This window comes from Chaetodon auriga, chromosome 22 (genome assembly GCF_051107435.1).
Source record: "Chaetodon auriga isolate fChaAug3 chromosome 22, fChaAug3.hap1, whole genome shotgun sequence".
NCBI lineage: Eukaryota > Metazoa > Chordata > Actinopteri > Chaetodontiformes > Chaetodontidae > Chaetodon > Chaetodon auriga.
The window spans coordinates 19274546-19343932 of record NC_135095.1 but is presented as its reverse complement, the minus strand read 5'-3'; the positions used below and the strand labels follow the sequence as shown (position 1 = coordinate 19343932).

The window sequence follows — 69387 nt, the reverse complement described above, 5'->3', positions numbered from 1 at the left end:
AGGTGTGTCTCTCTCAGGTGTTTCATCGCCGTCCTGTCGGTCTCTTTGCTCACAGAGTCGTTTCCTCTTCAGGGAAATGCTACAGAGTTCCTGAAGGTCTGGACGAAGGTGGAAAGAGGAAGAGGAAACGTCCCGCTTCGCTTCAGGACTTCAGGAGCTGGTTCAGAGGAACCTGTAAGAACCTCCGTGTGTTCTGTCTGTTTGATGTGATGAAGATTTTGTTGTGAATTAATCAGTTAAATTTGTTTGTTGCAGTTGATCCTCCGGAGCACAAGTTAAAAAATGGACCGTCGTTCACAGGTAACATCGACGGCATCAACCCGCCTGACGTTAACATGACGTGAAATCTGAACCAAACCTCATTAACAAAACTGGTGTTTTTAAAAGCAGCGTCATTAAATTAAAGCTGATTTTTCAGTGTAACCTGTCCTGAACTGAAGTCATTTATTTGATCAACTTCTGTTCCAGACCTGAACTACATTTACGTGAGCACGATGAAGGACAGACTGAAGGCCAGGAAGAGGATCAACAGGAAGGCGGTATGATGGCCTGTGTGTTCCTGATGATGGTGATGACTATGTCGCTCAGGGCGTGGTCAGTGATGCGTTGTGTGATGTCACTCAGGGGGTGGTGGTCTCTGACGAGGAACTGAGGCGGACCTTCCTGCAACCGGAGGAGGCGGGGCCTCAGCAGCAGGGGGAGGAGCCTGTGGACGGATTCAGACACCCCGAGCTGCTGGGTAAAACGGCTTCAGGCGCCATTCTAACGTCTGTCATTAAGCACTCTGTCAACCTCACTGCAGCTCCTTTCACTGTGAACACCTCAACTAATATGTCTCATGACTTCAGCTGACACTACCGAGACTTCAGGGTCCTCATATTTCAACTGACAGGAACAGGAAGTGTACCTGAGCTCAGTCCTTCTGGCTGGTTTTTATCTAAATTTATCAGCAGCTGCTCAGTTTGTTCGTTCTGGTGATTAAAGTTTAAAATGTCTTTAAAAGGCGGAGATGACGACAATTCAGACAACGAACACGAAGCGTTTCCGGACGACGTTCCAGCCGAGTTTATTGGAGGACCAGACTTCATATCACCAGGTAGAAAACACACCTGCAGGTCAGGGTTTACACTTCACCGCGACACATCAGGAGGACTTTAAGGATGTTTTCACGCTGAGACGTCTGTACTTTTACTTCAGTAACATTTTCAGTCAGATCAAAGTCAGATGATCAGAAACCAGGTGGAGCTCAGGTGGAGCTGTCGACGTCTCCACTGCTGTCAGGTTTGACAGACTTCTTTTGTCTGCAGAGACTCAGAGGGACGAGCTGTGTTATGAAGATCTGGTGAAGCTCTGCGTGGTAAGTGATCAATAATCAATAATCATTCGCTCTTAAAAACATGGCCGCCAGGTGACCGTGTGAATACCTGCAGCCTGACAGACGAGGTCATCGTCCATCAGTGTGTCACTTTGTCACTGCTGTACTTCCTCGTTATGAGACAGTTTTCATGTTGGAACAGGGACAGACTGGTTGTGATTAACGACCTGAAGTCATTGATCTGACGGTGTGATTGATCGGTCAGGTGTGAACTGTGCGGTCTTCCTGTCATGTGACTCGTTCAGGAGCAGATGGTGATGAGCAGTCGAGGCTACACTCAGGAAACGGCTCTGTCCCGCCGAGTCAAAGAGTGGGAGGACAAGATCCGACCTGAGCTGGTCCTGCAGGTACGGCAGTGGCGTCCTGCGCTCCGGCTGTGAGCGCGGCGGCGGCAGCAGGTGATCAGTGCTTCACGCTGTCAGGTAACAGCTGAAAACACGGTGTCTGTTGTTGTGATGTGTTCAGGAGGAGCGTCCGGCCTTCGACATCCACGACTACGGCGACAGGATAACGGCGGCGCTGGGCGGCGTCGGCCAGCGCAGGTCGTTCTCCTCCATCGTCGCTGGTTTGGACAACTTTGAAGCCTGCAAGTACCTGCTGGCCTCTCTGCAGCTGGTAATGACTCACCTGTGAAGGACTCACCTGGAGCTCAGCTGCTCGTAGAGTTTTATCTGAGCCGTGTGTCTCTGTACGTCCGTCTTCAGGCCAACGACTACACGGTGGAGGTGGACAGCGCCGAGGGTCTGGAGGACAGCGTGGACTCGATGTCTCTGACTCTGCTCAGCACTCACAGAGCGACGGACAGGTTCAGAACTCTGACGTCCACCTGAAACACGTGAGTTCCTACTTTCCTCCGTTTGTTTCCAGTGAACAGCTGTTTGACCTCTGACCTGAACGCATGCTGCTTTCCTCATTTCAGCCGGAAACTGGAACTCGATCTGATGATGATGATGATGATGGTGATGATGATCATGCTGAAGTCTTTTGTCCCCTTCAAAATAAATGTTTGTAATAAAAATTGTCACAAAATGAAACCAAAGAACAAACCGGCTGATTTTCAGTGTGAGAAAATAAATTTGTGCTTTGATCAGGACTCCTCATGTGTCTCACTGGAGACACAGACTCGTCTTGACCCTTCAGGGAACAGGCAGACGGATGTCCATGTCCACAGGACGCTCCTGAACCCTGACCATATCAACCCGTCCCACATGTCCCAGTCTGAAAGCCTCCTTTCAGAATAATGATTTCAGTTTGAGCCTTGAACTGCACTTCACAACAAAGCAGCCAGCGCTCTGACATCACAGCCATGGCACGCTATGATTAGTCAGAAAGTAGGCGGGGTATAAACGTAAACAATATGACGGGCTGTTGTCTCCACCTGTGGACACTCGATGGGTCACACCTGGTTAAATGAACCTGCTTCATGACAAATTCAGAGGAACCACAGGCGCAGACTTCCTGTTTTTATGTATCAGAAATTTTATTGATCATCGATCAGCGAGTCTCAAACATCAGCAGGACGTGACAAAGACTGTCCAACACAGACAGACCCTTTAAAACAGCTGCCATCCCAAACAGGAAGAGTCCATGATGTCCACTCTGTCCTCAGCGGGTCAACAGGAGTGTCAGAGACAGTTTGTCCAGCAGCTCGTTTTATTCCACCTGAACCACAAACACTTACTGACTTCAACAGATTCACTGGAAGGAAGGAAGTAATAATACATCATACTCGTACTTGTACTTCAACGGGTCCAATCAGATTCTGTCAATATCAGTCAGCTCAATGGGTTTTAATTACTGATCCATGTTCTGGACAACTCATTTCATTATTGATTCATGTGAATTCTTTTTTCAAATAATCAACTGTTCTGACTAGAAAATGTCCAAGAGGACGTCGACAGTCCAAAACAGATTCTGTCCTGAGACGTCCAACGGACTGAATCTACTGACCTCGAACACGAGAACACGACATAAATGTCCACTCCAGATTGATTCTTTATGGTCCTCGTGGCTGCGGCTGCTTTCAAACGTTCAAGTTCAGACTTTAAATATTTCAGGTTCAGAGTTTGACGTAGTTTCTGATGTGGTTCCTGACGCTCTCGGCGATCTGCTCCTGGTTCTTCATCCTGTTGTAGTAATCCAGAAACAGCCCGTCAGGACTGACCAGGTAGATCAGGATGGTGTGATCCACAATGTAGTCTCCGTCCTCATCTTTGGGTCCGGGGCTGGCGTACACTCTGTAGTCCCGCCCTGCTTGTTTCACCTCCTCTGACGTTCCCGTCAGTCCGATCAGACGGGGGTGGAAGTCTTTGACGTAGCGGGCCAGCGCCGGCACGTCGTCCCTGTCCGGGTCCACGGTGATGAAGAGGGGCTGGACGGGCGGCAGCGAGGTGTCCCGGTCCAGAGCCGACACCACGGCGCTCAGCTTGTCCAGCTCGTCGGGACAGATGTCGGGACAGTGCGTGAAGCCGAAGTACAGCAGCACCCAGCTGCCCAGGAAGTCCTTCTTGGTCCTGCGCTGCCCTCTGTGGTCCAGGAGGCTGAAGTTGCCGTGACCCACAGCCACCTGCTGCAGCTGCTCCACCCGCTGCTGCCGCAACTTCTGCTGCTTCTCCAAGTGCACAAACCACCAGACCCCCAGCAGACTGCCGCCAAACAGCAGCGTCACCGCCAGACGAGTCCTCAGCTTCAGTTTATGAGAACCGGCGGACGAGTTCGGACCCTGAGACAGAGGACGTCTCTGAGCGAGCTGAGGAAGACGGCGGCTGGCCTGCTGACTCTCTGAGGTCAGCGCCGAGGAGACGAATGTCCTCTGGACCGCAGGAAGACGTCTCAGGACACTTCCTCCTCCACGCAGATCACCCACAATACACCTGACCCCCAACATCTCAGCGTCCTCCTGTAGCACAAACACAACACAGCAGGATACTCTGAAGTACTCAGAATACAGGAAATACTCAGATCCTTCACTCAGGTAGAGGTACTCATACCACTGTATACAAGTACAAATAAGACAAAAACAAGTCCTGCAATATCTCTACATTCCAAAATATAATCAGAAGTTTCAAGAGTATTAAGTGCAGAGTACTATCATACAAATTGATCATTTTGGATGTAAAACCTTTATTTTTATTTCATAAAGTACGGGTACCGGTCAGGCGCCATGTTGGATTTTAAACCGGTTGTATTGAATGAAATTCATCTGCATTTGACGGAAATAAGTGGTGTTTTTGTTAGTTTAAACTGGCCTGACACCGACACGAACTACCCTGAACTGTTGCTCAGAAGTTCACATCTTCTCTGGCAAGGATATATTTTTATTATTCGTACGATAAGTTAAGTTTAGTAACACCGAATAACAGAAGTTATCACTTCGCTCGGCTAGCCGAACAGGACTGCGGTACGTAGGCTGGCGGTTCTGTATCAAGCTGGTTTTCGACTGCAACTGTTAGCGGACTGTACTGTTTCAAACTCCGACATGAAAAATAAGTTCATCTGATTACAGCTAACAGAAAACTAAAGTTAACCCATCCAGCTTTAGCACAGAAGCTAACGCACGGAAGTCACCTTAACCTGCTGCTTTGAAGCTAACGTTAACGGAACGCGAAGCTAGCATATCACGTTAGCTGGTTTAGCTGTTAGCTTATCTAGCTTACCAGCGCAGGCGGTTCAGTCATAATAATAATAATAATAATAACGTACCTTTAACAGTCAGTGTCCACACAGCCAACCTCTGCGGACAGACATGGACACACTCACACACACAGTGTGTGGTTGTGAAACACATGAGCTGCTTTTACATAAACTTCAGTTCACTTCAGCTGATTCGACTAAACGGAGAGGAGACAGCAGAGGACATAGAATAACAATAAAGCTGAAGAATAAAAAAAACACTTATTCTAAACGTATAAATGTTGGAAAGTAAATCAAAAAATCACATAAATGTACATTTACAGAAATGTTGATACCAGCAGATTCGTGCCTGTGGCGACTGGAGCTGTAGTACTGAAAGCGTCCAGCAGGTGGCGCCGTAATGAGCGGTGACATGCAGTGAACCGTAAATCACACACGAGCGTGAAGTGAATGATGAGAATCAGCCTGCAGTACAAACAGCTGTAAAAGACAGTATTTCTGTTGAAATAAATAGAAATATCACCACCATAGTATTTGAACAGATGTCCTCCACAGAAAAAGGGTTTGTGTGTTTGAACCTCAGAAAACTTATTTTATCCTCTTTCATCGTCACATTTGTCTCTTTGTTTAAAGACTTCATGTCCAGCCAACAAAAACACACGAACATGTCACATTATTATAAAACAGACCAGGTCTGTGTGGCCAAAATACTTTGATGAAAGGCTTAAAATAATGTGTTCATTCAGACTCAGATGTGCTGAGACGCTTTGTCTCTTTGGAGCCTTCAGAGGACGTCTTGACCTGAAATATTTACAGGTAGATTTCTGTTTCTATGGTGACAGTAATAACGTCCTCTCCGTCCCTCTGCGTCGTGCAGTCCTGCTCCTCTGTGGTCCTCTGTGGGACACATCGGTAATTAATCTGTCCTCTGTCCCTCAGGATGTTCTCTGCAGTCATTGAAACTCTCTCTCTCTGTGTGAAGCTGAACCTCTCTCGTCCTCTGCTGCTTCTCCATGTTTTATTAATGAACCCTGGACAGAAGCCCAAGAAACCAGGTCACATCAGCTGTACCACACACACACACACACACACACACACACACACTGCACACTACACACACAATGTACACGCACACACACATACACACTGTACACTGCAGACACACACAGCGCACACACAGACACACACTGCACACTACACACACAATGTACACAAACACTGCACACACACACACACACACACACACACACACACAGCACACACTTATATCTCATAGTACTGCATGTTATCTTATAGTACTTTTATGTAGTCTTATAGTACTTGTATGTTATCTTATAGTACTTTTATGTAGTCTTATAGTACTTGTATGTTATCTTATAGTACTTTTATGTAGTCTTATAGTACTTGTATGTTATCTTATAGTACTTTTATGTAGTCTTATAGTACTTGTATGTTATCTTATAGTACTGCCTGTCATCCAGTGGGACAGCTGTGGTTCTGGAGGCTGAGCAGCTCGTCCACCAGTCAGAAGGTCGGCAGTTTATTAGTGAGAGTAAAATGTTATGTCCTGTGAACGCGTGTGTGTCCTCTGAGCTTCGTCCTCGGGCGATGGCGTCTCAGTGAACCTGGAGGACGTGTCCCTCTCAGCTGTCGTCTGTTATGTAACACCTGAAGAAGAAAGTGAAAGTCTCTGTTGGCCTGTTTGAAGCCTTTACATAACAGACTCTGCAGTGCTGCACTGACAAACAGCACAGCTCTGCTAAAGCCTGACCGCTGTCAGTGCAGGTCCAGGTCTACAGGAATCTGGTTCAGAGTAACTGAACCAGACTCAAAGCTCTTCACATTCCTGTGATACAAAGCTTTAAATCAGAGACGAGGATGACGAGGATGACAGCAGCAGTTAGTCGGTCCTGTTTTAAGCAGACTGAGAGTCTGCAGCTCTGTGAGGCTGTTCTCAGGTCAGCACTTCACGTTCTTCATCGTCACAGCAGCTTCAGTCCAGCAGCCGTTAGCAGAATCTAAACAGGAAGTGACCTGTCAGACAGCAGGTGGAGCTGGTGCAGTACTGTATGTACATATAGTACAAGTACGCAGTACTATAAAGTGTAACGGGACATCCTTGAGTCAACACGGTGCTTTGAGTTGAATGCTAACATTAGCATGCTAACACGCTCACAGTGTGTTTACCTGTAGAGGTCGTAATTAACAGCTTAGAGTCGGCTGTGTCTTCTGTCAAAGTTCAAATGAGGAGGTCATGAACTCTGACCTCCTGCATGAACATGGACATGAATTCATCCAGTCACTCACAGTGATCTGCCCCCAGTGGCTGTTTGCAGGTATGACAGTTTTCATGTTCATGACTGTCCTTTAAACGGCCTCTCAGGCGTCCCTCAGTCATCGCTTAAAGGCAGAATGTCCTCGCTCTTTATTTACTCGTCTCTGTTTCCTCTCATCGAGGAGCCTTAAACGCTACCCGGCCTCGATTCGTGTTGCCTAGCAACCGCTAAGACGTGGGAGAGGTGTTGAGAGTTTGCTGCATTTCCATTTTTATCAAGTCCTGCAGTGTGTTGTTACCTGGTGTCAAATCACACCTGCAGCGCGACAGCTGACGCACACACGTGAGATTAAATGTGCTGGAAGCTGATCACAGATCAGAGGATTGATGAAGACGCACTTCTTCATCGTTCATATAAACTAATACTCAGATCAGCTTAAAGCGCTCCAGTTTAATCCTTTAAGCATTCATGTGAAAAGAGTCTCAGTCGATACGATACGATCGAAGATTTTACTCAATCTTCTGTAAATTTCATCTTTGGTCAAATTAAATCAGCCAGAGGAAGGAAAAACAAAAAGAGGAAAGAAAAAAACACAATTTTGTAAGGAACAATACAACAAAAAGCATATTAGCTTAGCACAAAGACTGGAAGCAGGGGGAAACTGTTAGCCTAGCTCCATCAAGACAGAGAAAAGTGCTAGCTAAGAAGCTAACCAGCAGTCCATCCAGAGGGCTTCTTCACGTTAGCTAACAGTGAAGTGAAGCACACAGCTGACGTCCTGCTTTTAAAACTTTATTTAAAATGGAAACACGTCTTGTTTTGTCCTCATTGACGTTTGTGTTTTAACACGTCCACGCTGTGATCAGACGCTCAAAGGTTTGACAGTAAATGTTCATTTGAGGTCTGCATGAGGTCTTTCCACTTCAGATGTGCAGATACCAGCACATACTCATTTTCATCATTTATTCATGTTATTTCTCCTGAGCAGCAGCCTGTATCCTGTCCACGGACGTCTGGTGGTGTTTATTTTGCTCACTTTTCTGAGGTTTGACAGACCAAACGCAGACTTTCTGCTCAGACCTCCTGCAGGCGTTCGCACTGCAGCGCAGACTGAGCAGGATGCTGCCAGCGAACGGTTAACAGATGACGTCATGCAGCTCGTTGTGTATTCATGTCATGGCCTCCGTGTCTCTGTAGCATGAAGTGACGTCGCTCTGCATCACGCCGAGAGAGGAGCTGATGCTGAGGAGGAAATATAGGACAACAGGAGGAAGAGGAGGAGGAGGAAGAGGAGGACAGGTCTGCAGCGAACACTGAAGCCATCGAGAGACCAGCTGCATCTGCACATCAGGTATTTATTCACCCAGCGTGTGTGTGCGTGTGTGTGTGTGTGTGTGCGTGCGTGCGTGTGTGTGTGCGTGTGTGTGCGTGTGTGTGCGTGTGTGTGCGTGTGTGTGTGTGGTGCAGGTTGATGTGTGCAGCAGCGACAGGGGCATAAAGATGATTCACATCAAAGGACAAACAGAGGAAGGTCGTTCAGAGGGAGGAGAGCTGCTGAGCTGCTTCACAGTACCTGAGTACTCTCTTTGAGTACTAACTCTACATATCCGAGTACTGTTACTTCACTACATTTACATTACAAAACTAATCAGTACCTCAGTGTGTTTTTATTGATTAAGATAAAACTTTATTGATCCTTGATGAAATTCACAAACTGCCCAGCAGCATATGAAGTCATGAAAATGAGCCGCAGCATGACAGTGATGAACACATGAATGCATCAATAATTACAACATATAGAGTTCTGACATGGCCAGTACATTACAGTACGGAGTACTTTTACTTCTGGTACTTTGAGTATGTGTTAATGCTTTGATCCTTCTGCACTGATGAATGTGGTACTTTTACTTGTAGAATAGTATCTCTACATAGTAGCATTAGTACAAAAGACCTGACTACTTCCTCCACAACTGGCTTAAAGGAATACTTCAGCATTTCTGTGTATTAATACCACGTTCGTGTCATGTGATCTGCAGTCATAGATTCTGACTCTTTAGAAATGTGCTTTCAGACTGTGACGTCCTTAATGTGTAGAAGCTGCTGCTGCGTCTGATCAGACTGACTGTGCAGATCCTCATCAGGTGTGAACCTCCACACCTGGACCAGGAGGTCACAGGTCAGGAGGTCAGGAGGTCTGCAGGGAGTCAGACGAGGTCTTTCAGGTGTTCACACCTCCTGCAGTGACGTTCATGTGCTCAGAGAGAACGACTGTTAGAAAATGTCTTTGATCAAAGTGAACGAACAAACTCAAAGTCAACTACAACTCCCAGGATGCATTTCACCGACAGACGCGCACTCACAGAGCCTGATAATCTGTCACACGTCACTCAGCACTTTGAGTTTCCATCACTGTCTTTGTCTCCATGGCAGCAGCAGCAGCAGAGGCTCATGGGTATTGTAGTATTTAGGACGTGGTCTGTGGAGGTGAGAGCGTGAACCTGTGTGAGTCCAGAACAGTCATCCCTTCACCTGCAGCAGTTCATCTCCTTCATGTATCGGCATCAGTATCGACCTGTGTGGTGCAGCATCGGTGGAGCTGTCGCAGCTCCCTGTCTGTTCTCCATCCTCCTCACCTCCTCCCCTCTGCTCCCCTCCAGCCCTCAGTCGTCACTGGGCTCCGGCGGGATGGAGGGGCTGCTGCGGCTCAGTCTGCCCGGAGCGTGAGGAGCCTTCCTGGGCTGCGTCTGCCTCGCCCTCCCCCCTCCTCAGCGCTCAGCGAGGAGCTCTGATCCTCCTCCTCCTCTCTGCAGCAGCGTCTCTGCTCCATCAGCTGAAAACATGGACGGACTCCGCCTGCCGCCCGTCATCGAGGAGGTCCTCGATCCATCCGGTCAGTCTGTTTCACTGTTTCCTGCTTTTTCTGACTGTTTCCTCCTGTTAGTCATGAATAAAAGCTCACATCAAAACACGCTGGAGCAGGACGTACTGCTGGTACTTCAGCAAAAGTACTAATACAGTGTAGAAATACTCCACAGCATGAATCTGTGTTTGTGGAGTCTTGATTTTGTTTACATAAACAAACAGCTGCTGCTCACGTGTTTCTCCTGCTCCACCACTAGATGGAGCCAGAGTGCCGCGAAACGTTTGGGTTGAATAAAAGTTAAACTTGAATAAATCAGATTTTCTGATGTTTTGTAGAAGTTTTGTGTTTAAACCAGTTTCTCTGTGTGAAGACGAGCTGTGCGAGATGAAGGTGGAGAAACCCATCATGTTGGCAGAAACTCTGACGGCCAAAGAGAGGCAGTCCCTGGAGGAGAAGGAGGAGACGCGGGGAGACGGAGAGAAAGGCCAGCAGGAGGAAGAGAAGGAGGTGACGGAGGAGAAGGAGGAGGAGGAGCCAGGAGGAGGAGGGAAGGATGAAGAGGAGGAGCTGGAGGAGCTGAGAGCTCAGGTGTTACAGCTGCTGCTGGAAGTGGAGGAGACCAGGGAGGTTTCCCAGAGACACGAGGAGAATTTCCTCGAGCTGCAGGGTCAGTACAGTTACTGCAGTACTGCACTACACTACCAGTACCTGTACTTCACTCCAGTATTTCATTTTGTGATACTTTATTCCTCAACTCCACTTTTTATTCCACTTTTTACATTTGTCTGTCAGTTTTAGTGAAACGCTCGTATCTCCAGACGTGTTAATGTTGGATGTTTGTGCTGAACTGAAGGATGAAGGTTCTTTCATGTCTTGAGAACGTCTTCAGCCTCGTCTGCTTCTTCTTCTCTGATCTCAGGTCTGCTGGAGGACGAGCGCCTGGCGAGCGCCCATCAGGCCGAGAGTTTCACCAGACAGATCCAGAGACTTCAAGGTGCGCTCGCCTGTAACTTCCTGCCTGTCGCAGTACCAGAGTACACGAGTCCTTTTTCAACTCTGATTCCTCCTCCTGCAGCTCAGCTCCGCTCGGTCCAGGAGGAGATGGACAGTCTGGAGGAGGAGAAGGAGAGCGAGTTGGAGGAGGTGCAGGAGGAGCTCCGCTCAGCTCAGGAGGAGGTGCTGATGCTGCAGCAGGCGGCCGAAGAGGCGGCGGCAGAGAGGGAGAACGACATCGCCTCCCTGCAGGAGGAGCTGTGTCGGCTGAGGGCGGAGCTGCAGCGCCTCCACGTCACGGCGCAGGAGTACGAGCTGGAGATCACGACGCTGAGAGCCGAGATCAGCATGAAGAGCCGGAACCAAGACCCTCACGCACACGGTAACTCCTCGTGTCCCTGTCTGCCTTTGATTGACAGCAGCTGAGGGGCGTGTCTCTGTCCCAGTCATTAGCAGTTTCCTGTTTTCAGTGTTGCTGATGCAGATCTAGTGAGATGAGAAGATGTAGATTTCCATTTCAAAGGGATCTAAAAATGAGGTCACCTGGACTCACAGCTATCTGGTTCATCACCTGTGTGGAGGAAAGCAAAGTAATAACAGACTGAACTCACCGCTGTTGATTATCTGCTGCCATGTTTGTGTGTTCAGGTGATGTGAGCCAGCTGAAGGACGACCTCGTCTCTCTGACCGAAGAGCGTCAGACTCTGACCAACGACAACAAAGAGCTGAGCAGCAAAGTGGAGCAACTGCAGCAGCAACGAGACACGTGAGTGGTCCAACCAGCTGTCAATCAATCTACTGCATCAGAAGACAAACATCCACAGATCAGTGACACTGCTGTCTTCTGACCGCTGCGTCCTCCTGGTGAACAGGTGTGATGATGTGTACCTGGCAGTCAGAGAGGAGGGCACAGCTAAACGGGATGAGGACGACCGGGTGAAGGCCGACTCTTACATCACCCTGTCTCAGTCCGGGCCTGACCACCAGGAGCGAGCCCTGCAGGATCCGGACCCTTCGTCAGTCCAGGAGAAGGTCTGCAGCTCGGAGCTGGACGCCCTGAAGGTCCAACTGAGACAGGCTGAGGAGACGGCTCATAAAGTCCAGAGAGAGGTATCAGCCGGCCGTCTTCAGGTCACACACATCTTTAAGCTCTCAGCAGCTGAACGGCGCTTTATTTCATCTGTTTGGCTGTTTGCTGTCATTTCTGTCGTCCATGTGATCTGTTCGTTTCCACCTGCTCAGCAGTTTATGCACGTCTTAGAGTACAACAGTAAAATTAAGGTTTCAGTGCTCTCTGGTGGACAAACTATGGAACAACAACACTGTTTCTAAACTGCTGCAAACACACATTTGGCATTTCTACATGTTAATGTTCCTTTGGCTGGTCGACTCACAGCTGACTAATCTGAATCGAGACATCAGCCTCATTGATCCCTTCAGCTGCTCTTTAACCTCTTTCTTCCTGTCAGTGTGATGGTTTGAAGGGTGAACTGGTGGAACTGCAGCAGCTGTACGACAGCAGCCAGCGGGAGCGAGTGGCGCTCGAGGAGGAGCTGCAGCGCTGCAAGGCCGAGCTCCAGAAACTGGTGGGCAGGAAGTCACAGGTGAGAGGCCAGAGGTCAACGGCCCAGGTGCTTTGTTAAAGGGAGGTACACTCTCGTCACCTGTGTGTGATTCCTGACTTTGGCACAGGTGAAAACATCTTTCCTCCTGTATGAAGATCTGTTTTATTGGTTAAAACTTTCTTGAAGTTGGCACTTGAATACACTTGGTAACAGGTAACAGCACCTGAACAGCTCAGTTCAGCGTGGAAACATCTGGAGTAAGGTTGTAAACTTTATGCATTTTCCTTAACTGATAGTTGAACATGTTAACGATCAATTATCGATTAATCATTGATGATTTGTAAGGCACATCTGCTCGGTGGTCTGCCGTGTGTCTGACCTCGGGACCTCGGATTTGTTCATCGATGTAGTGGTGTGAGTAACTGTGATGTAACGCAGCTTTAAGCTCGCCATCTTTTCATTGTACTGCCGCTCAACGCGGTTCATGATTGGAGCTCCTGAGGAGAGGCGATATCCTCAGTGTAGTTCAGAACCTCCACGGTTACACCGTCATGTCCTCTGGGTTCTTGCTTGTCTAGCAAAGTTCGACATGCGATTGGAGGAGTTCATTGGAGGACGATGTTCCACTTTGGACCGTTCAGGTGGTGACACTCCGGCGTTGTAATGGAGCTGTATTTTAGGATTGTCCCCTTCACGGTGTCATGCTCCCGTGCTGGACGATTATTGTCCTCTTCGTCCTGCCTCACTGTTTCCCCTGTCCTCCTCTTGTCTCTGAACTGTAAGGTCAAGTGCGCCCTCTTGTGGTCTAAAAGTTGATATGTTTGCTCCGGCACACTAAACACATTTTGTCAGTTTATACATTTTTAATCAATTAAATTCTTAGCAGCATCGATTGATGATTAATCATTAACGTCCTTTATTTGGAGAGAAGAAATACAAACAAGGTCTGACATTCCTCTAATGCTGAAGGATGAAGGTAACTAAATAAAAAACCTTGAAGGTAAGTGCGACGCAGTGCACACATGAAAAACCACCACACAGAAACCTGTTTGACCTGCTCTTTAAACCCTTGATGTTCACCATGAAGTCCGTCTGTACTGTTTGCATGTGGGTCGGAACCAGCTTGGCTGAAACTCTCTGGATGCCTCATCTGTCATTCTGCTTTCTGGTTTGCAGCAGCTGCAGCTCTGCTCGTGTCGCTGGTGTTTTAGCGTCGTGACGTCAGCTTCTTCTTAACATCTGTCGCTTCTGGGCAGTTTGTTTTTGTCATCTGTTTGTTTCTTCTTCTGCTCGACTTACCGCCCCCCCCACGCAGCCTTCGGGAAGGGTCTGAGCCAGTCCTCAGACCAGACTGGGGATCTGAGTGTCACGGCTGGGCCCTCGATTAGGGACGGGGCTGTCTTGACTTGGGACTTGCCTGTTTGTGACTTTACGAAGTGGACCTTCTCGACTTGAGACTTGACTTGGCATTTGGAACTCTAGACTAGACGTGAGTGTAAAAGCTTGAGACTAAACTTGAGACTTGCCTGTCTTGACTTTGGACCTGAACTTCGGAACTTTTGGAACATGACTTGGAACTTGAGACTAGACTCTAGCCTAAACACGAAGTCTACCTATCTTGGTTGGAACTTGACTTGGAACAGATTTTACTGATTCAAGACGTGACCTGAGACTTGCTCGTGACTCAGGACTCGGTGCTGGTACTTGAGTGTCAACACTTGAGTCTAGACAGTCCTGCCTGTCTGAGACTTGAATTGGGATTTGATTAGGAGTTTGCCATCACATTTGTAACCTGGCTATCAAGGCTCGAGACGACACATGGGACCTGTTATGATTTAGTACTTGAAGGTCAACAGTGCAGACTTGGTTGGGACTTGCTTGTCTGAGGCTTCACTTCCTTCATGAGGGATTTGACTCGAGGTTTGACTTGAGATTTGGGACTGGCCTGTCTGAACGTGGGACTTGAGTGTCATAGTTTGAGACTTGGGACCTGGGACCTGCCTCTCTTGCCGATGCGAGTCCTGACTTGGGAATGGTGAACAGTGACTTGGTCCCACCTCAGCTCCTGTCCATCCCATCATTCATGTACGTTCTCGTCTCGTCTCGGTGGACTCTGGAGGTGATAAACTGCTCCCACAGCTCTCCATCTTGTCTTTGACCATCTTAAATGTCATTCTCTAACTGCCTGCTCGTTCTGTTTCCTCCCTTTCCTCCATCGTCAGGCTGTTCTCTGATCGCCTTTGTTTCACATGAACTTTACGATGAACTGAATCAAATTCTGTGTAAATTTGATGGTTGTTGTTGTTCAACCTGCCTCTCTTTTCTTTTTCTATCCATCATTTTATGTGTTCTTCTTCTTGCTTTGGTTTGCTGCACGCTCGCCTTTCTTCCCGACACGTTCTGACTTTATTATTCTGATTATTTTATGCTTTCATTTTCTCTCACCTCGCCCCCCCACGCCCCCCCACACTCCTTCCTTCTGTCTTTTCCCCAGAACTGCACTCGTCCGTCAGAGCCCCCTGTCCTCTCCATCCCCTTCATAGGATTGATTGTAATAGTGGCCTTGATTTGGTGCTGGTGGGAGGAGCTGGCGTCCTAGTGAGGACCAGGTATGGCCACGCCCTTCTTTCTCTACCAGACGCTCTTCCTGTTTTAGCATCCGAGAGTGGCTGAATGGAGGGGTTAAACTCAGATAACTGCCTCTGTGCACAGCAGCTGTTCGTACGGGATGAGTGTGACTGTCTGTAATCTGTGATGTACAGCTCCACTGCAGATTAATGACTGAAAAGGTTCATCTGACATGAGGTTTCTCTTTGCTGTGAATGTCCACACCTGCAGTCATGTGTCCTCTTCTGGCTGCCGAACTGATCTCAACACAAATTTCTTCTGCTAAATTCTGCAAAACCCAAAATGAAGTTCACTCTTCATGCACGGCAGCGACGGCACAGTTCAGGTTGCTGTCAATGAAAAGTCGAACGTTAACTGCAGCTCACAGGACGTGTCGTCCGACCTCGTCTGAGGGCAGAAGTGTTGTTAGCTGTTTGAGTTTCCAGCTGTCCACAGTGACAGTTTCCCCTTGAGACATTCAGTGTTGTACAGCTCAGGGTGAAGAATGAAAGAGGACAGGAGTTCGCCTGTCGTCTCAGTGTGGAAACACGTGACTTTCTGATGATTACCTGCAGCTGACTTTTGGCTTCTGGTCTGAGAACAGCTTGAAGGTACCCTGTGGAGTTTTAATAAACAGATCACTGTGCGGATCATTGAGGCTGCGATGGTTGTTGGGTTTCTTTGGGTTCCTTCCACCATCTTTCCATCAGTGGGGCAGCATGAAGTTATCGGCAGGACTCTTTGTGGCATCACCTGGTTCAAATCAGGGGCCGGCTCCAGAGGGTACCTTTAAAAGACCTGAACCAAAGACACTGCTGATAAACCCTGATCCATAGACAGACCTCAGGTGGTTCTAGTCCACTTTGATTTAATGTTTTCAGGCCGTGACTGCTCTCCCTGAGCGTCGCGGCCTCCAAACACTGAGCTGAGCTCAGCTGACGGCTGCAAGTGAAAAACATTTAGTTTAAGGCAAAGTGGCGCCACGAGGAGCGAGGCTGACGAGCGTGACTCGTCATGAGGTTTCTGTGGTGACGAAGAACAAGCGAACGCGGCCGAGAGGCTGTCAGTCATTACTGAAGCTGAAGGAGAGAAGAGGTCGACTGACAGGAACAACACTGCAAGTCACTGCTCAGGGCTGAAACACACAGAGACAGAGACAGACACAGAGACAGAGACAGACACAGAGAGACAGAGACAGACACAGAGACAGAGAGACACACAGACACAGAGAGACAGAGACAGACACAGAGAGACAGAGACAGACACAGAGACAGAGAGACACACAGAGACAGAGACAGAGACAGAGAGACAGAGACAGACACAGAGAGACAGAGACAGACACAGAGACAGAGAGACACACAGACACAGAGAGACAGAGACAGACACAGAGACAGAGAGACACACAGACACAGAGAGACAGAGACAGACACAGAGACAGAGAGACAGAGACAGACACAGAGAGACAGAGACAGACACAGAGACAGAGAGACACACAGAGACAGAGACAGAGACAGACACAGAGACAGAGACAGAGACAGACACAGAGACACAGAGACAGAGAGACAGAGACAGACACAGAGAGACAGAGACAGACACAGAGACAGAGAGACACACACAGACACAGAGACAGACACAGAGACAGAGAGACAGAGACAGACACAGAGAGACAGAGACAGACACAGAGACAGAGAGACAGAGACAGAGAGACACACACAGACACAGAGACAGAGAGACAGACACAGAGACAGACACAGAGACAGAGAGACACACACAGACACAGAGACAGAGAGACAGACACAGAGACAGAGAGACACACACAGACACAGAGACAGAGAGACACACACAGAGACAGAGACACATACACACCACTCCACACTTACCACAAAGTGTGTATGTGTGTACGGAAGCTCATTACTGCCAGAAAACAAAAATAATTTTAAAAATAAGAATGATTATGATTCAGCTAAAATTGTACTCGAGTATCAGAATTCTTTTTTTTATTTTTGACCATGAGTAGGCCTCACAGCGTCTTCGGATCCACGTGGAAACAGTTTGTGGAAGACATCTTTTTTAAAGTCGTCCTCATTTGTCTTAATCATCTTGTTCACCACCGTCCGTTTTGTCTCCACCTTTAAAGACGTCTCTCCGCTGACAGTCCTTCTCTTTCTCAGCAGAGCGGCGCTGAAGGCTGGAACCTGGCGGTGGCAGCGGTTGCCGTGGCAGCCATTGTAGTTCTGGTCGTCCCCGGCTTCACCAGGGCCTGAGGACTACACAGGAAGTGACCTCGCTGGGACGTCTGGGACTGCTGTCACCCATCCGTCGCTGCCCTCATACATGTTGCTGTCCTGATGTCTGCTTGTCGCATCGCTCTGTTTGGTGGGACGGCACCGCCGAGACGTCGGTGACATCTGAGGGAAAATACAGACGACTGTCGTCCACAAAGACTCTGAACTCTTCCTGCAGGTCGTCATCGTGCAGTAAGTCGTCTGATTGGTTCATTGATCGACTGTCAGCTTTTCAAACATCCACCATCACGATCCAAGACTCGCACTGGACGCCGCCATGTCGTGTATTTAGAGGACGATCATTTTAAACAAAGGTGGAAGAAGTATTCAGTATAAGCAGTAATACCACAGTGTAAAAGTACTATTAAGTACTAGTATTATTAGTTTTATTTATCAGCAGAATATACTTAAAAGTATCAAAAGAGGGTCATGTTATTATCTCTATCATATCTTTACATTAATGCAGAACTCTAATGCAGCACTCTAACGTTACTGGCTGAGAGGAGGTGATTTTACTACATAAACATAATTTAGCAAAAGATTTTGAGTAAACTTCAGGCTGTAAACTGTGCTGGAGGGCAGGAAGTGAAGTCCAGGACAAACTTCATGAATCCGCTGATGAAGTTCAACACGGTCGTCCCATTGTGTCACGTTTGAGTCTTTTCTTTAGTCCAACAACTGAAAAACCCTTTCAGCTCTAAAATTCTTTGCCTTGTTTTTCTGCACTAGATTCAAAGGACATTTTGCACTCGCTGAGTTACGCTGAGGACGCGGTGCTGCTGCTTCAGTCCTGTTTGATGCTGTACGTCTTCATGTTTGTCCAAAAATAACCGTTCATGTGGAATATTAAACAGATTTGTTCTGTAGGGATTAGAAGAAACAGCACCTTGACAGAAAAAATGAACTCAATCATCTTTATTTCACCTACCTGTCCCTTTACAGATCAATCTAAAACATTTGTATTTGTGTGTTTATAGTACCAAACAGGTAGTACATGTACAGAAGTACAAAGCACTTTTTTAAGCTTCAGAGAGGTATTTGTTGGAATCATTCCGGAGAGATTATTTGTGTCGACTGGTTTCAGTGTTTAAGCTCAGATTGAACCAGAGTGGCTTTAAAGTTTAGGGATATTTTTGCACAACAAACAGTTTGTTTCTGACAGTGTGTTTTAGATTTTAGGGGAAAGCTGGGGGTCTTATACAGCCCCATTTGGACAGGATCAACACAAAATATTTCATTATTCTCATGTTCTCATTATTTTTAATAGTGAATAGAAGAGGACCGAAGATGGAGCCTTGTGGGACTCCTTCACTATTGTTTCCTTGATTTGACCCTTACCCTAATCACTAAACAGCCTCTGCTTTAGCTCTACCTTAAAAATAGTCATAAAACAACAGACCATAAACAGCCCTATCATAGTTTTTGTCTGTATAATAAAAAGAAATAAATCGTGTCCACGTGGGGCTGTAGAGCAGATCTCAAACTCCAGCTGTAAAAATCTGGATTCCGCCTGTTTCTCACAGATCTGTGTGACAGAAGGTCAGAATGAACACATTTTCTCTTCTTCATACTTTAGATGTTTCAGCCTTTCATTGGGGGTGAATAAATCCCCCCCAACCGACTTTTTTGCACATAGACAAGTTTCAGTTTTTAACTGGATCCTAATAGAGGCCTGATTCATGTTTACATTTAATTGGTGACCAAATAATCAGAGAAAATCCAATCACACGCTGAAATGACTGTGATCCTGTGCAGGTTGGCGTCAGGTGTTTAGATTTAACGACTTTTGTCATTTGTTGTTCGTGACCTTTACCAAATCTGAACACCTTCAAAATAAAAGACATTCCAGTTTCAATACAAACACCAGCTATATGACACTGAAGTTTAACATGACAGAGTGTGGACAAAATATCTGAAACACTGCAGATGAAGCAGGATTTTCTCAAACCGTCAGAGTTTAAAGTAAAATAAGACCATATTACAATTACCTATTTAGGATGAGTAAGCGACACACACACACACACACACACACACACACTACACGTGTAGGGGTTAACAGCAGGGCTCTGATTGGGCTGTAACAGGTCCTGTTTTGTTCTACATCATTAACAGCATGTGTCATTAAGAGCTTATAGTTGCTGCATGACAGACTTTACTCCAGGCCTCAAACTGCACACGATGAAGATGATGATGCTTTTTTTTTCTTTGAAATGTATGGAAGCCTGTTTCAGCCAGGAAAAAAATAATCTTTTCAAAAAAAGATGAAAGCTTGAGGAATGACAAAAAAACAGAAAGTGACGGTAAAGTCAAGATTTTGACATAAAGTAAAATCTACGGCAAAATTTTAACCCGCTAATCAGCAATTTCTGCTGGAAAAAAGAGAAAATATTTATGGATATAAAAAATATCAATATGGTACTTTAAATAACATTTCGACTTTCAAAGTTGAATTTAGGATGAAAGTCATAATTTTGAGATACTGAGTTAAAAAATCTAAGATATTTTGACCTGATTGATCATTTTAAATCTCATCATTTTAATGTAGTGAATCCAAACAGACACCGTACTTCCTGCTTCTGTCTCATTACATCCGAACTTTGACTTCCTTTTATTATATTCTTCTTCTTCTTCTGGGCTTCCGTAGATTTGACACTCAGTTTTCTGTCGTCTTTACCGTCTCTGTACTCTGGACTTGTGTCTTGATGTCAATAATGTGTCAGAATGTGTTTTGGCATTTTGTTTGTGACTCGTCGTAGTTTTTCTGGCAGGGAACGGCGTCAGCCTGTAAAATGTGAATGAGTTTTGGATCGGTTGTGGATGCTGACTGAATCACTGCTGGTCTGCCTGTTCTTGGCTTTGTTTTTGGAGTTTTTGGTCCGTTTAAAGCAGAACCTTCCTGGAAGCTGCATGCTAACGTTACCTGCACAAACCCTGCTCTTATGTAGCTTCTCTCCTTTCAATACTTGCTCACGTCTTGTGCTGCACATAGAATAGTTCCAGTTGGACTCTGAGTTGGTGCTCTCTTTAAAGGACGTTATTTTCATACAGCTGATTAGACTGTAGCAAGGTTTTGTCAAATTATTGCAGATTAATGTAGCGGAGGTAGAGATGGAGCGTGAGGATGGACTGATAACGGGCTGACTGATGTCTACCAGCTGATATTTGACAGGTCCAGCCTTTTAATGATGTTTATGAGCAAAATGCGTTCTTAAATTTTTCTTAAATTCTGTAATATGTTGAAGAAATATATGAAGATTTTGCTCACAAATATGCATTTCAGCATTAAAGTTGTGTCCAGATCAGAATTCTGAAAGAATGTGTGCGTTAACTTCCACAGCAACAAAAACACATTCGAGACAAAACTGCACGTTTTCACGTTTCCAGATTTCTTTCATCAAATGCTCGTTTGTGTCAGGAAACTCTGAACATTTATCAAATAAAAAACACCTTGGTTGTTAGGTGAGTACTCCATATTGCGATCAGGGCCTGCATCAGTCCATCCTCCACGGCGTCCAGACAGACGTTAGCTCGCTGTAGTCGGCTCAGTGTTGCATGTTAGATCTCATGAGGTTGAACATTTGCATGAAAATAGTCGAGTAGCTTCAGATGCTGTAGCAGCCGTAGAGTTAGACAACGCTCACTGAATATTACAGTGGTAGCATGAGCGCTGTAGGCTAATCCAATTCTTCCAGTAGTTACCTTCAACTGTTTTATTACTATTTTTGTAGTAAAATGTCAAAAAAAAATCTGATGTTTTAAAGTCTTTTTCTCCAGAGCCTGATGTTTGAGACGTGTAGAGCTTATCTTAGCACAAAGTCTGGAAGCATAAGGAAACTGCTAGCCAGTGTAGCTAACTACCATGTGTACCTGTAAGCATGATCAGTGTTTCAGCTGTATTCCCGTGCACTGATGGTAGCTACAAACAGCACATCCACCTTTATGCTAGCTGCTTCTAATGCGCTGATTTCCAGTAGATAGAAACTAGTGAGCATGAGTGATGTGTGGTAGTTTTTTTGTGTCTGTTGTAACACAAAGATGTGTTTAGCCTATCTTAGCACAAAGAATGAAAGCAGGGGGGGACTGCTAGCCAGCACAGCCTCCAAAAAGTTAGCATCAAAATCAGTCAATCAATATTATGTTAGGTGTTATAAGCATTGGTAGCTACAAAGTCAGGAAATGCAACCTGTGCTAGCTTTTTGTAGCTGTTAATGTTGTAGTGATGCACAATTAATACATCCCACATTATGCAAGCTGTTTTAACCTTACTGTTGTTACACCAGGATATGTTTAGCCTTTAGCTTAGCATAAAAACTGGAAGCAGGGGGAAACTGCAAACCAATGACGCCACAAAACAGCTAACGTGATGATCTTTTTTAAGTGTTTATAGCTTGTTTATATCAAGGTAGCTACAGCTAACATAGCCAACATTAAGCTGGCTGTTTATAGCAGTTTGACATAGTGTCTAGCATAAATCATGGTAGCAGCGTGATAATTTGCTACAACATATTTAGCCTATCTTAAAACACAACTGGAGAAAGGGGAAACTGCTAACCCAGATCCAGCTAAAGATCCAGCTTCCAACACCTGCGATCTGTCTGATTTACATGTTGAACAGGTGAAGACATGAATAAAGAGGACACTGTGCATTTGTTTACCAACAGCTGCTGCTGGGCTAGCAGTTTCCCCTTGTTTCCAGTGTTTGTGCTAAGCTAGGCTAACCACGTCCTGGGCCCCTCTGGATGCACAGAGATCAACCTCAGTCTCTGGAGAAGGACCTCAGAGAACGTGACGCTTCCTCTGCTCGGACTTCTTTGCCTGTTGGCTTTGGCGCAGGTGGTCGCTGTCAGGTGTCAGGTGTCAGGTGAGCTGTGTGAACTCTTACCTGAACCCTGTCTGTTGAAGCGGCATGTCACCTGACTGCTGTCTGTTCTGCTTCTGCTTCAGTTCTTTGTGTTCCTTTGCTTCTCTGAAGGACTCAACATTCATCGTACTCGTGATGTTTCTGCACAACTTCAGTGTCAGTTTGCCGTTTTAGTTTTTTGTGATGATTTAGTTCAACGGTCTGTACATTTTGTAAATGAACTGAAAAATAAAAAACAGTTTATCCTTGTCTTTAATGTTTGCTATGTTTTTATTTCATATTTGAATGAATTTTGATTCTATATTTCAACCTAATGAACATTTAGTCTTCTTTCCTTTTTGTTATTGGTTATTTTTGCCTGTTCGTTGGAAATGCTGACTTTTGATTGGATCATGAAATGCATAAACAGGATTTGTGGGACATTTTTAACCTTGAAAGTCTGAAGTTTGAAGGAGGTAAGATTCTTCTTCTTCTTCTTCTTCTTCTTCTTCTTCTTCTTCTTCTTCTTCTGCTTAGTATTATTATTGATGTACAGGAAACATTTTAAATGAACTTGATGTCCATTTCTTCATGTTCTGTGTTTCATGTCACATGTGTTCGTTAACCTTTAATGTTTTGTTGTGTGTTATGTTACTTTATGTTTTGCTGAGTCATGTTATGTTATGCTGTATCATGTTAGGTGTCATGACACGTTCTACCATGTCACCTCAGAGCTTCAGACGAGCTCAGCTCTCCTTCAGTTTGTCTCTGTAGTTTCACCTCAGCCCTCCAGCTGCTGCTCCTCTGATGATGACTGACAGGTGAGATCAGAGGCAGGAGGACGATGCGTTCAGAGGCCGACCGCCATCACAGTTCCCTGAAGTCCAAGCTGATCAGATCTCATCAGATGTTTCGTCTGACTGACGTTCAGATATTTCATTTCTTATCTCATCACTCAAAGGAAATGATCTGAAGTATTTGTTGTCTTTCTGTCAATCGACTTATCGGTTAATCAATGAATCTCTTTCGCTCCGATCAAAGTTTCAGTTATGAATATGTCCATTTCTCTGCTGGGATCATGATTTCTGGGGGACAAGAAGAGACAGGTGAAGATAAAAAGTGACTAAAAACAAGTAAACAAAGTTCAGCAGGTCAGTCTGACACAGTAATCTGATTGGCTCCCCACAGGTGACGTCAGTTTCCTCTTCACCGGTTTATGAGCAGCTTTTCACAAACGGCCGGTGTCTCCCGGTTTGGAGCCTCTAAAAATACCCGGAGGTGTCACCGTGGCCGCGGAGCCCCGGGTCCTGTGCCGCTGGTGGGGGTCCTGGGTGAGGGGGTCCGGCCTGGCCCCGCCCCGCCGCCCCGCCGCCGCCCAATGAGCTGCAGCCTCCGTATCTCTGCGGGATTAGAGGATGCCCGGGCTGCAGTTGTATATGGTCATGGCAGGGGCATTCCTGGGAGTCCAGCTGAGTGACGCCGAGCTTTTTAAACCTCTGATCCACTTCAGTCCAGACTCTCTCCAGGCCGCCACGCCGCCGTCTGCGCGTCAGAACCCGGACACAGGAGCGAGTCTGTCCGGAGGAAGAAAGGAAAAACTTCTGTCCTCCTCCTTTTCTCCCCTCTCCTCTTACTTTCCTCACACACTGTAATCCCGCAGGAGCCCATGACACCTCCCGGCCTGGACTGACGGACCCGGGATCTGCTCTGTTACCGGAGCGCACGCTTTCACGCTTTACGCAGACTTTGGTGAAGCGCGTCACTCCCAGCAGGCTTGGCACTGCCCCTGCAGCCCCACTTCTCCTTCTTTTCTCTTTTTTCTGCCTTTTCCTCTCTTCCCACTCCGCTTTGTGCTATAAAAGGAGGCCACCATGATGAGCAACAGCAGCTACTTCGAGCCGCAGCTGCCGCCGCAGTTCTACCAGAGCACCGCGGACATCGGCGAGGAGGAGGAGGAGATGCCGGCCACCGAGAAGGACCTGGCCGAGGACGCCCCGTGGAAGAAGATCCAGCAGAACACCTTCACCAGGTGGTGCAACGAGCACCTCAAGTGCATCAACAAGCGGATCAGCGACCTGCAGAAGGACCTGAGCGACGGGCTGAAGCTGATCGGGCTGCTGGAGGTGCTGAGCCAGAAGAAGATGTACAGGAAGTATCACTCCAGACCCAACTTCAGGCAGATGAAGCTGGAGAACGTCTCCGTGGCTCTGGAGTTCCTGGAGAGAGAGCACATCAAGCTGGTCTCTATCGGTGAGTGAGGCGCGCGCGCGGCCGCAGTTTGGAGAGTTTTTACGCAAAATTTACGCAAAACACGAAAAGTTCAACAAAGCGCGTGAGCTGATAGTTCACTGATGAAGGTGATGGTGCCGATGCCGCCACGAGCTCAGAGACACCAGAACTGAGTGTGTAGAAACGGAAACGCGTCATAGTTATTGATTATTCAAACTGGATCAATACCCGATGATCTGTCATGTGACCTGTGCTGAGGCGCGTTTAAAGACCTTAATATGAAACATATGACGTTTCTCACCTGCTCAGGTGGACGGGTCGTTGCCGCCTCTTGTTGTTGGTGTACTGACTGGATTTTATTCTGTTTTAAATGATGAAAAAGTTTTTCTTCATGAATCTATTTGTGCGGTGAAGATCAAATAATTCATCGGTGAATCTATTCAAACTCTCCTTAAAACTCATTAAAACAACCTTTATGACTTTAGCCCTTAAAAAGCCCTAAAATGTACCTGATGGGCCCATTGATGACTTTAAGGCTGTTAAAAAAAGCCTTAAACCATCCAGAAAACCCTTAAACCCCCTTTAGTTCAGCCTTCATCCTGATCTGTGGCTGCTCTTCCTGTTTGTTCCTCCATTAACTGAGAAATGAAGCTGCTTGAAACAGACGAGTTTCACTGCTGTGATCAGCTGATCTGCAGTCAGCTTGTTGATAAATCTGCAGACCTGCTGATGTGGATCTGACCACAGGCCTGTGAATCCTCCACAGCAGATCTCAGAGCAGCAGTACAATCATGTGCTGGAGTAAAAGTACCAACTAAACAGTATAAAAGTACTCTGTTACACATCAGTCATTACCTCCACTGACTCCCTCCAGCCTGGGCTCATACTGGGCTCATACTGGGCTCATATTGGGCTCATACTGGGCTCATACTGGTGAACCTCCATCCTCTGTGATCCACTGAGCCTTTCCAGGATGCCCCTTTCATACCCATCATGATCCTCTCACCTGTCACCAATCAGCCTGTTTACCTGTCCCAGTCTGTGAAACGTGTTGCTGCATCAGATTAATGAACATGATGGTTTGTTTCGAATCAGGTTTCACGTGGATCCTCACAGACCTTCAGATCAGGTCGGATCTCATTCAGGGATCAGATCAGATCTCAGCATGTTTGCAGCCTCAAACCACAGAATCTTCTGTTTCTCGCGGCTTCGTTCACGCCGGGACTCTTCGGCTGCTGGAGGGTCGGGGATCTGTGAGGCCTGGAGGGGGGCAGGGTCTGGTGGGGGAGTGGGGGCTGGGCGGGGGTGTACGAGTATGAGGTGATTGATGGCGGGACAGCTGAGCTCTGCTCTCCCTCCACCAACAGCTGCTGAAAATAGACCCGAGACACACAGAGAGGAAACGGTGAACCGAGATCCACTTCAGTCCAGATCGTCTGTGACGGGAACATGAAGTGGATCTCAGTAGATCCTGGAGATCTGTGCTTCATGACACACTGACACAATTAATCTCATGAATCTGCTCTTTGTAACACGAGACGGCAAAGTTCTCAGAAAGAATCAATAATAGAAAGTTTGATTTCAATCGACAAGATTATTAATCTGAATTTGTTGTGATCCAGGATCAGTTTTCAGATCTGATGTTCTTCTGTTGGATTCTAATATCTAATCTCGAATCTAATCATCAATAATCATCTCTGATCATCTGTAAGGTTGGTGTCTGAACCTCAGCCGTATTTTATTGATCACATGATTGCGACACTTTAACTTCCTGGAAAGCAGATCACGTTCAGTGGTGATGTCACACTGTCCCAGTGTGCCGTCCAATCACAGAGCTTCAAATTAACAGAGATCTGAACTAAATGTCACCCTGATGAGAAAACTGACTTTTACATTAAACTGATTCTGGATCAGTTTTGGATGGCCTCAGTAACCCTGGCGGCAGGCTTTGCTCCGAGCAGCTGAGGGTTGTGGGTATTGTAGCATTCAGAGAGAGGAGCTGATTGGTCAGAACCAATCACATCAGACGTTAAACAGGTTGTGTTTCAGTGCAGCTTTCAGCAGAGGAAACCTCAGATCTGCCACATGGAAAATCAGACTCACAGACAGACTGCTGGGCTGACCTCAGGTCTGCATCGTGACTGATGGACTCCTGTTGGACTCCTGCTGGACTCCTGCTGGACTCCTGCTGGACTCCTGCTGGACCGGCTCTGGTCCGCTCTGGTTCAGTTTGCTGACAGATGGCAGACAAAATGGCGCCGCTGTGGTCAGTGCTGTGAACGCCGACACAGATCAGATCAGGTGACCTTGTTCCCGTTGGAGTCGGCCGCTCGGTTTCTGAGGCTGCTGCTGGTTTACAGAAGGCTGAGTTTGATTGGACGGCTGTCGGCTCGTTGTTTTCCTCTGATCGTCGTTCACTCGCAGATGTTTCTCAGCGCTGTTCGACGCTTCAGCTCCACCTGTTTGCTGATGTTCGGACAGTTTGTTTGAAGATGTGACACTTTTTCTGTTGGACTCCTTCAGGTCTGAACTCCCGGACATGGCCGCGCTGCTCTGCCTCTGATTGGTTGGTAGTCGCTGCCTTCCTGGGTCAGCGTTAGCCAATCAGAGGCGTCTGTTAGCCTTTGGTCGTGATGTCGAGGGATTCACAGATTCTGTCTTCCTTATCAAATTATTTCATAAAGATCTGATCTCACATCTGATTTTAAAATGTGATGTCAAACACACGATGTCTTCGTCTTTAAGTAATGAAGCTGACGTTTCAGCACACAAACCGAAGACAGACGGATGGATGTTTGTTTGTGTTTGACGCGTCACAGAACACATTTTGTCTCCCGCAGGTTCAGTTCTGACAGACTGTTCAGTGTCTCTCTGGAGTCTTTGTCGTCTCTGGACCTTTAAGCTTTGGACGCTCTGGACGGTCTGGACGTCCTGTGTTTAGGGTTATGTCTCTGTGAGTGTCCCTTCAGGCCTGCAGCGTCCTCAGCAGCAGAGACAGAAGCAGGAACAGTGAATTATCAGCTCAGTGAGTCACATGTGACACAAATGTTCTGCTTTGCTGTTAAACTGCTGTCAGACTCTCTCTCTCCAGTCACTCTCTGTGTCTCTCGCCCAGTCTGTAATGGTTTCCATGTGTTGTAGCAGTCAGCACGCAGGAATGTCCTTCTGAAGCCAGCACGCCCCCCCAACACACTCAAACTAATGCACTACACACACTTTATCTGACAGCCGTGTGTGTGTGTGTGTGTGTGTGGTTTTCCTCGTCTTCTTTTCTTCAAACCTGAACGTTAAACTTTGTTGTTGAATTACACGTTGGATTAAATCTGAAGGTGTCAAACATGAACTCTGATGACTCGACGGGAGCCAATCAGACGGCTCGGAGGTTTTTACTGGAACTGACAGAAACTGGCAGACTCGTCGTCAATCAATAACCAATCAATAAACAGATGAACTCTGAGTAACTCAGAGTCAAATCAAACTGATCGTTCTGACTTCATGGGGTCAAAGGTCAGCGACTAGCATGTGAGCAGATCACCAAAGCATCATAAAGACGAAATAACAACAACTAACAGCTGACGTGAACAGTGACCCGCTGATGATGCTGTCTGCTCAGGTCCAGAGTTCAGGTCCAACAGCAGGACCGTGTGCCTGCAGAAACCACCAGAACCACAGAACACCCTCAGAGCCGGAAACCTGAACCCTGACCGTCAGAGGTTGCTCACAGGGACTTTCTTCCTCTCTGGTTTCTGTTTTAATGATGTGAGGCCGTTTTTAACTGGGACCAATTAGCCGGTTCCTCTGTGTAGCTGCAGTCTGCAGATCAGCTGGAGGGTTTCCAGATCAGACCCCGACCCCCCCGAGCCCCCCGAGCCCCCCGAGCCCCGACAGATGATGAGCTCATGTTTCCAGCAGCAGAAAGCATGCGGCTCTGCGGAGGAGAGGATGAGACGGAACGTTCTAGTCAGAACAATCAGGAAAAGGAAGCATCAAAAGCTCTCGTGTGACGCAGCGTTGAACCGACAAAAACCAGATGAGGTGAACTGAAAACAGTAAAGTTTGAAGCTCATGGGAAAGAAACCGCCGGCCTGTAGACATGAACCCTGTCACGGATGAACAAGGTCAGAGGGTTTAACCCTGACAGCCGTCAGCTCTTCGAGCTCGATCTGTCAGACCTGCAGACGTTCATCTGTCGTCTGCATAAACAACCGAATCGTCTGCATACAAACGAACGTGTGAACATCCGAACTGTCCTGCGTCCACTCAGCGCCTCTTCCTCCGTGCTGGACTCATGTGGTCTGAGCTCTGAGAGGATTCAGATCTGCTCGCCTGAATGTGTCCCAGAGCTGCTGCTCACGCCGACGTTTGCTGCATTTAATATGATGCTTCTTTTCTAATGTGACTTCATCTTCAGCGCATTCAGCACGATGAGCCACGCTCTGAGCCAGTGTGTGGCAGCAGGTCAGAGGTCAGAGGTCAGAGGTCAGGTTCACGGTGGCTCCAGCAGGAGATGAAGTGAGGTTTAACATGGCGACGGCCGTCTGGAGGGTGAAAACAGTATGATGGGATGTCGTTCGTCCAGAGGCTTTTACTTTTATTCATAGTTTCAATCATCAGTTTATCATTTATGAAGCAAAACCTCCAGCAGTGTCCCAGATTTTGTGGTGGTTGGAAAAATAGACATTTAGACAAAGTATTCAGACCCTTAACTGAAGTAAAAGTAACAGTACAACTGTGTAAAACGACTTTGTTTCCATCGTCCTTCGATAAACAGGTTTGTGTTAGAAATGAAGGAAAGTGAATCTGTGACTGTTGATGTCAATTGAAGCTGAAGATGCTCGAGTTTAACAGGAATTAAAGAACCAAAAGAACCAAAAGAACGTGTTCTGTTTAAGTTCATATCAGCTTCCTCAGTTTGAGCTCTGAGAGGCTCAGAAATGCTGTTTTTCAGAGGAATCGGGCTGAGAATGACGATTCCTCTGAAAAAGACACATTCAATCCCACACTTTGGACATGTTCCGTAGTTTTGTGGTGAAACGATTATTGATCATTTTGGGCAGTTTTTCTTTATCTGAGTGGAGGCTGTGATGACGCCCCTGAAGCTGAATGTGATCAGTGATCTCTGGGCTTCAGGGATAAAAGTGACTTGACTGTTTATTGAAAAGCTCATTTCAATATGAATGAAAAATGAAAATCACCGTCAGTCGCAGAATGTTGCTGTTTTGGGTGAGATGTCACATAAACTGACAATAAACATTCATGTATTCATATTTAATACACACAGTTTGATAAATGACTGAAATATTCATTGATCACCGGAATCCACTAACCACGATCGCTGTGACATCATTATGACGTCATCATGCGGGTCAGCGTCTCTTCAGAGACTTTATGTGTGAATCTTCACGTGCAGTTTTCCTTTAACTCTAAAATCGTCTGTTTTCTTTATGGAGTTCTGATATGAATCTGATCCGCTGCCTCATCCTTCACGTTCAGCTTGACTCTGAACAACAAAGGTTCAGTCTTCTTCCTGTCAGCCCCCCCACGTCATGTGGTCTGTCCCAGCCGGGGGGTGAAGGGGTGATGAATGCTGCCTGTGTGTGTGTGTGTGTGTGTGTGTGTGTGTGTGAGTGTGTGTCAGCTGTCGTCACAGTTGGTCTGAAGCATTCAGCCAACAGCTGGAGGGTCAACAGATCCTCGACAGGCCGACACTCAGTGCAGAAAACTAGTTCACTACGTTTGATCATGTGCTTCAGCTCAGCTTCGAGGTACTTGTACTTTACTTGAATCGACTCCCTTGAACTTCTACTTATGCTTCAGATGAAAGTATTCGACTTTTTTGCCCGTTTTGATGACTTTAGTCCTGCAGACTCGGAACTTTGATGTTATAATATGAGGAAGACAGAACATGAAGTCATTAAAATGAGCCTCGTCTGAGATGAACACATGAACGATTACTTTATGTCCACTGTGATGGTACTTTAAGTGTGTACTGACGCTGATACTGTTGTACTCTGACCACTGCTCTCCGTGATCATTATGATGAGGAGGAGAAGCCTTTGATGAGCCTGTTTTTGATTGGTTTAAGTCCTCACTTCCTGTCAAATCTGACACAAAAACACACATAATGATGATCTGTCCAGTTCAGTGTGTGTGTGTGTGTGTGTGTGTGTGTGCGTGTGTGTTACTGTGTGTTTCTCGAGCATCTCGACCCTCCAGCTGTTGGCTGGAAACGCACGCTTTAGGTTTTTATGGGTCACAGGTGTGTGTGTGTGTGTGTGTGTGTGTGTGTGTGTGTGTCTTTAAATAGTCTTTGTGAGGTTGAACACTCTTGGGGTTATTCAGGATAAACAACAACACACACATTTATACAGCTGCTGTCCACCTGCTCTGTGTGTGTGTGTGTGTGTGTGTGTGTGTGTGTGTGTGAGGCTTCATTCGTCTCTTTTTTAAATTTTATCACAGTTTTTAAATTCAACCTGAAAGTTTTAAAATGAACATTTGGACAAATCATTCGCTCATTCGAGCTGCAGTCCATCAGATCTCCGTCCAATCAGATTGTGTTCTGTCAGTCACATGATCCAGTCAGGCTCAGACGGGCCTGTGGACATTCAGCCGCTAACCGCCGCTCCAGCCGACGGGTCGATACCTGCTGCCGTGTGCAGAGCTTGTTGTGGGTTCAGAGAGGGTCCAGGTGTGTCTGCTCAGTCACCTGTCGGCCTCGAGGAACAGGAAGTGTTTGAGTTCACCCTGTTCTTCATTCTTTCCGTCCGTCGTCATCGCTCCTCTCTCCTCTCTCCTCTTTCCTTTCCTCTTTCCCTCCATCACTTCCTCTCTCCCCCCGCCAAGTCTTTCTTTCTAAATGTCACATTACACAGTTTCTCCGTCCCCCCCGTCCCCCCCGTCCCCCTCACGCAGCCCTTCTATCAGGACTCCATTGTTTCTCTGCAGCAGGGCGACCTTTATGTTGTTTGTTTGGTAACCGTTGGCGACCGCGAGCGTGCTGTGAGCGTCGGCCGTTAGCGAACAGGACGGGCTGTGTTCCACACAGACGTGTTGTTGTGCGGCTCAGGAGGTGTTTGGCAGAACACCAGAGTTCATTCCTGCCTCACTCTGCTGCAGCGTACGGCGTCTCTGCGGGGACAAAAAGCCTCGTGGCAGCAGCAGCTTTTACGGTCAGCTGACCTCAGAAACAGACTTTTTATTGGTGCTCTGAGTCAGTGCTGCTGATTATGACGTCATCAGTTTGGTGCCTGCATGCACACAGCTGCACCTGCCCTCAGGTGTGCAGTGCCTTGCTCAGAGGCAGCAGGTAGTGATCGATGTCACTCACTGACTTTCACAGCTGATTCGCTGCACATGTCCATCAGAATGTGGACAGCTGAGCACACGGGACGCTGCGTCCATCGACAGCCTTCAGTCCTGGTTTCAGTCAGATGGTGGAGGTCCAGGTCCAGGTCTCATGGTGGGGATCAGGAGGGCCTCACTGTCAAAGCAGTAATACCTCAGAGCGGAAATGCTGCGCAACAAGTTAAAGTCCTGCATTCAGAAAGTTACTTAAAAGTATCAGCAAGTACTTGATGTGAATGAAGTACTTTCCAGCAGCTGAAGCTGGACGAAAACATCTCGTGTGAAGTTTCAGTAAATCAGTTTGAGGAGAAGAAGAACAAACAGCAGCAGCTTCTGTTTCCTGGGGAAAGATTAGAGCGACGCTCCCAACACACGTTTCCTCTCTGAACCCCGGACCTGACTAATCTCTGGACGCTGAGCTTCCTGAGTGTGTGTGTGTGTGTGTGTGTGTGTGTGTGTGTGCGTGTGTGTGTGTGTGTGTTTTCCATTGTCTTTTGGACACAATCATGATATCATATTTTCCTTCTCTGAGCTCAAATGTCTGTTCCTCAACACACACACACACACACACACACACACACACACACACACACACACACTGTAAACACACACTTCATGTCGCTGCAGTTTAGCCACGTTAGCAGTTCATTGTCAGTTCAGGTAAAACTGCTGAAAGGAGTTGAGACGTCAGCTTTTCTTTTAAGACACCTGTGTGGCGTCCTGCGTGGCGTCCTGCGTGTTGTCCTGCGTATTGTCCTGCGTGTTGTCCTGCGTGTTGTCCTGCGTATTGTCCTGCGTGGTGTCCTGCATGGTGTCCTGCGTGTTGTCCTGCGTGGTGTCCTGCATGGTGTCCTGCGTGTTGTCCTGCGTGGCGTCCTGCGTGTTGTCCTGCGTGTTGTCCTGCGTGGCGTCCTGCGTGGCGTCCTGCGTGTTGTCCTGCATGTTGTCCTGCGTGGCGTCCTGCGTGGCGTCCTGCATGAATGAAAGCAGGAACACTGCAGTGACAGTCACCTCAAGGGTGGTCATGTGGAGCGAGGGAGCCAATCAGCACTCAGCAGTCACAGTGACCGGTGCCTGACAGGTGAACCCAGTGACGCTGTGCGTGAAGAGTTTCAGTGTCAGGTCCAGTGAAGCGTCAACAGGTGTGGTTCAAACACTTGAGTGTGTCCATTGAAGCGAAAGCACTGAAAGCAGTTGAAGAGGGAGCTGAAGCTGATTGGCTGAAGCCGAATAAACTCTGTGTGTGTGAGTTACAGCGAACTCGTGTTTTCATCACGACAGTCGGCCAGAACACTCGGATGATTTATGAACGGCTGTTTTCTTTTCTCTGACGCTGTTCCCCCATTGGATGATCCATCAGAAGCCTTACTGGGACTGGGAGGTTCTCATTGGTCTGTTTAGAGATGACACGAGTTCATGTGGTGAAACGGCGTCGACCTCCATCCATCATGAGCTGCGGCGGTTTGGACAAACGTGTTGGTGTGTTTGTTTAAAGCAGAAAGACTCATCAGGATAAAACAAACTAGTTTTTCAGTTTAGGAACAAATCACAGTCCTCCCTCACATTCCTCTGTGTGTGTGTGTGTGTGTGTGTGTGTGTGTGTGTGTGTGTGTGTGTCTCCATGTGTTTCCTATTTAAACTGACCTCATTCCTCAGACCGGGCCTTCGATGACATCATCCTGCAGCAGATCTTTGCTGTCGACGGATGAAACTTTCACATTAAAACGAGTCTCCTGACAGCTGAGAGATAAACAACGTGAAGCCATGAACTTTTATTTTGGCGGACAGGTCGAAAGTTCGTGAGCAGAACGGGAAACTGGGTCACACGAGCTGATCACAGAACGTTAGAAAACCAATGTTTTGACCACCGGCTGAGACGTAATTAAACCACAGAAATTTACTGGCCTCTAATTGGCTGAAAGTTTACGTTCATAGCCTTCGGTTAAAAATGTCCTCAGTGCTTGAAGCGCAGGATTTCCTGTTCTTGCTGTTTCTCCAGCAGTTGACATGTCCTCATTTAAACTGTTTTCTGTCTGTCCCTCAGACTCTAAAGCCATCGTGGACGGGAACCTGAAGCTGATCCTGGGTCTGATCTGGACCCTGATCCTACATTACTCCATCTCCATGCCCATGTGGGAGGACGAGGACGACGAAGACGCCAAGAAGCTGACCCCCAAACAGCGTCTGCTGGGCTGGATCCAGAACAAGGTGCCCCAGCTCCCCATCACCAACTTCCACCGAGACTGGAGGGACGGCAAGGCACTGGGAGCACTGGTGGACAACTGCGCCCCTGGTAGGTCCACAAGAACATTGATACCCCAGATTTTAATTAGCGATTAATGAAAATGAGTCATCAGGTGAACAAGAAACTAGAAATGACTTTCATTGGTTCATTTAAAGCCTTGAAATGTCTCGACGCGCTGATTCTGTGGAGCGTCTGAAGTGTCTTTGTGTGGCAGCCATGACTGAAACTGGAAGACAGTGAAGTGGACGCGCAGCAGACAGCTGAGCTTTCACGTGAAGTGTGAACGCCGAATGAAGCTGAAGCGCGAGTTCACGTGTGAACGCCGGGGGAAGTTCAAACGGCAGTGCCAGGAAGCGTCAGCTGATGAGGAAGAGTTGAAAGGAGCTGAAGAGTCACTGGATGTCAAGCACTGAAAGAGGTTTATGTACTGAAGAGTTAAAGTTCAAGCAGTAAAAGGAAGTGATGTGAAAGTGCTGAAAGCAGTTGAAGCGTCGGACGGGACGCTGCAGGAAGCGTCCGTTCACGGCCTGATTCTGACCTCCTCTGACCCTCACCGGTCCTCGTAAAGACACAGCTGTCCTGCTCAGTGTGTCACGTCACTTTAATCCTCTTAGCGGCTTTATGACGGACGTGTGTGTCAGTGTTTGTGTTTCATGTGTTGACAGGAAACACTTCACTGCTTCACTGCTTCACTGCTTCACTGCTTCACTGCGTCCTCTGAGCAGGTAATGCTGGTGATCAGACGGTTGAGATGGAGACGTGTTGATTGATTGATTGTTGTGCATTCGATCAGTGCTCGCCGTCTGAGGACGGAGCGTCACGTGTTTCCTGGTTTTATTCGTGACTGTGTCGGTTTTATTTTGTGTTGTGTTCTTCTGTGTGAGTTCACGTGGCTTCGTGCACTGATGCGTTTAAGAGGTGTTGCCTTTGAAATTGAAGGTTTTTGTGCAGAAATATAAAAGCTCTTTGCGTCGTGCTGTCTGCAGGGTAATCATAAGAAAACATTCGAACACACTGATTCATATTCTCACGTTCGCTGTGTTTCAGTTTAGTCTTTTTTGGCCCAACGCTCTTCTTTCTGCTGAAAGTCTCATCTGTCGTGTCGCAGGTTTGTGGTTCAGCTTGTCTCTGTGCTGCCTTCAGGTCTGTGTCCAGACTGGGAAACATGGGATCCCAGTCAGCCGGTGGAGAACGCCAGAGAGGCCATGCAGCAGGCTGACGACTGGCTCGGAGTGCCACAGGTGACCTTTACCTGTTTGTTAACCTTTGTGCTTTAGCTTTAGCGAACACACAACGTCACAACAAGGAGAATGTGGCCACCAAACGAAAACATGAAGGAATATTATTAATATAGTTTTCACTTCAAGAATCAATTACAAACATTCTAAATAAGTAAAATAACTCTTTCACTGTTAAAAAACTTGTTTAACTGGTTATTCAGAATCATTTCAAAGCTAAAAGTTTAGGAAATTATGGGTCCGTAAACATAATCTTAGAAAGTCGTACGTCCCCCAACCCCCAAAGATCTTGACAACAAAACTGAAGATTTATTTATTAACTGTTGAACTTTTCTGTTTACCAGCATGGATTTTGTATTTATGAGCTCAAAACTGTATTTTCCTCCTTGATTTCAGATGTATTTGCTTCAGTTTCAGTTCAGTTCATTTGAACCTGCTTTGTCTTCGTAGAGCTGACCTGAACCCTGAACTGAGCAGGATGTGATGTAGTTTTCATGTGTAATCGGTCTTTTTCAGAGTCGTCGGCGTGATGCAGGAACTTTCCTTTCACGTGTGCTGAATGTCGATCTGGTCTATTTCCAGACTGCAGAGCGATCCTGCAGCCAGCACTTTAAATCAGCAGCAGAGTGGAGACAAAACACCGAGCGCAGAATCAGATGATGAACAATCGTTGACCCGTTAGTCAAAGACATAAAGTCATAGTTTCCATCTTTCCAGCTGCTTCCTGCGTTGATAAATGATGATGTTTCAAAGTGAAGCAGATGTTTTAATGTTTGTAAAGCAGCAGAAAATCACTAAACTCTGACTTCTGTCTGAAATCTTTGCTCTGTTCATGTTGACGATCGTCACCGGAAACTCTGACTTTGATACCTGCTGGTCTTCTTCTACGCTTCCTGTCTGTCTGACAGGGGATTAAACTAACCAATCAGAAGCTTAGAAGACAAGGTGACCGTAGTGTTAGAACGAGGAGTTTAAAGCAGCTGTGAAGTTTATTTTTTGATAAATGTGAATCTGAGGGAACGACAAAAGTGACACGTGGGGTTCCTCAAAGCCTCGTTCTCGGTCCTCTTCTGTTCAACGTCCTCATGCTCCAGCTAAAGAGAATGATCATGAAAAAAAAGCTCCAGTGATTCTCAGATTTACAGAACTAATATTCACAAAATCAAACTCACAACATTTCCTGCAGTTAAAGAAAGAAAACACTGAACTGACTGAAGAGCAGGGTCACTGCTCGTCTTCATCACTAATGTCCGTTTTGGGTTGTTTCATTTCTATTTGATTTAATTCTGTATTAAATGTCTTTTTATTTGACTTTGTGTTTCTTGTGCCTCGTCTTCAGGCCTTTTCGTGTCTTATGAAACACATTGAGAGACGCTGCATGAAGAAACTGTCCTCTGTACTGTTTGACCGTGGAGTCACTGATACTTTTACTTAAGCGGAGGATTTGAAAACGTCTGCTAACGAACAACAGAATCCATTACAGGAGCAGCTGTTTAACATTTCACAGACCTTTCATGTGTTCACCAGCTGCTCGACGCTCTAACTCATTCCTCCATTATTTTGTCTTGTTAGTCCCAGAAAAGATTTTCTCTCTGTAGTCCGTCTCCAGTTTTTCTTCCATTAATGATTCTGGACTCAATACAGTCAGATCTGATATGAGCAATCAGTTCCATGATCCTCCCTTTAATGAGGCTCTGTGATGTGTTTCTGGCAGAAAGTGACTTTTTAACCAGTGAATGTGCTCATCATGTGTTCATCCCCTCGGCCTTCAGGTGATCGCTCCAGAGGAGATCGTTGATCCGAACGTGGACGAGCACTCTGTGATGACCTACCTGTCTCAGTTCCCCAAATCTAAACTGAAGCCCGGCGCCCCCCTGAGGGCAAAGACGCTGCACCCAAAGAGGGCCAAAGCCTATGGACCAGGTGAGAAAACCAGCGTCCGTCCAAAACCTGACCAGTTTGAATCGACTTTTATCAGCTTCAAGTGAAAACCAGCTGTGTGCTGCTTACATGTTTCCCTGCTGGAAAGATTTCCATGTTTTTAAAAGTAACCAGGAAGGTTTTGGTTTCAGGTATTGAACCTCGAGGGAACGTGGTTCTGAAACCAGCAGAGTTTCTGGTGGAGACAGTGGAGGCCGGACTGGGTGAAGTTCTGGTTTATGTGGAAGATCCAGAGGGACACACGGAGGAGGTTGGAACACACACTCTTATTTTCTATTCAGTCAAGCACAGCAAAGTGTTAACTGATGTTTATTGTCTGTCTGTGTCCATCAGGCCAGAGTGATCCCCAACAACGACAAGAACAGAAGCTACTCTGTGGTCTACCTGCCCAAAGTGGAGGGGCTCCACAAAGTAAGAAGAATCACTGCACCAACCAGAAAGCATATGTCTGCTGGTTAGCTTACAGAGCTATCAGCTACTTCGACTCCTTTAGCGAATGGAGCATCTCGAGACTTTAGCATGGAAATTTAGTTCCTGGTTTAGTCTCAGATTTAGTTCCCGGTTGAATAATTGAGGTTACTCATTAGGTCAATGGAAGTGACCCGTCAGAAACCCTGACAGGCCTGCGTGTCACTGCTTCTCCCAGGTGAAGGTGCTGTTTGCTGGCCAGGACATCGACAGAAGTCCCTTCATGGTGAACGTTTCGAAGGCCATGGGCGACCCGACCAGAGTTCAGGCCCGCGGGCCGGGGCTGCAGCAGATGGGCAACGTGGCCAACAAACCGACATACTTTGACATTTACACTGCAGGTACTCACTCTGAAACTGAACACTGAACTATATAATGAGTCACAATGTTACGTTTATAATCTGTGTATATTTCAGATTTAGGTAAATACGCACTTAAAGATGCAACAAAAAAAGGCTTTAATGCTGCAAAGCACAACATGACTTCACAAAGCAAAGCAGCGACAGTGAGACTTTGACGTTCGTCTTTCAGTCTCTGGAAGTCTTGTTGTCCCTCTGTCTGTCCATCAGGGGCGGGTGCTGGAGACGTAGGCGTCATCATTGTTGATTCAAATGGTCGGAGGGATACAGTGGAGATTGTCTTGGAGAACAAAGGCGACAGTATTTTCCGGTGCACCTATGTTCCCGTCCTGGAGGGACCTCACACCGTCTATGTGACCTTTGCCGGACAGCAGATTCCCAGAAGCCCTTTCACTGTCCAAATCTCAGAGGGTAGGTTTTACACATGGAAATCTGCCACACGGGATGTTGTCAGTTCTGACCTTTTGTTCTCAGTGGTGTCTGTGGTTCCTTAAAAAGTTTCAAATTTATATGGAAACCATATTTTTGTCATTTAATTTCTGTGTAACATTAACAAGAACCTGAAGCCTGCAGATATTTTGACTTCGTTTAGTACATCATCTAATCTGAACCACATAATGAACCTTTTGACCCCCCCGTAACCATCATCTGCTACTCAGCATTTATTTCTAATCCGAGTGAGTGTCACATTGACATCTGATGTCCAGACTGACTGATTAAAGAACAGAAAGTTACTGATTTCCATAACAGTATAAAATCTGCAGTTCAGTCTGGGTCCAGGTCTGATGGGACAGTCAGCGCTTGCTCCTCAGTACTGGGTTTATTGGCTGACGCTGTGCGCTCTCATGGTTTTGGGCTGTGGTGTTCGGTCTTGTCCTCGGTGCTCCACTGGTCTGCTGGCAGAGATGTGGACTCTGACTTAAATGGGAGTTGGACGGTTTGACAGACAGATAATAATGGATGGATCTTTGTCTAGTAGGACTTGCCTGTCTTGACTTGGACATGGTTTAGGACTCAACTCGAGACCTGATTGTCTTGACTTTGACTTGTCAATCAAGTCTGAATTGCCAATCTTGACTTGGAACTTGCTGCCTAGATAAAGGATTTCCAATGTTGACTTTGGATTTTTGTCATTATCAGGTCTTGTCTGTCTTAAGTTTGGACATGGCCCTGGACTTTTCGTAACTTACTAAACTTGATAATTTTGGAAGCTGACTTGGGGATTGCCGGTACTGACTTGGGACTTGTCTGTCTTAATTTGGGACTTGGCTTTCTCACTTTTTGAGTTGACCCTGTACTTTGTGTTTTGACCTGATGTAGAACGTGACTTTGGGCTCGATTTAGGACTTTGGACTTGTAATCTTTATTTGAGACTTCTGCTTGTGACTTAAGGTGACTTGACTTGTTAGTCTGTACTTGGTTAGAGTATTAGCGAACTTGTCATTTGAGGAACCCGACTTGGTCCCAACCTCTGCCTGCTGGTCCGGCAGCCTGGCAGTCTGCTGGTCCAGGTGTTGACTGGTCTGGAGGTCTCTGTCCCGTCTCTGCCTGTGCACAAATGTATCATCACTGTTGTTCCCTCCTTCAGTTTCACAGAGCGTCCCGCCTCCCGGGTCTCCGGTGCAGACTGGACCTCAGTCCATACGCACCTCACCCTCAGACAAGACAAAGAGAGGCCCCCCTCCAACACCGCCCAAACCCAGGCGACCAAGTTAGTATAGGCCGGGGGTGGGGGTGTGACTGGAGCCTGCCTGCGCTAGCCTGGTTTCCTTCCACCTCAACTCAAAACCATCCCTGCCTCTGACCTCTGGAGGGCGTTTCCCAGCTTTACAGCATGTGCAGCATCCGCTTCGTCCTGAGCAGCTTTACCTTCTTCTACAGCCCAGACGCAGGGTGAATGTGGATGTCTCAGGGTTCATGTCCGCCTCAACTGTGCTTTTATTCTCCTGCAGTTCTTTCCTTTTGCCCACTTCTGAAAAAACTACAGACATCCAAGTTAGCTGCAGTGTCCCAGTTTTTCGTTCTGAGTTTTTAAAACTAGTCATCCAGATATCTGACCACTGATTGGTCACTGACGTCTGTTTCAATCAGAGAAGGCTGTGTGTGTGTGTGTGTGTGTGTGTGTGTGTGTGTGTGTGTGTGTGTGTGTGTGTGTGTGTAGCGAATCATGTTTTTAAACACATGGACCTTCATCATTATCATCCTCATCACTGTTTCCTGCTTCACTTCCTGTTCCTCGTAACCAGCATTAATAACCTTGTCTTCCTCCTCCACTCTTCTGATTTCACAGTGATTCTCAGCTTCGTGTGTTCTGCCTGTGAATAATTCTCCTTTGAACATTTTGTCGTCAAGTTTTCTTCTTCTCTGGTTGAAGTCGTGCAGCTGCAGCTCGTCACACTGATGATCCTGGTTCTGCTTCTTCCTTTCAGCCTCAAACCGCTTCTCTCAGCGCTGATCAGCTGACTAACAGAGATAAACCTGCAGCCGTGTGTGTGTGTGTGTGTGTGTGTGTGTGTGTGTGTGCGTGTGTGCGTGTGTTTAGTTTTCCCTGATGAGGTTAAATCCTCACTTTTACTTTGAGGGTTAGTTTAATCGTGCTCGTCTTCACACTCACAGAATGTATATTAGCAGCATTTTGTCTCGTTATTCTTCATGATCAAGCAGTTGAAATGTTAAATTTGTTTAATGTTTCACTTGTTTGTGCTCCTAAATTAATCATTTAAAACACAATTAGTGTTTGTGTGCAGTACTTAATTTGAATATATAGATTCTGAACATGTACCACAAATTATTAATTAGAACCTCTGATTGGACGTGAGGACGAGTCAGCAGGATTAGAACAGCAGGAGTGTGTGTTGGTGTGAATGTTTGTGCCAGTTGCATCGTCAGTTTCGTGTCATCTCCCAGTCTAACCAGCGTCTTCTGATTGGTCCTCACAGCCTGTAACCCGAACGCTTGCAGGGCGTCGGGAAGAGGTCTGCAGCCGAAAGGCCTGAGGGTGAAAGAGGTGGCAGATTTTAAAGTTTACAGCAAAGGCGCCGGCAGCGGAGAGCTCAAAGTCACCGTGAGGGGACCAAGTAAGACGACGTGATGCCAAAACACATTTCAGCTCTCAGCTTTCCTTCATTTTTCATTTTTACATGCAGCTTTACAGCCGGTCACGAGCAGCACTGACCGTGGCTGATATTTCTGTTTGAATCCAGAGGGCCTGGAGGAGCCGGTGAAGGTTCTCGAGATGGAAAATGGGATTTATGAGTGTAATTATTACCCCATCATGACGGGAAAATACCTGGTAATCATCACCTGGGGAGGACACAGCATCCCACGCAGGTGAGACATTCACCCATTCATCTCCTGTGCGGGTAATATCACTGAGGGAGTGAATGCAAATAGTTTAATCTCAGTGTTTTCATGGAGCTGCAGAGGGAACCCAGGACGGAACCCTGAGGTCCTCCAGTGGGTTTACACAGAGAGCAGTAACACCACATGTTCATCTGTCTGTATGAAGCTGACTTTTACTCGTTTTTGATGTGTTTTGATGCGTGTAAAGACTTTTGTCAGAACACATTAACATATTGGAGCGTTATGGTGATCAAGATATTAACTACAGAACCCTGAGGGCTCCACAGGCCCCGATGTGTGTCGACCGATGAAGATATAAAGCATACAAGGCTAAAGAGTTAAACGTATATAAGACATGGTGACTGTACCCAATGATCCCTGCAGAGCTGCGATTAACGATTATTGTCATTATCAGTTAATCTATTGATTACTTCTTTATATCCAAGTGTGATGTCATCATCATCAGTTCTAATCGTATGATTGTGTGCATGTGTGTGCTTTCAGTCCATTTGAGGTTCAGGTGAGCGAGGAGGCGGGGCCTCAGAAGGTGAGGGCTTGGGGTCCAGGTCTGGAGACCGGTATGGTGGGGAAGAGTGCAGACTTTGTTGTGGAGGCCATCGGCACGGAGGTGGGAACACTCGGTACGTCACAACAACTCACCTGCCGCTCCGAATGAGTGACAGGTGGCCGGGGGCGGGGATTAAAGATGTTACCTGGTGCCCTGAGACTCTTTGTCCAGAGAAAGAAATAAAGTGTCTCAGTCACTACGAGAGTTAAACAGCATGAAGTTATCGAGTGTGTGCTGAAGTTTGTTTCACTGATTGTCTGCAGGTTTCTCCATCGAGGGTCCGTCTCAGGCCAAGATCGAGTGTGACGACAAAGGTGACGGGTCATGTGACGTTCGATACTGGCCGACTGAACCGGGCGACTACGCTGTGCACGTCATCTGTGATGACGAGGACATCAAGGACAGTCCCTTCATGGCTCACATCCTGCCTGCTGCCAATGATGTCTTCCCAGAAAACGTGAGTCCAGGAGCGGTCTGGTTTTAAAGCGATTTCACATATTTAGGTGTTAAACATGTGTTGAAGATTCTGTCCTCCTCAGGTGAAATGTTACGGTCCAGGTCTGGAGCCGCTGGGCTGCATCGTCAACAAACCGGCCGACTTCACCATTGACACCCACGGAGCCGGCCGAGGAGAGCTGAAGCTCTACGCTCAGGTGACAGTTTATCAAATAATGTTCAGATATAATGTTTTACAATCCTAACTGCTGTTTGTGGATTCATTTCCCTGCTGCATTCATGTGTTCATTCATTTTACTGCTGTAGATATTTCAGCTTGAGCTCGTTGAACTACTTTATATACTGTTGGCTGCTTCAATCTGCAGCAATGCATCATAGTTCGGTTGGAGATAAGTGAAATCTGTGTTCTTGCTTCCAGGATGCAGAAGGTTTCCCCATCGACATACAGATCACAGATAATGGAGACAGCACCTTCTTCTGTGTTTACATTCCCACCAAACCCATCAAACACACCATCATCATCACCTGGGGGGAGGTCAACGTTCCCAACAGCCCCTTTAGGGTAAACCACCGCACAGAGAAGCTCGTCACATGATGCAGAGTCCGAACTCTGAATGAGGTTAACTGGAAAGCAGGTTGCTGTATAAAAGCAGCTGTTTGGGGTAAAGTCAGAGACAAAACTCAGATGATTAAACAAACATCTGACATTAACGCTGAATACGAAGAGCTGTGGACACGGCAGCAGGTCCAGTGATGCTAACCTTCATCAGACCTCATAATGACGTCATTCTTCTGTGTCTTGTTTTGTTCAGTTCACAAAGTGCAGCACACAGTGAAGTTCAATACTTGACTTAAAAAATACTTAAAAGTAAAATGAAAGTAACAGTACACAAAAAATGACTTTGGTACAGTAACTGCACTTCTTTACGTCCAACATCTGCAGTCCCATTGGTTGATGCGGTTGTTTGCTCTTTGTTTACACAGGTGACGATCGGAGAAGGCAGCCATCCAGAGAATGTGAAGGTCTACGGTCCAGGTGTGGAGAAGGCGGGACTGAAGGCCAACGAGCCAACGTACTTCACTGTGGACTGCAGCGAGGCCGGACAGGGTGGGACACGGTTCAGATCAACGTCTTCTATCCTGTTGTGTTTGATGTTACATTGGTTGTTTTTTCTTCTTGTTTCTTGTGGATGCTGCTGAAGGATGGCATGAAACAGGTTTATTATCACCTGCAGGTGATGTCAGCATAGGGATCAAGTGTGCTCCAGGTGTGGTTGGTCCCGCAGAGGCCGACATCGACTTTGACATCATCAAGAACGACAACGACACGTTCACGGTGAAGTACACGCCCCCAGGTGCCGGTCAGTACACCATCATGGTGCTGTTCGCGGATCAGGTGAGAGCGCAGACAGGTAAACTGGATCTGTTTCCTGTTAAAACCAGGCGTTAAACAAACCTCTCATCTTTAATGTTGAAACAGGAAATTCCCATCAGTCCCTTCAGAATAAAGGTGGATCCTTCCCACGATGCAGCTAAAGTACGAGCCGAAGGACCTGGACTCAACAAGACAGGTGATGAGTGATCACATACATGAGGACGTGGTAAACAGGTGGAGGTGCTGGTATGAATGTTCGGAATGAGTCACTGTGAGCCCTTCAGGTGAAGTCACACAAAGAGCACAAATGACTCGGCTCTCTTGAGGTTTTCCTGTTTTGTATTGAAGTCAGCAGATGAGTTTCCTGTGAAAATCCTCCTCACTTCCTGTCTGAACAGTGATGCTCTGTGTCAGAAACCTTCAGATTGGTTAGATTTGTGTCATATATGTTTTATTTCTACTGAACTTTCTGCAGGCGTTGAAGTGGGAAAACCGACTCACTTCACCATTTACACAAAGGGAGCTGGTAAAGCCCAGCCGGAGGTTCATTTCACCGCAGCAGCTAAAGGCGAAGCAGTCAGAGACTTCGAGATCATCGACAACCATGACTACTCGTACACCGTCCGCTACACGGCGGTGCAGCAGGTCAGAGGTCGACGCTTTCATTTGGTGGATTCATCATGTGTGAGCTGATTGATGGCTGATAGTAACTACTTTGTGTCTCCATCAGGGGAACATGTCCATCACTGTGTGTCACGGAGGAGACCCCATCCCTAAAAGTCCATTTAACATCACTGTGGCCCCCCCGCTGGACCTCAACAAGGTCAAAGTTCAAGGTTTGAACAACAGTGAGTACATCTCAGTTTTAACTGAGCTCTATTTTAACAGTACTTTCACGTAAAGTTTCACGTATTTCAACATGAAGCATTGCTTGAACTTTGCAGTCTGGTCTGGAAACATCAGTGGTTCCCAGTAGCGATACAACAAAAATACAAATATACTGTAATATGTAATATGCAAAATATAAAATTATGTCTGTGTTGATAAACTAAAGGCAATGTTACAAAATTTATTGCCACTAAAAAATGCAATAAGTCCTAAACATCCTGCTTTTGTTTCTGTGTTTGTGTGCGAATCAAAGAGGTGGACGTTGGGAAGGACGAGGAGTTCACGGTCAGTACTCAGGGAGCTGGAGGTCAGGGCAAACTGGACGTCAAGATCACCTCACCGTCACGTCGACCAATCCCCTGCAAGCTGGAGTCAGGTGCAGTCAATGAGGTGCACACAGTGAAGTACATTCCCCCTGAGGAAGGACCGTACAGAGTGGACATCAGCTACGATGGAAACCCTGTACCAGGAAGTCCATTCACTGTGGAGGGCGTCATGCCCCCCGACCCTTCAAAAGTGAGTTACTGTAAAGATATTTTCCTTAAAGCTTTTGTTAAAGTTTCAGACATTTAACTTTCGTCTGAGTCTTAGGTCTGAGTAAACCTTTCCTGATCCCAGTAAACCTTTCTTGGTCTGAGTAAACTTACCTGGTCCCAGTAAATCTTTATTGGTCCTTGCAATCCTTATGTGGCCTTAGGAAACCTTTCTTGCCAAAGTTAACTTTCCCTAGTGGGTGTAATCATCTCTTGGTCTGAGTATAAAAGATCTTGGTTGTCTACCTTCCAGGTTCGAGCCTATGGCCCAGGTCTTCAGGGTGGTGTTGTGGGTAAACCGGCCCCCTTTGCTATTGACACAAAGGGAGCTGGTACTGGTGGGCTGGGCCTGACAGTTGAGGGACCCTGTGAGGCCAAGATCGAATGCCAGGACAACGGTGACGGATCCTGCTCCGTGTCTTACCTGCCCACCGAGCCAGGGGAGTACGCCATCAACATCCTGTTCGCAGACCAGCACATTCCCGGGTCCCCCTTCAAGGCCGTGGTCCAGTCGGTCTTTGACCCCAGCAAAGTGACAGCCAGTGGCCCTGGCCTGGAGCGCGGCAAAGTCAATGAGGATGGATCCTTCACGGTGGACTGCTCTAAAGCAGGAGAGGCCGAGCTCACCCTCGAGATCATCTCTGACTCCGGAGCCAAAGCTGAAGTTCACGTCCAGAACAACAGCGATGGGACCTACTCCATCACTTACATCCCACAGTTCCACGGCATGTACACCATCACCATCAAATATGGAGGACACGCAGTACCGAAGTTCCCTGCCCGGCTACAGGTGGACCCGGCGGTCGACACCAGCGGGGTGAAGGTCTATGGCCCAGGAGTGGAACCCAGAGGTGAAATATTTGCTGCACTTTTCTCTTCATGTGCTATTTTCTGTTTTGGACCAACTTGATTTTAGATGTAAATGATGCGTTGAGCTTCCTTCTGTGATCAGTTTTTAAGCAAAATAATTAATTTATAAAAATAACATGAAGACGGAGTTACAAGTTAATTAAACCACTGAGGGTGAGTGATCTCTCAAATACTTATACAAGTAAAATCACAAACAGAAAACAAGAAATGAGATCATAAATGCTCCAATCCTCCCGGATTCATGAAGCAACAAGAAGTGGTTCGTCCTGAAACGACCCCCCCAGGGTTAGGGTCCCAGACTACATAAAAACACCTGCTTGTATTTGATGCAATGTTTGTTCTGTGTAAAAAATAAACTGAACAGCTTGATTGTTGTGGAGGATAGTGGAATATCAGGCTGAATGAATCCTGTTGGTGACTGTCAGGATTCATCAGGAGTCATCAGCATATAGTAAGAGCTGATCTCAGAGTTTTATCTTTCAAAAAATCTGTTGTTCCTCATCTAATAAAATAAACCAAGCTTCTTAAATGTGTTTACATGTTTAGAATGCTGAATAAGAACCTTTCAGTGTGAAATTAGCAAAATCATGATTCATCTAAAAATAAATGAGCAAAACTGACACCTGCAGTGTTTTTTCAGAAATCACATGACTTGTTAGACACAGTCATTTTTAGACGGTAAAACTGATGTCAGAGAGTCACATTCTGGTTTGATTTGAGTAGTAGACGTCACTGTGTTTTATCCTTACAAAACTTCATTCTCTGTATTTTCACTCGTGTTTCTACAGGCGTCCTGAGGGAAGTGACCACCCATTTCACAGTGGACGCTCGGGCTCACTTCAAGAGTGGTGGCAGCCATATCAAGGCCTGTATCTCCAATCCATCGGGCACCAACACAGATGCCTACATCACTGACAAAGGCGATGGGACCTACAGAGTGGAGTACACACCCTATGAGGACGGTGAGACTTTTTATTCCTCGTGTTAATGTGTGTCCCTGGAAGCAGAACCTGTGTTTGAGCTTCAGTCAGCAGACTGGATGAGTTCATCAGCAGAGTGCAGCAGGAGGAGGGTTTGCTGCCGGTTTAATGGGTGTTTTTCCACAGCAGCACATCATAATGTTGAAATGAAGTGCCTTGTGGCTTTCATAAAGCTTCTGTTTTCCCTCAGTAAAGAGAAAGAGCCAAGCAACAATTAAAGTCGTTCCTGCAGAATGATTTCATCATGTTTAACACTCTTAATGTGGTAATCTCATGGGTCCTTTTAATGGTGTTTAGGCAGTATCCTGATGTAACCCCACCATCAAAATCCAAAACAAACATGTTTTATTTCTAATCCTCATTTAAATCACACAATGACAACATGACAACTATTAGATGTACTTAATTTACACAAGTAACCAAGCTAACAGCAGGGCACTAATAGGCTAAGTTTAGCATGTTAGCTTCAAAGCTTAGCTGAGTAAACTAGGTCAACACTGGAGTGAAAAGGGGCTTATTATGATATAATTGATATAATTATGATAATGCACTAATATGCTTGCATGCATTAGATATCAGGACATGCTAATTGTTAACATGCATGGTAACTGTTAAACGTACTAAATGTGGCTTGCAGGCTAAATTTATTAGCTAACATGCTAATGTGTAGCTTAAAGCCCTGCTGAGTCTTCTTGGTCCTTATGGAAGCGCCTGAAAACCAAATAAATAGACACGTCGTGTCGGCCAAAGGTCATTGGTCAAAGTAATTAAACCCACATTTAGTAGTAATCATGCAGCAGTGTATTTATAGTATTTATAGTATAGTATTTTTAATCATCACATGTCTCTGCAGTCATGCTGTACACCTGTTTGTAGTAATATACAGAGATGTAGTATTGAGCAAACAGTCCTCCAACAGTGACTCTGGAAAAGTGAAGATAAACAGTACAAAGATAGAAACATGTACAGAAGCTAACATGAATGAATATCAGGCCTTCACTGCTCAGTGAAAGAGGAAAAACAGAGTGAGAGGTGGGAGGGATGAGCTGCTGGTATTAATAGCTGGAGTCTGTCTGCTCGCAGCAGATGGTTTTCCACTGATAGTAATGTGTGACATGTTGGAGCCCATTGCATTGTGGGACAGAAATACTCTCCCCTGTGGAGGCTTCGGTCACACTGAGATTTCATAAAAGCTGATTCTCTGTCACTCTGAAACATACATGCACTTCCAGGTTTGTAGATAAAGGTTCAAAACCCCGCACTGCCTGGCAAAATGTGAGGAAAGAAAATCCACGTCGATCTCAACGTGCGTGATCCCCTTTGGTCGTTTTGAAAGACGCTATCATGTTTCCCAGCATCGACACACATCAACTCTGCAGAGAAGAATAATATCACAATATTTCCCAGGGCTGGCACATCCCAGCTACCATACCTTGATTTCTTGTGCTTCAGTCAACAGTTGACACATGACTTGGTGACTCTAGAAACTGTCAGGTTATGGTTATGTCAGCTAACATGCTAAAAGTTACATGTTAAAATACCTTGATGTTCTGTCTGCAGGTTTGCATCTGATTGAGGTGTTGTTTGATGAGGTCTCGGTGCCTAAGAGTCCCTTCAGGGTGTCGGTGACTGAAGGTTGTGATCCCAGTCGAGTTCGAGCCTACGGTCCAGGCCTGGAGGAAGGTCTTGTTAACAAACCAAACCGCTTCACTGTTGAGACCAGGTGAATTTTACTGTGTTTCTTCATGTAACATGCTTGAATCCTCTTTAGACCAATCAGTCAAATCTAAATGTTTTGATGGAGAAATGACTGATTTGACCTTAATTGAGTCCCAAACCCAAACATCCTGCTCATTTGCCCTCTGCCCTCTTCCTCAGAGGTGCTGGCACCGGAGGTCTTGGCCTGGCCATTGAGGGTCCATCTGAGGCCAAGATGTCTTGTAAGGACAACAAAGATGGCAGTTGCAGTGTGGAGTACATACCCTTCACTCCTGGAGAGTACGACGTCAACATCACCTTTGGGGGTCTTCCTATCCCAGGTGATACATCTAAACCGTTTCATCCACCATGTTAAAATCCAGGTTTCTAGGACTCGGTTTTGATGTGGTTTACATTTTATAGATTCTGGTGTATTTCAGGTAAAGAAATTACTCCCTTCTGGCCTCTGTATGTGTTGCAGGGAGTCCATTCCGGGTTCCAGTGCGAGAGCTGGTGGATCCCAGTAAAGTGAGGTGTTCTGGTCCCGGCCTTGGAAGTGGAGTCCGGGCCCACGTGCCTCAGACCTTCACAGTAGATAGCAGCAAGGCTGGTGTGGCACCCTTAGAGGTCCAGCTGTATGGGCCCACTGGTAAGACCCCATACACAACCTGATCCAAACCTAGTCCGTCAGTGGTTCACCTGAAAGTTTTGCTTCTTACAAACATGAGTCCGGATGCACGTTAGCATTTTTTGTGAAGCTGCTAACCTGGCTAAAAACACATCATGATATGAGATGCTGTTGGGACTCAAACATTTTATTTTGAAACTCTGGTTGCTCTTCAGGTGTGGCCGAGCCAATCAGCATCACCGACAACGGCGATGGTACTCACACAGTCAACTACACTCCTGTCAACGATGGCCCGTACACAGTGTGCGTGAAGTACGCCGACCAGGAAGTCCCTCGCAGGTCAGTACTGAAGGGATTCGAACATAAAGAGGGAACGATCTCTTACTGGTTTAGGTTTTATCTCTCAAACCGTCTCCTCTCAGTCCTTTTAAGATCAAAACATTACCGGCTCATGATGCCAGTAAAGTTCGGGCCAGCGGTCCAGGTCTGAATGCATCCGGAGTGCCAGCCAGTCTGCCGGTTGAGTTCACCATCGATGCCAGAGACGCCGGAGAGGGACTGCTCACTGTTCAGATACTGGTGAGTAACAGATTCCTGTCCACACTGAGACCAAGTCATCATGGCTGAGAGAGAGTAGGGTCACACCTACAAGGGTGCAAAACCAGCTCAGGACCTGGCCTCAATGCGCAGGATGAATGTCTTGATTAATTTCTGTTCTGAAAACAAATCTGCAACCAGGACCTTAAATAGTACCTCTTATAGGGAGGCAGTGTGAGATTACTAAAGCCAGAGAATCTACTTTATTTTCTTTAATGTAATGATTTAATCACAGACATATGAAAAAACAAAAAAAAAACAACACCAAGACATTGTGAACAACAGTGTGTGGGTGATTTACTGTTGTTTTAAAAACCCAGCATCAGCGTAGTCGGCTAAGGCTGAAGGCCTGGTCACACCAGAGCACTGAAATGTCTGAAGAAATACACTGAACTTCAAAGGATTTGACTCAATCAGTGGAACTTCTGAGGAAACCGAACGACGAGCAGTGTCAGCCAATTTTCCACCAAACTGGACAACTGACAACTGCACTGAAAGTTTTTCTGTGGAAAAAGGAGGAAGTCTTTGAAGGCACAACCTGCTGCTGGTCTTTCTCTGGTGTGGTCGGGTCCTGCATTCAAAACAGGAAACAGTTTGCAGTCGTACAGGCTTCAGGTTCATCAGGTCAGGACTGAATGTGACAGGTGGATATTGGACCTGGACCCTTCTAATAATCTTTCTCTTTTAACCCCTGATTCAACCCCTCCATGTGGCGTCCTGGTCCACCGTGGGGGGCTTGTTGCTGGTGCTGCAGGGTCCGGATGGGTGCAGGCGCGAGGCCTCTGTGTTTGTGGAGGACTGGGGCAGGAGGGTGTGGGAGACACATATAGTAAAGAAAACCATCCCCTTCAGTATTCATAAGAGAGACAGCGTAAGGCCTGGACTCTCCTCTGTCACCCCCTCACCCCTCATCCCCCTTCCCTTCCCCCCTCCTCCTTCACTTTAAACAGACAGTGCAAAGAGACAGAAACACATGTGTAGATGCATTTCTGTATATGTGATAGCAATAAACCTTCTGCTTCTACTTTCTATTAGTTTAAGAGGCTCAGTGGAGACCAGTGAGCTTTGTCCTATTTACAGCTTTAGTTCAGTGCTTCTTCTGTGAAGTCTGTATGATTTCTGTGCAGATAAATAAAATAGATTTTGAAAAAACAAGTTAAAACAGTCCATTTAGTCGCTGATATGGAGCTTTCGACCATATTGCATGTTAATTAGGACTAATTAAAACATCAGCATTGCCTCTCGACAACAGCTTCACCACAGTGTCGAAGCAGCAGCTGCTCTGGAGCTTTTGATCGAAGTACTTGCTCCTCGTCAGCCGGTGGACTCCTCATGTGATGTGATCCAGAAATGCACTTCTTTCAGATGGATAATGAAGGTGATGTGATGTGACTGAAAGCTCCAGAGCAGCCACTAAATGGAGAGCAGTTTCCTGTAAAGAGTGCTGTCATTTGGAGCTAATCAGGGGCAAACAGAGGACCGTGTGTTCAGCACTCGTCCTCTTAATTAGTTCCTGTCTGGAGAGTCTTTCTGTCAGTGCACAGCTGATCAGATGAACATGTGAGTTTTATCTGCAGCAAATGAATGATTCAGCATACATTAAGAAGAATATTGTTTTCAGTATTACATGAAAAATGAACAAATATTACTTTTAAACCAAACTTTAACAGACCTGTGAGATTAACTGCAGGCAGTGACTGAACAGGGCTGGATCTGCTCAAACAGAATTTAAACTGACAATGATTGATATATCTGCAAATATATCTTTTTCTTCCATTATTTTCTTAACGTTTTATGTGGTGAAGATGTGTTTCAGGTAGGAATTGGACTCGACATGCAGACAGGGAGTAAAGGAAAAACAGGAATTTGTTGAATGTGTAATGAGGAAACAGTTGGTGAGTTAGTGAGGCACGAGGTTCTGAGGTGGAGAGCGGTTCAAAGAGCGCACCACTGAGCAGCAGAGACAATCTGGTGACGAGTCTTCAGCAGTCCACAGTCTTTGTACTGTGCTGATTGTGATGAGTCCCAGCTGAGTAGGAGTCAGCTCCCAACCCTCCACCTGGAGAACCTCGCCCAGCCTCTGCCAAAAAAGGAAGCACAGGAAACGAAGCCCCACGCCTCTCCACAGCACACAAGAAAACCAGAGATCTGCAAACCGCCACCGAAGAGACAGACAGCAATAAAGAAATCAATAAAGAATCAATAAAACCTGCTTTTTCCAGGCTTTAAACACGCTGGTAGCTGAATGTTTATGGTGCATGGCCTCGGCAGCATTGCCGCTTCAATCCCAGCCAGTAACTTAGTACATGTAGTTTTGAGGTACTTTTCATTTAGTGCTATTTCTAAGTCGTCTGTAGTTACTGCCCCCGCCCCCCTCCTCCCTCTGTGGTCTACCTGTGAGCTGACCTTTCAGTTTGTCTAATGATCTAACAGACACATGTGGTGTTCAGTTCTCCACTAACCGGAGTGCTTCGTAAACCTGCCTCCATCCATCCATCCATGCACCCCCCCGCTGCATTGAGTAGAGTTAGCTCCTGTGTGATGTCGAACAGTAAACAGTACATGTGAGTACTGTGAACACCACTGGTCTCAAACCATCAGGAGCCATCCAGGGTCGTTAGTCTGACCGGAGGTTGGACAGAGCTTCAGTCTGGTGTCCTGCACATTCACAGTCCTGCCTCCTGGATGGAAGCCATGTTTATCCACAGTCATGGACTCTAAGGGGTGGAGACATCACAAAGGGCACCAGCTGCAAGTGGTGGGTCCAGAACGTCGTCTCAATTGATGCTGGGACCTTAAATTTGGTTTTATTCCACATGTTAAGCAGCACTGCTTAAACCTTGTTGCTTTGAAAATGTTGTCCAAAAACAGGAAAAAAAAGAAAAAAAACAGAACTGTGCGTGACCACAGCAGACGAAAGGCACTGATACAAAGACTGATCTGGAATCAGATCATTCAACCGAAAGTCACAGTTCAGTGGATAGTAGCTGTTACTGCCAATGGCACATGGTACTGCAGGAGACCACTGATGGCCAGTACTTTTACTCAGTAGAGAACCTGAAACGTATTGACACACCACTGACTTCCTGTCCATGTGTCTCCAGGACCCAGAGGGAAAACCCAAGAAGGCGAACATCCGAGACAACCGAGATGGGACGTACACGGTGTCCTATGTACCGGACATGACGGGACGTTACACCATCACCATCAAATATGGAGGAGACGAGATCCCGTACTCGCCGTACCGCATCCACGCGCTGCCCACCGGAGACGCCAGCAAGTGTTTGGTCACAGGTCAGACTCCGCCCATCACTGCTCCGTAAACCAATCAGACTTCATCACCTGAATGAGTCACAACATCACTGATCCACTTATTGTTTTCCCACAGTGTCAATCGGAGGACACGGACTGGGTGAGTAAACTTTAGCCTCCATGATCACATGAGCGGTGTTTTTGAAATTTAATAAGGCGATGGAGCGTTTTTCCTTCGAGTGGGTCATTTTGTTTATTTCAAGTCACATTGCCACACCCGTCACAGTGACATTGGTCTGAAACAGCAGGACACAAGAAGACCCTCAAAAACAAAGTTTGTAAAGTTCAGTTTCTGAGAATCTCCAGGTTCATCATGTGGTGGAAAAGCGAGATTTGCAACTGTGATCAGATCAGTTTAGATCTGTTTGTCAGTTAAAAAAGAAGCACAGCCCACTGACTCCTGATCGGCCCTCCATCTTGTCAGGATCAGGCATCGGCCCGACCATCCAGATCGGAGAGGAGACAGTCATCACCGTGGACGCAAAGGCTGCTGGGAAAGGTAAAGTCACCTGTAAGGTGTCGACTCCTGACGGCGCGGAGCTGGACGTGGACGTGGTGGAGAACGCTGATGGAACCTTTGATATTTACTACACGGCTCCGGAGCCGGGGAAGTACGTCATCACCATCCGGTTTGGAGGGGAGAACATTCCCAACAGCCCCTTCCACGTGGTGGTGAGTGACCCTGCAGACCTGAGAGCTTCGGCTCGACCTGTCGGTGTTTTCAGTGGTTGACTAGAAAACACTCAAAGGTCACCAGTCAACATGGTGAAAATGAGCAAAAATGACCACAAACATTCAACAACGTGAAGAGTTTTTATACGGATGCTGTGTCGCGTGTTGTGTGTTTTTAACATCGTGCTACCTTCACGTTTGCCAGGTGTGAGTCTTAACAAGCAGTCTGCAGTTCAAAGTGCACTCATATGAAACGACTCTCCAGTCGAGGCTCGCTTACAGAACCAGACGATTTGATTGGTTAATTAAAGTATGAAGTGACAGTGTGGAGGTTGGGATGATGGAGGGTAAATGTAAAGAAATTGAAAGGATCATAATTTTTACTACAATGCTAACGTGCTAAATGTTAGCATGACGATACGACAGAAGACCTGCAGTGTAAATGTGTCCTTAAACGCATCACGATGTCCCTCCTGTTACACCTGAAAAACTGTCTGTGCACGGAGGCTCTGTGTGTGTGTGTGTGTGTGTGTGTGTGTGTGTGTGTGTGTTTCCTAAAGGTTCTCTGTTGTTTCCTGTCAGGCGAGTGATTCCATCCCAGTAATAGAGGAACCGTGTGATAAGCTTCAGTCACAGCAGGCCTTCACTCCCTATGTGGGCTTCTCCCCTCACTGGGTACACAGTATTCTTACTGTCTGCTGGGGACACAGTATTCTTACTGTCTGCTGGGGACACAGTATTCTTACTGTCTGCTGGGGACACAGTATTCTTACTTTCTGCTGGGGACACAGTATTCTTACTGTCTGCTGGGGACACAGTATTCTTACTGTCTGCTGGGGACACAGTATTCTTACTGCTGTTCACCTGCAGAAGCTGCTCTCAGACCTTCTGTCAGTCAAACTGTCCTCTTTGCCGCCTCTGTTGGATCCCTGCAGCTCTTCCTGACCCACACGGTCAATAACAGCCCACATTCGCTCATAGATTTTGTGTTGGCTCAGCATGGTGCTGCATGATTCATCTGCATGATCATCTGTTCCCTGCTGGGGGGAAGGGGGGCTGGTTTCACGCAGACTGGATTCTGTTCCAGATTCCAGATCAGTTGAAGTTCATCTCAGCAGAGAAGCTGCAGCACGGCTTGACAGCTCAAAGCTGTGCACAAAACATTTTATTGTAGATTTATTTTGGATTTTTTTTGGATTATTTTTATTGGATTGGTTTTATTTTATTAGCGTACAGTATTAAAGGTGTTTATATAGCAGCTGAGCTCAGACAGATAGAAAGGACGTCTTGTCTAACTGGTTTAGGTCCAGTCTAAATCTCGGTGCACCCAGTCCCTGATGCTCTCTCGGCCTCTCTACCATCCTGCTGTGCTTCCTCCTCCTCCTCCTCCTCCTCTCTCTGGACAAGATCCCAGAGTTCCCAGCATGGTGCCACTAACAGTCCTCCCCTCTGGCTCTGGTTTAGGCCACCGATGATCCCATCAGCCCCGTGGACGGGATGGAGCCGATGCTCCGCCCCTTCAGTCTGGTCATTCCCTTCACTGTGCAGAAAGGAGAGATCACAGGTGAGAGTTCTGTCCACAGGTTTGTCTTTGAGAGGAACAGGTAAGATTTCAGTTCTCTGAGAAAAGAGTGAAGCTGTATTCGCCCTCCTATTTATATTGGCTGATATGTGGTGTAAATATTGATTTATGAGGATTGCAGTCAAGTGAGTTTTATTTATTTAGCTCAGTCTGTGCAGCATTGGACAGCCTCTGTCCTAAAACCCTCAGTTTATTTACAGCCGTGGATTAATCCACAGTTGGTGCTTTCTGGATGTGAGACAAAATAAACGACGCTGTTCAGATCTCTTATTTATGGGATGACATTCCATGATAGGTTAACGACTATTGTTTTTGTATTTTGTATCCCAGGTGAAGTACGAATGCCGTCCGGTCGAACCGCCTGTCCTCATATCACCGACAACAAGGACGGCACCGTCACTGTCAAATACTCCCCGACAGAGCGAGGCCTGCACGAGATGGACATCAAGTATGATGGAAACCACATCCCAGGTGACACCCCAGCATGCGCTCCATTTACTTCATATGCCTTTTTTTTTCAGGCTGAAGCAACAGTGATCGATTCGGTCAGAGGCCTTTGGAAACAAACAGACGAGCTCTGGCTGCACTTTATCAGTCTGTCCTGGTCTTAATGGTCCTGTTGTGTTTTCTCTGTTCCAGGAAGTCCACTCCAGTTCTATGTTGATGCCATTAACAGTGGTCATGTGACAGCGTACGGTCCTGGTCTGAGTCACGGCACGGTGAACAGACCGGCCACCTTCACTATCGTTACTAAAGATGCTGGAGAAGGTATCAATACAATAACATGTTAAACTGTCAGTGATTTTTAACGTGTGCTGACTGAAGTCGCGCTGTGGACATTGTAGTAAATTTCCTGTGTGAGATGTAGCACAGGTAACGTGACCCCTGCCCATAGTTTTAACCTCCTCTTTATCAGGGACCGGCCTTTATTAGTGTGTCTGTCTCTGCAGGTGGCCTCTCCCTGGCTGTTGAAGGTCCCTCTAAAGCAGAGATCAGCTGTAAAGACAACAAAGATGGGACTTGTACTGTGTCCTACCTGCCCACCGCACCTGGAGATTACAACATCATCGTCAAGTTTGATGACAAACACATCCCCGGCAGCCCCTTCACTGCCAAGATCACCGGTACTAAAACTCTGTGTGTGTATGGAAGGTCAGAAAGAACCTGAAAAAAAACTGATACGATGGGGATTGATCAGGCCAATCAATTCCCGCTCTGTTCAGTTAGGTCAGTACTGGTGCTGACACCAAACTGATGGATTACGGTACCCACACATGTAGACGATTCCTCTTCTGTCTTCTGCTATCTTCCTTCCTTCCTTTTCATTTGGCTGTAGCAGACATCAAAGACTGGAGGTCCGCCATGTTCCTTCAGCTAAAGTCACACAGTTATTTATTTAGCTGAACGTGTTTCAGGTGCTATTAGCTGTAATTTATTTGTTGATATGAAAGTTTTCTGCCTAAACGGTGAAAACGTCTCATCAGTGTTGAGAAAATTTGACCTTGAATTTTACTCTGGTTGTGATTGAGCTCCACTACCTAAATGAGGTTTTCAGCTTGTTTTAGTTCTCTCTATCCAAACTTTTCATAGGTTTGCGTTTTGTAATTTCATTAAATTATTTCCTCAGTGTTTTATCTAAAACTATGAAAGAATTGTCTGTAATGTCTCTCTAGACCAAAACAGATCCAGTTGAGCTGGTTCTTACTTGTTTTGATGTGATTCGATCGACCTCCAGGTGACGACTCCATGAGGACGTCTCAGCTTAATGTCGGCACAGCAACAGATGTTTCCTTAAAGATCACGGAGACGGACCTGAGCAGCCTGACCGCGAGCATCAGGGCGCCGTCTGGAAACGAGGAGCCGTGTCTGCTAAAGAGGCTGCCCAACAGACACATCGGTCAGTCTTTACTGCTCAAAGTTTCCATCCAGGTTCAAGTTTTCATTAAGGAAACACATCAGACTCTTTCTTTGTGTTAATAATATTCTGGTATGGAATGTAAATTCTTCTTATGAAACATTTTATTTGTAGGACGTAGGTAGATACTGTATAACATAAAGACACCGAGTAGACAAGTAAAACCTTCCAGCATCAGTCCAACAGAAACCGTCAAACAGTCAAATGAAAGAACAGATTTCCAGGTCTGAAATGGTTCCTCCTGCCCTCAGGGATCTCGTTCACTCCAAAGGAAGTGGGCGAACACGTGGTGAGCGTGAAGAAGAATGGCAAACACGTGACCAACAGTCCATTTAAGATCATGGTGGGTCAGTCGGAGATCGGAGATGCCAGTAAGGTGAAGGTTTACGGTCAGGGGCTGGTGGAGGGTCAGACCTTCGAGGTGGCCGAGTTCATTGTCGACACGAGGAACGCAGGTAAGATTAACACCTTCATTTAAACAGGAAGTTCAGCGCTTGTTCACATGGTCTTCCTCAGCAGATGGAGATGTTCAAATGGTATTTTAAGGACTTTTCGCCTATTCTGACTGAAAAACTGAGCTTGCTTCCGCAGTTTTTACCTTAGAAACAGCAGCTGGCAAATCAATCGTGAACTGACGAGAACGTTTAGCCTCAGTTTGGGAAAAGTTTGAGTATTTGTGACAATTTGAGTATTTGTGACAATAAGTCAGAATAAAACACTAATTGGTGTCATTTTTCAGTTAATAAAATGTCTTCTGGTTGGATGATTTTTCCACAAGATATTTGTATTTCCTATTGATCTTGATTTGAACCTCAGCTCCTCCTCATCTTCCTCTCTGCTCTCAGGATATGGAGGTCTGGGTCTGTCCATCGAGGGTCCCAGTAAAGTGGACATTAACTGTGAGGACGTGGAGGACGGGACGTGTAAAGTCACCTACTGTCCAACTGAACCTGGAAACTACATCATCAACATCAAGTTCGCTGACCAACACGTCCCAGGTGCAAACCGTCAGGCTGATGGAGGATTTACTCTCTCACAGGTTCTGCATTCATGCTTCGTTAACGTCGCGATGTTTCCGTCTGAACAGGAAGTCCGTTCACAGTGAAGGTGTTCGGAGAGGGCAGGATGAAGGAGAGCATCACCAGGAAGCGTCAGGCTCCCTCCATCGCCACTGTGGGCAGCACCTGTGACCTCAACCTCAAGATACCAGGTGAGCTGTGACATCACCATCTCCTCCACCCGCTTCCTCTGCCTCTCTGCTTCCTCCTCTTCACCTCCTTCTCTTTGTCCCTCCTTTTCCTCCTTCCTCCCTGCTCCTCCGCGCTGCTTTCAGGGAACTGGTTTCACATGGTTTCGGCTCAGGAGCGCCTGACTCGCACCTTCACGCGCAGCAGTCACACCTACACCCGGACCGAGCGGACGGAGATCAGCAAGACTCGAGCGGGGGAGACGAAGAGGGAGGTCCGCGTGGAGGAGAGCACGCAGGTGGGAGGAGAGCCCTTCAGAGACGTGTTCGGAGACTTCCTGGGACGAGAGAGTCTGAGCGGATTCAATGGCATGCCGGCGGGCGGGCGGCCGCCGCTGCAGGACGGTGTGTGTGGACGAGTGTGTGTTCTCTGTGTGTTGATACTGAGGCAGGTTTTCAGTGTGTGTGCATGTGTGTGACTGCTGAGGAACTGTGCGCAGAGTGCAGTGTCTGTTACTTCTAACCGAGTCTGCATGTTGACGTCGTGGTTTTGATGCGCCGAAGGTTCCTGTGCTCTCAAAACATGTTTGAATGTTTACTGCAGTAAAAGTACTAATACCACACTGTGAAAGTACTCCACTGCCAGTACAGAGTCCCTGTCAGTGTGTTTCTCTCTGCTGTCTGTGGATTCATGTTCCTGCTGCATTCATGTGTTCATTCACGTTCCTGCTGCATTCATGTGTTCATTCACGTTCCTGCTGCATTCATGTGTTCATTCACGTTCCTGCTGCATTCATGTGTTCATTCACGTTCCTGCTGCATTCATGTGTTCATTCATGTTCCTGCTGTAGATGTTTCAGCTGGAGCTCATTGAACTCCTTTATATCCTGTTGGTTCTTTAATCTTCATCAATGCTTCAGATTCTAGAAGATCATCACATGTTTGCAGCACGGCGTCCTGTGAGAACCTCGTATCTCCAAACATCTGACGAGCTCAGAAAACAGGGTGTTTTCAGCTTTGTGATGATGCATTTTCCATCTCAGTGCCAAATTTTCATTAAAAAAAAAACAGTATTTAGTTTCAACTCAGCTGTTTTTTTAGTGGAACTATTTTGGGTTAAGGGGTTTAGGTTTCGGGGTGAGGGTACCTCTTTGGACAAGGTGTTACACTGCAGTTTATTTTAGCTTGTGTATGTTCACATTGTGAAAGTGTTTCTTGTCCTCCTCATATATCAGTCAGATTTTTGTGTGCATTTACTTTTTCATTATTAATTTTTAGTATTTATTTTCATACGTGAAGGCTAAAAGTCTGGAAAGAGCTTACAAAGACCTTTTTTATGGTGAGATAGTGGTAAACATGTTTTGGGTCTCTGTAGCATCAACTCGAGTCGAGAAGCATGTTCTACCAAACTCAGCTGATCACTAACGACTGAGGTTCTGAAAACACTCACAGACTGTTAACTCTAACCGTCAGCAGAACCCAGCAGGACAAATCATCTGATCCGAGTCTTTCCCTCCATCCTCCTCCTCCCTCTCAGGTGAGGCAGGTAACCAGGAGATGACCGCTCAGGTGACGAGTCCTGGAGGAAAGACAGAGGACGCAGAGATCATTAAGGGAGAGGACAGCACCTACAGCGTCCGCTTCATCCCTCAGGAGATGGGAGCTCACACTGTTAATGTCAAATATCGGGGCCAGCACGTCCCCGGGAGCCCCTTCCAGTTCACTGTGGGGCCCCTGGGAGAAGGAGGAGCCCACAAGGTCCGAGCGGGAGGAACCGGCCTGGACCGAGGAGTGGCAGGGATCCCAGGTGGGCTGGAAAAAGATTTCCCCCTCTTCCTCTCTCCTTTTCTTCCTGTATTCCCCCCTCTTCTTCTTCTCTGTCCTCCATTCCCTCCTCTCCCCTTTTCCTTTCCCTTCTTACTCCTTCCTCCTCTTCTTTGTCAGTATCCTCTTTCCTTCTTCCTTTTTTGTTACATTTGTTCAAATCAAAGGCAGCATTTTACATGTTGGTGCTACTCGTCCGCCACATGTTGGCAGAACTGATGCTGATAAATGTGAGATGTTTTTTGGTTTTCAGCTGAGTTCAGTATCTGGACCAGAGAGGCCGGTGCTGGAGGTCTATCCATCGCTGTGGAGGGACCAAGCAAGGCTGAGATCACCTTTGAAGACAGAAAGGATGGATCCTGTGGAGTCGCCTATGTGGTTCAGGAGCCTGGTGAGATGCTAACACAGACTCTAGATCAGATTTGATCCCTAATCGACACATTAAGTGGCCTGAGTGCACAGGTTTATGTAAAAATAGTCACAAGTTGGACTTCCACAGACGGAAGTGTCCCACGTAGAGAGAACATTTTAGGTGGAGTACCACAAGACTTAACTTTTGGTCCCGCGCTCATCATTTTAAAGTACTGCCACCACAGAACTGATGTTCATCATCATGCCGATGACACTCAGCTGTATGTAGCTGCTGATCCTGAGCTACAGAGGAACAGGAGACTGTGAGCGTGACAGAATAATGATATTAAACCATAATATTCTCATAATATTCCTTCTCTCTAGGTGACTATGAGGTTTCCATTAAGTTCAATGATGAGCACATCCCAGACTCTCCGTTCATCGTGCCCATCGCCACTCTGTCTGATGACGCTCGCCGCCTCACCATCACCAGCCTGCAGGTGAGACACGTCCTCAAAACCTTCACTGAGGTCCATAAAACAGGTTCTGCGGAGCCATCCGAGGTCACTGATATATGAATCCTGTGATGTGCCATCTGCTGCATTACAGGTGACATTCTGATTTGCTATGAACACACTTATTATTAGTGTCTGACTGGATGCTCTATACTGACAGAGTGTATTTCTGTGCTCGTATGTGTAGAAATGTATCTCTGCTATGTTCTTCTTTTAACTATAGCTCAATATATTTGGCCTCTGACCTTTGTGGATAAGACTGGAGCTTCAGTTCTCATCACCTCACTCAACATTTTCAGCTGAGCCTGTAGTTTCCAAACAGATTGTCAGAAATGCTCTTATCATTATTATTTATTTTATTATTATTTTATCTTATTTATTTATTGTATTTGCAATATTTGTGTTCCTGTTTCCAGACAAAACAATCAAAAATAGCAATTGGATAAAGTGCGATAAGCTTTGGTAAATCATTGATCAGATTCCTATTTTATACTCCCAATAAAATCATTGGATTCATCTTTTGGTTTTTACACTCAATCACAGTTTTTTGAGTTTTATTGAACATGCCTCTTTCTTCATCTGTTCTTTGTCAGGAAATGGGTCTGAAAGTTGGGCAGGAGGCTTCCTTTGCTGTACAGCTGAACGGAGCCAGAGGCCTGATCGATGCTAAGATCCACACACCTTCAGGAGCCATAGAGGAGTGTCACATCACTGAGCTGGACGGTGAGACGCTCGTTTTATCCCGTGATGCAAAAACACAGCAGTGATACCAACTGCAGTAAAAAGTATTTCCCTGTCTCAGTTAAAGTCAAGGTTCAAGTCTGGGTCCACTGTGTTTCTATGTCATCATTGTTAATGTGCATCGCTATGCTGATGACACCCAACTCTACACAGCTGTTGATTCTAATGATCAAAGCCTTATTTACTGGTGTGAAACCTAAAAGCTTGACTATCTGCAGATGACCTGGAACTTCCTTCGACTAAATCAGGACAAAACAGAGAGCAAAAGTATTGGAGAGAGTAATTATACCTACTGCAAAACAGTTTCAGCACTACACATTAACATTACAGTGCTTCAGAAGAATATGACAATAGAAAATCAGAATCATAAACCGTCAGAACCCATTATGAGTTTTTTATCCACATGTTTCTACAGACCAACATGCGATCAGATTCATCCCGAGGGAAAATGGAGTTCATTCTATAGATGTTCGTTTCAATGGAAGCCATGTTCCCGGCAGTCCCTTCAAGATCCGAGTGGGAGAACCAGGACAGGTTGGAGATCCTGGCATGGTGTCTGCCTTTGGACCAGGACTGGAGGGAGGAACCACTGGTATACATAAAAATACAGTCCCTAAAAATGGCTTAATTTCAAAGTCAATAAAAGAATTAATTTGGTTTTCCTGGGTGTTCGTTGTGTCCGTGTCCTCCTCCAGGTGTGGCGTCAGAGTTTATTGTGAACACGTGTAATGCCGGCTCAGGAGCTTTGTCTGTGACCATTGACGGACCGTCAAAGGTGAAGATGGACTGTCAGGAGTGTCCCGAGGGCTACAAGGTGTCCTACACACCTATGGCTCCTGGAAACTACCTGATCTCCATCAAGTATGGAGGACCCCAGCACATCGTAGGCAGCCCCTTCAAGGCCAAAGTCTCAGGTGGGTCAGTGGACCACACAGCCTATTATTGTGGTCGGAGATGGCACTACCCCTGGATGTTATGCTCTGGTGTCATGACAACCAGATGACCAGAACAATGGAAAATGTGCTAGCTCATTTAGGCTAATGAAAATCCTGATCTGAACCCAGTCATTGGAGGGGATGTCCATGTACTTTCAGAGATACAGTGCATGTCAAGCAGGTTCGCTGATATTCCTTTGGCTCTCTGTGCAGGACCTCGTCTGTCCGGTGGACACAGTCTGCATGAGACATCGTCTGTTCTCGTGGAAACTGTCAGCAAGTCTTCAGCGATGGGAGGGGCCTTTGCGTCCTTACCCAAATTCTCCTCAGACGCCAGTAAAGTCATCTCCAGAGGCGCCGGCCTGTCGAAGGCCTTCGTAGGTCAGAAGAACACGTTCACGGTCGACTGCAGCAAAGCAGGTGAGGAAGAACGCTTCAGGTCACAGACAGGAACGATTCGTTCTCGACCTGCAACATAAAAATGGATCATCGTTTGACTGATGTCTTTGTTCTTGACTCTGCAGGCACCAACATGTTGATGGTGGGTGTTCACGGGCCGAAGACGCCCTGCGAGGAGGTGTACGTCAAACACATGGGCAACAGGATGTACAACGTCACGTACACTGTCAAAGAACAAGGCAGCTACATCCTCATCGTCAAATGGGGGGACGAGAACGTCCCCGGGAGTCCCTTCCACGTCACCGTTCCTTAAAACTGAACTCTTCATCTCTATGTCCATCTCTCCGCTGCAGCTCCTCATCCTCCCCGTCCTGATGCACTGAAGGCACAAAGACTCTTCACTTCCTGTTGAAGTGGACAGTTTTCACGCTCTGTGCCAAATTTTTCATTCACTTCATTCTCTTCTTTGTGTCTCTTGGAGACACTCGCCGCCTGCGTCACCAGCCGTTGCATTTTGTCGCCATTTCTGAAAATTACAGCAAAGCTTCAGTTACAGACGAGACACCGTGTTTGTCTGACTGATGGTGCAGGAATCACTTTGAAAAGAGACAGTTTGAAATGTGAAGCGCTAACATGTTGAACATGAAAACAATCCACGGAGGCTGTTTCTGAATGACGTCCTGTCAGAGTCGCGTCACACCAGCATTTTTAAGTCAGCTTAAAACTTTGTGAATTTGAGCTGTTGACCAATTACAAACAGCCTTGACAGAGCTCACCGCACCAGAAGATATTAGCATGTTAGCACATTAGCTGCCTAATGCAAACAAGACTTGACTTGTGCACAAAATAGAATATCTAATGTGGATCTCATTTGCATGATATCTAACTGAAATCTAACCTTTCTAAGTCAAAATCTTGTCCAACCAAAGTGAATATAATGTGAGACATCAGAGCCGAAGTGAAGACAATCTTCCCTTCACGATGATGATGATGATGATTGTGATGAATTCAATCATTTGGACAAAACCAAACCAAAACCAAAGACTCTTCGAGATGTTTCAGGGTTTTGTGAAAACTGGTTTCGGTTTGTTCAACCTGGAATAGAAGCAACTGGTTTCACGTGACGTCTGTAACTGGTCAAACGTGTGTGTTGTGATGGTGTTTTCCCACAAAGCTGAGGTGATGATGGAGCATCAGGACAAGCTGTGCTGTGACTTATTTCAAGAAAAAACGTTTTATTTATTCTCCTTTTTCCCTCGTTTGATTTTCTTTGACAGAAAATGGTCTTATTGTTGAGAGAGCAGGTGATGAGGTTGGAGTTCTGTCCTGAATGATGATTTTTTTACCACAGGAAGAAGTGCAGTGAAACACAGCGATGTTGCAATGACACGATATTACAGAGTGACATTTTATAGTGATTTTATATGTATCAAAGATGAATGAATGACATGAATTTAACTGTTTGATATGTTAACCTTCATTCTGGCAAGATTGTGCAGGCATAATAAAAGTTTATTCGCTAACTTGCCACAAAGAGCGGCTGCTGGTCGTCCGATGATTGTTTGATTTTAACGAAACCCCAGAGCAGTGATTCTCAACGACCGGCCCGTGACCTGCTGCTGGTCCACTCGGTGATGGTTCCTGGGTTCCTGTGGTCTGAGAAGAACCGACCAACCGTCCACACCAGAGACGCCTCCACCAGCAGCCTGCAGGGAGCAGTGAGGCCCAGTTTGTCCTGAGGGTGGCGCCGCAGGAACAGTCATGGAGTCGTCTTCTGGGGAGCAGAAATGAGGAGGATCAGGACGTTTATCGATCACCTGCCTGCCTGTTTGCAGATCAGCGATGAACGATGGATTTGTTATTGTCAGTTATGTCTTTAATATTCACCAGGTGATCCAGTTTCAGGTCACGTCTGAGCAGAAATGTTCAGTGTTTAAATGCTGATTTCTGCTTTCCTGGTCGGCACATTTTTCTACCTTTGATGTAAAAATCTTTTCTTAATCAGTCAATGTTTTGACTTTGTGTCTCATATTTTTGGTCTTCCTTTGTCATTTTTCTGGTTTTCTAGTAATTTTTTGCTCTCATCCCTGAGGTGAAGTCAGGATGAGGCAGATCTCAGAGGCTCTTTTCACACTGACCCTCTCAGCTTCAGGCTCCAACAGGAAGTGGACTTGACTGATTAAAATTTCATCGTCTGCAGGTTTTTAAAGGCCGGACGGACTCGGCAGCAGCTTCTCTCTCTGGATTCGTCTGTTTTTCTCAGATGTGTTTGAGTCTCAGTCTGAGTTTCCCCCACAGGGATCTTTAAAGTTTCATCGAAACAACAACCAGGAGGCAGTAAAAACTGCAGCTCTGCTCAAGTTTGGACCAAACAAAAAGTTTAAAAAAGGAACTCGGCCCCTCAAAATGAGAAAGTTCACGAAAAGGTAGCATCATGAAAAACAGACGAGGGGAAGAAACTAAAGAGGAAAACACAGAAAAACAAAACTAGCTTCACATCAAACAAAGCGTCGACGTGCTGAAGGACGTTAGAGGACGTAAATACAGGACAGAGGACGTGTTTCACACAGTCAGCTGCTGTTTTCAAATAATTTACGACAAACCGGCAAAACTCATTCAAACAGCATGAAATCATCATCATTTAATAAATGAGGTTCTGTGAAAGGATGAATTGATCTTTTACGGTGAAGCAAAGATCACATGATCAATGAAAATAATCTTATTTATTAATAAAACAGATTAAACTGTGATTCCAGGAAGCTTCAGCTGAGACAAACTGAAATGTTTGTGTGAGGCTGTGAGGGTCTGCAGGAGTCCAGCAGGGGGCAGCAGAGACTCATCAAACGTCACGTGAGGCCCAGAAACAGGCTGAACAGCTGAGTGACGACAGCAACAGAGAGAAAGGCTGAACTTCAGGTGAGACTCAGGTGTGAACACCTGTCAGGACTGACAGACTTTTGTTCTTCAGACAAATGTGATGGAGTGAAAGTACAATGTTTGTATACAATGGAAATACTCGAGCAAGTATGTCAAATTTTTACCTTGATACCTGAGTAAATGTACTCCCAACACTGATGACGATGATGATGGTGATGACGATGATGGTGTGTGTTCATGTTGTCTCAGGATGCCCCCCCCACGTCCTCCTCCAGCAGCATTAGTGAGGGTATTATTAGTCTGAGTGGACAGCTGTAATTAATGCCTCTGGATGGGGGGGGGGCTGACGGGGCAGCTGAAGCTAAAAATACCTCCTCCTAATTTAACCAGCCGGATTTCTAATCCGGGAGACGCTCAGTCCCCCCCCCCCCCCTCCTCCTCCTCCTCCTCTTTTATTCTCATCAGTGTGGCGTCAGAGGCAGAAAACAACCAGGATGAAGTACTCTGATCCTGTACTGGGTTGAAAGTACCACAATGTAAAAATACTCCATTACAAGTACCCAATACAAAACCTACATGAGTACAAGTACAAGTATCCTCAGCTTCATGTATTTGGAGTATCTGCAGTAAATGTACTCTTGGCGTCATGCAGTAAAAGTACTGTGTGTGCAGTAAACGTCTCCTGTCTGATTCTCTGTGACTCACACTGACGCTTCACTGTTGGAGCAGCATGTTACAGGTGGAGCTGCTGCAGGTGGAGGTACTTCAAATACTTCAAATACTGTAAGCTAGTTTAGGCCAGTGGGGCCCAACGTAAGGGTCGGGCCCCTCCAGAGGGTCAGCAGATACATATGAGGGGCCGTCAGATGATTGATGAAGAAACAAACCAGTTTTCAGCTTCTGGACTTGAATCTTTGATTTTTAGTGAAATATTGATCATTTGATCAGATATTGAGAAGTCGTCTTTGTTGAACTGATGATGATTCACAGACTAGACTAAAACCAGATAGTTTTTGTTTGACAGTTTGGGAGGAAGTAACAGAAACAGCTTCCTGTCAGTGATCATCTGTGAATGATGAAGGTGAGACGATGAAGATGATGAAACATCGTATCACAACTGTTTTAATCCATCCAGCTTTCAGTGAATCCATCACTTGATAATTGATCACGTCGTTTACATGAGGTGAGGCCCTCTGTCAGTATTTCCCTCTGAGAGCTGAAGTAGAAAACAAAAGACTGAAGTACAAGTGCCTCATATTTGTACTGAAGTAGAGTACTTGAGTAAATGTACTCAGTTACATTCCACCGCTGCAGATTTCACATTGAACTGAATTTCACATTATGTTTCATGCTCCATTAACAGAGCTCCCAGTGGATTGTGGGAGCTGAATGAGGAGCGAACCAGTCGGCCATGTTCAGTATGAGACGCAGGGTCCCCCAGGCCCCTCCCCTCCCCCCCCTCAGCCAATCGCACGGCTCCTGACTGAGAGCCGGAAAATTGGGGTGAAAGAAGGAGCAGAGTGTTGTGTGTGTGGTTTGAGCTGCGATAGGAGCAGAGTGTTTCTGAACCAATCAGTGTGTCCGACGGCGGGTCGTGACCTCGGCGCTCTGTTATTCATCTGCACACGCTCAGTACGGACCGGACGCACCTGACGGGCTGATCCCAGAGCTGCTGGAAGACGAAGATGTTTGATTTACTATGAAAACCATTTTCTCTCACAGCAGCAAACACACACACACACACACACACACACACACACACACACACACACACACACACACTCTCTCTCTCTCTCTCTCTCTCTCTCACACACACACACACACACTCTCTCTCTCTCTCTCTCTCTCTCTCACACACACACACACACACACACACACACACACACACACACACTCTCTCTCTCTCTCTCTCTCTCTCTCTCTCACACACACACACACACACTTCTGGAGACATTACAAAGACTTTCATTCATTCCAGACAGAAGGTTTCAGTTTTCACGATATAATTTTGAAGCTAATATCGAGTCAACTTACGCACATGCACACGCCCACACGCACACACACACACACACACACACACACACACACACCCTGTTATCTGCTCACACTTCGGGTCCTTTCACCGCCGCCTGTTACCAATTAACGTCTTTGTTCTCGTCAGTCGAGGACGTCGGTCCAATTAACGTCTCAGTAATCAGACAGAGATGAAGTAAGTGTTAATTACGCAGCCTGTCGAGCTTTGATTGGACGCTGTGATCAGGTAAACACTTTAATTTCCACAGAGATCACAGAAACACGTCGGCTGAGTGTGTGTGTGCAGCAGCAGCTGAAACGTCTCAAACACAATCTAATCACAGACGTGGTTTCAGTCAAAGACGTGAAACGAGTGGCGTCAAATGAAGAAGCACAAAGAAAACACAAAGCTGCAGCAGGAAACAGGAAGTACAGATGAGCTTTTGATGCCAGCTGGACAACAGACAGCAGTACAGATTAGACCTATATCAGCTGCAGCTAGCAAGCTAATTGAGCTATCGTTAACTCCACGATTTCTAATGTTTATGGCTAAAATGAAAACTGTTTCACTGGAAACACGTAATTTATTTGGATTTGGATTCAAATACATAAGCAGATAAATATGTACATACATGGATATGATATAATGGCTACGCACGCGCTACCATGCTAAGAGACTGAGGCTAAAGCTAACAGGTCCCAGTGCATGCTACCATGCTAACAGATGGAGCTGAACGGTAACCCAGGGCAGGCTCAGCCATGTTGCTAGCATTGCTAAAAACACGTGGAGAGAAACTCAGAATTATGATTTATTGATTCTTTGTCCAAACATGTTTGAAGAGTTTCTTCTCTAAACTTTCCCACAA

The 69387-nt window shown here is 46.4% G+C and overlaps 4 protein-coding genes across 15 annotated transcripts in view; 3 read left to right on the top strand and 1 right to left on the bottom strand.

Moving 5' to 3' along the window:
- ncaph2 (non-SMC condensin II complex, subunit H2) overlaps positions 1 to 2411 on the top strand; it is a 5868-nt gene extending 3457 nt beyond the window's left edge. Inside the window, exons 12-21 of the mRNA XM_076722562.1 lie at positions 73 to 174; positions 256 to 300; positions 469 to 539; positions 625 to 739; positions 1004 to 1096; positions 1308 to 1357; positions 1621 to 1722; positions 1841 to 1990; positions 2080 to 2210; positions 2295 to 2411. Coding sequence (XP_076578677.1) covers positions 73 to 174; positions 256 to 300; positions 469 to 539; positions 625 to 739; positions 1004 to 1096; positions 1308 to 1357; positions 1621 to 1722; positions 1841 to 1990; positions 2080 to 2205 — 854 coding nt within the window. The 3' untranslated portion in view covers positions 2206 to 2210; positions 2295 to 2411. The remainder of the gene's footprint in view (positions 1 to 72; positions 175 to 255; positions 301 to 468; positions 540 to 624; positions 740 to 1003; positions 1097 to 1307; positions 1358 to 1620; positions 1723 to 1840; positions 1991 to 2079; positions 2211 to 2294) is intronic.
- A 423-nt stretch (positions 2412 to 2834) lies between these two features.
- Positions 2835 to 5162, bottom strand: sco2 (synthesis of cytochrome C oxidase 2). Its single transcript, XM_076721759.1, has 2 exons — positions 5078 to 5162; positions 2835 to 4274 (listed from the first exon to the last, which is right to left on the bottom strand). Exon 2 carries the CDS (start codon positions 4260 to 4262, stop codon positions 3435 to 3437), a length of 828 nt encoding a protein of 275 aa, XP_076577874.1. The 5' UTR covers positions 4263 to 4274; positions 5078 to 5162; the 3' UTR covers positions 2835 to 3434.
- A 3287-nt stretch (positions 5163 to 8449) lies between these two features.
- Positions 8450 to 22709, top strand: LOC143314792 (coiled-coil domain-containing protein 136-like). Of its 5 annotated transcripts, none has more exons than XM_076721963.1 (10): positions 8503 to 8635; positions 9942 to 10174; positions 10518 to 10814; positions 11067 to 11141; positions 11223 to 11522; positions 11789 to 11906; positions 12013 to 12250; positions 12610 to 12744; positions 15200 to 15314; positions 17487 to 22709. In XM_076721963.1, exons 2-9 carry the CDS (start codon positions 10123 to 10125, stop codon positions 15302 to 15304), a joined length of 1320 nt encoding a protein of 439 aa, XP_076578078.1. In that variant the 5' UTR covers positions 8503 to 8635; positions 9942 to 10122; the 3' UTR covers positions 15305 to 15314; positions 17487 to 22709. The 5 variants fall into 5 exon arrangements, with proteins under 5 accessions (XP_076578080.1, XP_076578079.1, XP_076578081.1 ...); XM_076721961.1 differs by having other exon boundaries at positions 17484 to 21334; XM_076721965.1 differs by lacking the exon at positions 15200 to 15314 and having other exon boundaries at positions 8450 to 8635.
- A 1130-nt stretch (positions 22710 to 23839) lies between these two features.
- flncb (filamin C, gamma b (actin binding protein 280)) lies at positions 23840 to 65165 on the top strand. 8 transcript variants are annotated; one of them, XM_076721636.1, is made up of 50 exons: positions 23840 to 24687; positions 34058 to 34306; positions 35402 to 35499; positions 37269 to 37419; positions 37569 to 37687; positions 37771 to 37848; positions 38084 to 38246; positions 38475 to 38675; positions 39853 to 39975; positions 41204 to 41341; positions 41468 to 41594; positions 42111 to 42247; positions 42438 to 42631; positions 42714 to 42827; positions 43049 to 43192; positions 43615 to 43738; positions 43866 to 44026; positions 44111 to 44201; positions 44481 to 44650; positions 44736 to 44853; positions 45147 to 45409; positions 45680 to 46277; positions 47085 to 47258; positions 48837 to 48999; positions 49155 to 49315; positions 49456 to 49623; positions 49818 to 49941; positions 50025 to 50181; positions 50954 to 51070; positions 53304 to 53493; positions 53588 to 53611; positions 53936 to 54183; positions 54766 to 54858; positions 55648 to 55747; positions 56096 to 56236; positions 56405 to 56533; positions 56716 to 56889; positions 57501 to 57662; positions 57932 to 58135; positions 58526 to 58678; positions 58768 to 58890; positions 59014 to 59271; positions 60404 to 60673; positions 60944 to 61081; positions 61426 to 61541; positions 62150 to 62279; positions 62713 to 62889; positions 62993 to 63211; positions 63446 to 63652; positions 63757 to 65165. In XM_076721636.1, the coding sequence occupies exons 1-50, from the start codon at positions 24309 to 24311 to the stop codon at positions 63942 to 63944; spliced, it is 8448 nt and encodes a 2815-aa protein (XP_076577751.1). In that variant the 5' UTR covers positions 23840 to 24308; the 3' UTR covers positions 63945 to 65165. The 8 variants fall into 8 exon arrangements, with proteins under 8 accessions (XP_076577751.1, XP_076577753.1, XP_076577752.1 ...); XM_076721638.1 differs by lacking the exon at positions 39853 to 39975 and having other exon boundaries at positions 23841 to 24687; XM_076721637.1 differs by lacking the exon at positions 50954 to 51070 and having other exon boundaries at positions 23841 to 24687.
- The last annotated feature ends 4222 nt before the right edge of the window (positions 65166 to 69387 follow it).

What these genes read in the sequence shown, in the direction of transcription:
- flncb (XM_076721636.1), top strand. Translation starts at nt 24,309, where the DNA reads ATGATGAGCAACAGCAGCTACTTCGAGCCGCAGCTGCCGCCGCAGTTC. An exon ending in ACCTGGACTCAACAAGACAG is followed by an intron (nt 44,202 to 44,480) that starts GTGATGAGTGAT and finishes AACTTTCTGCAG; the next exon opens with GCGTTGAAGTGGGAAAACCG. An exon ending in CTTCACTGCCAAGATCACCG is followed by an intron (nt 56,890 to 57,500) that starts GTACTAAAACTC and finishes ATCGACCTCCAG; the next exon opens with GTGACGACTCCATGAGGACG.
- sco2 (XM_076721759.1), bottom strand. Translation starts at nt 4,262, where the DNA reads ATGTTGGGGGTCAGGTGTATTGTGGGTGATCTGCGTGGAGGAGGAAGT.
- LOC143314792 (XM_076721963.1), top strand. Translation starts at nt 10,123, where the DNA reads ATGGACGGACTCCGCCTGCCGCCCGTCATCGAGGAGGTCCTCGATCCA. An exon ending in GGAGGTCCTCGATCCATCCG is followed by an intron (nt 10,175 to 10,517) that starts GTCAGTCTGTTT and finishes CTCTGTGTGAAG; the next exon opens with ACGAGCTGTGCGAGATGAAG. An exon ending in TGGTGGGCAGGAAGTCACAG is followed by an intron (nt 12,745 to 15,199) that starts GTGAGAGGCCAG and finishes TCTTTTCCCCAG; the next exon opens with AACTGCACTCGTCCGTCAGA.